A 72089-nucleotide genomic window follows, 5' to 3' on the forward strand; every position below is an offset into this window, starting at 1 on the left:
AGTGGAGGGTTACTTCAGTACCTGCTACCTCAGCAAGGGGGCAATGGTCTGAGAACCAGCGGAGGTTTGGGTTTTTGATCTAGTAATTGGAGAGGAGAAATCAGGTTGTTGCGCTGGGAGTGACAGCAGAGAGTCTGGAGCAGAAGGCTGTGGGTGAGCATCTATTGGAGAAGCATAGTTCAGGATGTGAGCAAAGGAGAGAAAAGGCCTTCACATAGGCGAATCTCCTTTCACCCTTTTGAGCACTTGCAGAAGTTATAAAGGTCACACAGAATTTGAGGATCTGGAGTCCCCTCTTGGGGCCATCGTTTTTGGTTATCTAATTGGTAATATGGCCAATGCTATGTAGAGAATTTGATGAGGAGATTCTGTTGCACCTGGCAGTCCCTGTATGCTCACATCCCCATGACTTACAGAAGATGTCAGCTTTCCCCCACACAGCCATGAATGTTTGTGGCTTTGATAGTCCGCCGGGCAAACATAATAATCTAGGCTAGCCAACCAGCATCTGGCTCGTGTGTCCCTACATCCATAATGTTTGTTTCCATTATCTATGGTACAGAAAGGATTCAATGGAATTTTCGTGGGATCCTCTTCATCAGGGATATCCCAATAGGAAAGACCTACAGCCAGCTGACAAATGTCTGGGTGGAGAGATGGCCACCAGGTCCCTAAGGGGGCTGTATGCAAGATAGACCATACTTCTTGTCCAGTAGGATTTGTGATCAGCCATCACTACTGAACAGGCTGATGAGGGTTAGGAATACTGGTGGTCAAGGGGAGAGTCTATAGCCTTTCCACACAGCAAATACACAATTTGAAAGGGTTACCAGTCTTTTCCAGGTTCCAGCCATAGTCTGGACAGGGCGTAGGCTTGAGATGAGAGGTATGGATCCAGGAAGTGATTCTGTCTACCTTTACCGCTCTAGGTGTTATAAGTAGCACCTGGATTGGTCCTTTCCAGTGGGGTTCCAGGGATGACACCTGATGTCGTCTTATGTAGATGAAGTCTCTTACTTGATATCGATGTAGAGTCCCTTCGTCCCCAGGTTGGTAGGCAGTGGCCATCTGTTTTCACAGGTATCCCTGAGTTCTTTCAAGAGCTTTAAGTATGTCAAGCAAGGGGGTGTGGAAGGGATCCTTAGGTCTTAGAGTTGGGGTAGGTCCCTTACTGGAGGAGGGGCACCATAGAAAATTTAATAGGGGGTGAGGTTACATAAAGAAACAGATTGAGTATTTCTTGCATGAAACAGTGCATAAGGCAGGAACATCATCCAATCTTTTATGCCAGTCTCTAAGCTTAATTTCCTTATGGTCTCTTTAATGGTTCTATTCATTCTTTCTACCTGACCTGAACTCGGGGGTCTATAAACACAATGTAACTTTCAATTACTCCACGGGGTCCTGGCTAACCCCTGACTTACCTGGGCCACGAACGCCAGTCCATTATCAGACCCTATTACTTTAGGCAGGCCGTATCTAGGAAAAATATCTTCCAGGATCTTCTTGACCACCATTTGCGCTGTTTCGTGTTTTTTTTTTTTTTTTTTGGGGGGAAGGCTTCAATCCATCCTGAAAATGTATCTACAAAGACTAGGAGATATTTAAGTCCATACCTTGCTGGCTTAATTTCAGTAAAGTCCACTTCCCAGAATTGTCCTGGTCTGATTCCTCATAGGTGCTTTCCTGCAGGAAGCTTGGAAGGGTAAGCATTAACCAATTGATGGACCCGGCAGGCTTTTGTTACCCATTCAGTTATTTCCTTTTGCTGTCAGTAGGTTAGTGGAAAACTCTGTTCTTGATCCTTCAGGAATGAATGCAGTTTCTTTGAACCAAGGTGAGTTGATGTCCATTTTCTACTGACATATTTAGAGCCGTGATTATAGGAGTTTTTACTGAAGGATTTAGAAATTCCACTTGGGGGCCTTCAGGGTTAACAGTTATTTTGGCCCAGAGCTTGGTGAGTAGATCTCTGCCCATCAATGGGGCAGGGCATTCTGGGATTACTAGGAAGGAGTGATGGATTTTTCCTTTCCCCTGGTCCATGGTCCTCTTAGTTGTCCAAGCCCAATATTTACTGCAGTTAGCTCCTTGAATTAGAGACATTTTATTTGATAGAGGGCCCAATAGGGCCTTAAGAGCTGAGTATATTGCCCCTGTATCCACTTCAAAGTTTACTGGGTTCCCCTCAACATCAAAAGTTACCCTGAGCTTGGGAGAGGATCTGAGCCCCAAATTTCTTAGTTATCCTCCAGAGTCAGAATGGCTGGCTGGCATGGCTGTCTCTTTGTATGGCACTCTTTAGCCCAGTGTCCTTTTCCTTTACAGTAGGCACATTGATCTGAGGCCAGGGGTGGCCTCTAGTGTGGGCCCAGATATCCCTTCCTGTCTCCATGTTTCTTAATTTCTGGCCTATTTGTTGTTGTGACCAGGACCTTAGTCAATGCCTTAGTCTGTCTTTTGTTTCTTTTATCCTCCCTTTGCTCCCTTCTCTTCCTCAGTTTCTCTCTTATAGTATACCTTCTCACCTCCTCAGACTAAATCTCTCAAAGTCATACCTTGTAATCCATCTAAGCATTGTAACTTTCTTTTAATATCCAGGCAGCTTGACCAATAAAGGCCATTGTGACAGATGCCTTTTGATCCTCTGTCTGAGGATCAAAAGGAGTATATCTCCTATATGCCTCCATAATTCTCTCTAGAAACATAGAGGGACATTCATCAGGCCCTTGAATAATCTCTCTTACCTTGGCCAAAATAGTTGGTCGCCTAGCGGCCACTAACATACCCACTATTAGATCCCGGCGATAAGTGGACAGATGCTCCCTACCTTCAAAGGTGTTGGGGTCCCAGTTGAGTCAGTTCAAGGGAAAGTTGGCTTTGAATATGTTGGGAAGTTGTGTTGGTCACCCATATAGTCTGAGAATATTTTTTCTAGCATCCAGGAAGATTCTCTTTTGTTCCTCTGTCATGAAGAGAGTCCCTAGGAGTTGTTGGCAGTCATCCCAAGTAGGCTGGTGTGAAAACATCAATGACTCAACCAGACCTGAGATACAGGTTGGGTCCTCGGTAAAGGGGGGATTGTTATTTTTCCAGTTATACAGGTCTGAAGAGGAGAAAGGCCAATACGGGTAGGCTTGCATTTTTCCCCCATGGCCGTCGTCAATCATTGGCCCTTAGGGATGGAGGGGGAGCATCACGGGAGTTCTAGGGTTTTCAATCATTCACCGTGTGCGAGTTCCTTTAGCCGGGCCAGATTCCTCCAGGGGAGGAGGGGCTGTGTGTGCTGCAGGGGAGTTATCTGGAGGGTGCTGGGCTGGCTTAGCTTCCTCCAATGGCAGAGAGGCTGATTCAGCAGCAGGGGAATCACTTAGAGGGTGTTGGGGGTTGGGGATGAGGGCAGGGGATAAGTAGTGGGACGAGAGTCCAGTAGTGTCAAATCTTGTGACTCAGGGAGAACAGAGGATGGAGGAGGAGGAGGAGCAGATGGTTTGAGAGATCGTGGGGGAAGGAATAGGAGTGGGGTCAGGGGCAAGGAAAGGCTTCACCCATGGAGGAGGAGATTTGCAGAGGTCCTGCCAAGTTAAGATATATGGCTGTTGATCTTAATGGCTATGTGGCCCTGGATGAAAGACAATATCTCTGACTTTTTAAATTAGTGGTAAGTAGAAAGATCCTTCTAGGGGCCATCCGCATCCAAAGGTGGGCCATTCTGAGGCACAGAGAGTCTGCCAGGTCCAGTGTTTTACTGAAAAAGAAAGATTCTGAGCCCTTAAGCGGACTTTGGTCCAGTGATCAAGTGTCAGGGAGAGAGGCATTGAAGTGATCTGTCCCATAGTGAAAGATACACAAACAGTAAAAGCAACGACACATGACACAGAGAAGACTAGACAATAAAGACAGGCAATGGACGTCCAACACTGAGACCAGGACTGAGTAGCCAGCAAATCCCGATGGGCTAGCAATACCAAATCTGAAACAAAATATCACTGAGTAGAGGAGACTATTGTTCCTCGATTTCCCGAGTACTCTGGGGCATCCCCCAGGGACATGGCCTGTGGCTCTGTGACACGTCTGTCAGCCACCATCGGAGAGAGCTTGTGCTCTTCATGGACAGCCATTTTGCCAAGCCCTAACCTGAAACCTGAAACCAGAAAGAGGCGCCTTACTTACCTCGAGAGGAGCCCGTTGGAGTCTCTCTTCCGCCGCTACCGGATCTCGGTGGAACCTCCATATGTAAAGGTCGGGCAAGCGTCGGGGGAAGAGACCACCAAGAGACTGTCTCATGCAAAAGCAAAGGGTTTCTGGGGGTCCAGCATGCTGGAGCTCAGAGCTAACTTGAATAGAGCAGAGAGAGCTGAGAACAGCTTAAGAAGAGCTTGTATATTTTCCTTGGAGAGGGCAGGGAGGGATGTTTATTGATGGGTCCTGGCAAGTGAGCTGTTTGTGTGCAACCGAGTGAGGGAGTACATTCTGCAGTTTGGCAGTTGGTGTCAGCACATTCTGGGAACAAGGTTAGCAAACAGTTCTCAAGATTTCAACAGTGTTTTACTAAGCATAAAGAAAAACAGGAAGTGACAAGTACCTATTTTATTAACCTTTCACTACCGAATATACTTTGCCAGATTTCCTAAAGTCTCTATTGATATCTGATTTCCTACATATTTTCCCCAGTTCATCATTGTGACTGACTCTTCACATGTGCTGACATTTACATTCACTCTATACCCGAAACCCTATAGCTAAAGAACTTTTGGTCCAAATCCTATACTCACTGTTGTTTCTAAACCTACCGACTATCTTCCTAATCCTACCGACTATCCCTTTTTGACTGGAAGTTCTCTTTGACAATCAATCATCCAAGGTACAAGGTCCTATGCAATTGTATATGGATTTTTCTGAGACATCTGTGCAGAAAACAAAACAAAGCGAAGTATAGCAATCAAGGGCCCAATGCCCTTCTGGGCTTCTAATCTTACCTAGATTTCTGTTTTCATACTTATATTTCACCTATATATTCTTGTAAATATTGCAGGTTCCCAATAGCATTATACATCCAGCAGAATGATTCCTAATCCAAATCGAACTTGTTATTAACCCTAACCATACACCGTTCCCTCAATCTAACTTTACAGAAGAGCAGGGACAGAGTAGGTCTTACAATACAGGAATGTAGGGGATATTCCAACTGCCAAGGAACTCAAAGGTCCATGCAAAAATTATCCCTGGAGAAATTGTAGGCAGCTATGAAGGACCTGAGAGAGCAAAAGTCATCTTCCATTGCAAACAACCTGGTCAGGATGAAGGGATGTGTCTGAATCAGCCACTCTCTTCTTAATGTAGAGAAGAAGGACCAAACCAGGCCTGTGTGGAGAGCTGTACCTGGTTGCCTATGGTTGATATACCATTCTAACTTCTGAAAGTGTCACAGGAAGCAGGGGTAGCCTCCATTTCATGGGACCCTTGGAAGCAACTGTTAGGACAATGTGGTTGCCAAGGCAGTAACCTCATTCAGTTCCTGAAGGAAGTGACCTCACCTCACATCCTTGGTGATGGAAATCTCTGAACTTGGGATACAGGAAGCCAGGCACCCAAATCCAGTCCCAGTCACAGTCCCAGTGGTCTCACTTCTTTGGATTTACCAAGGACAGAGTCAGTCTTTCTGGGTACCTACTGATGTGAGCATGGCTAAATGCCAGGAAAGCTCTGAAGAGAGGCTGTTCAAGAGAAAGCAGGTAGTGGCTCACCGCTGGCTCCTGACAACTTCACAGTGTTGGCCAAGGAAACCAGATCTGAGACAGGACAGGCCATTTCGGGGGAACATATTATGGCCCACCAGTCAGAGGACACTCCAGATAGTCAGACACCTACTTGGGGGAAGGAGGTGCCTTTATGGGTGTGGGTGTGTGTTTGTGGTTTTGTCTCACGTTCTGAGAACAGGTAGGAAAGGCGGTTTGTTTGGTTTGGAGTGGAGTGTTTCTAGTAAGTTCTTTGACAAGGCGAGTGTTTCTATGTCTGTGTATCCCACTGTGTCCGTGGTTGTAGACATTAGAAAAGAGAATACATCAATGGATGTGTCCTGTATAGTAGAAAGCTTCCCAGCATTCATCCTGCCCAATTTATGAATTGACTGCAGCTTGTCTTATTGATGGGCAACACCTGCTAACTTCCTAAGTTGCTGTTTTCTTCCTGAATTCTGGCCACTCTCCAGAATAGGCCCATGGTTTTGTGTCCAAGATATGTACCACCTCCAAGCTCTTTGACATGGCCATGTACTGGATAGCTGAAGGAATGGCGAGCATCTCAGAAAACTCAGATATCACTGTGACCAGTAAAGTCTCAGTGGAGAAACCCTGCTTTGGGCCTTCTGCTCACCTATTGTTCTGTTGCCCTGAATGTCAGGAAGGTCCTTGCCTCAGGCCACCCCTTTGTGAAACCTGAAGAAAACAGTTTTCAAATGGAAATGAATGGGCATCACCTGTGGCTCTTTGCTTAATTGCTTTGGAAAGGGATGTGTCTGAATCAGCCTCTTGGCCCTGTGTGAGGCTGTGGCTTAGATTCTCAGCACCCAATGGATCTAAAGAAAGATCCCATGTGTGCATCAAAAACCAAAATGGCCAAAAGAGCAGTCATAGTAGATGAAGTCTCTCGCCTTCCTCTGTAAGCCTCCTGACATCCATCAAGTGAGAATAGGGATCCTTTGGGTCAAATGAGTTCTTCAAAGCCCTGCAGAGATGCTTGGGTTTTCTCATGACTCCAAATCACATAAAGAATATATACCCAACTGTGAGTAGGCCCCAAATTGAAGAAGCAGACAGTATTAATGGCAGGCCTATTTGATCACTCCTTGTTCACATGAAGGGTGTCCAGGCCACCCTGACTTTAGGCAAATTAGGGGCAAGGGAGCTTATTCTGGACACTGTCTTGGGCTGCACCCCTCATGGAAACCTCCAGCCAGAGGTTGTGAGGAGTGTCTATATGGAAGAAGATGAGGGCCATGTGGGAGTGTTTTAGTTTTAATTGTGGTCATTTGTGTGGCGGAGTGGAATAGATGACTGGGTCCACCTGGGCTTGAACTCTGGTGTGATTCCCCTTAGAGAATGAGTTCTGGAACTGACCTCAGAGAAGTATGGCCATGAATTGTGTTGGGATATTAGGAGTTCAGGCATGAGATTCGCCCTTGGAATCTGAGATCTATGCCCAGGTTGGCTTTCCACAGAGCACTGGGAATATCAGCCAGGATATCACATGATTTTATTCTGAAAGACTTGGCAGAAATAGTTGAGAGTCTAAACACACATGGACCTCACATTGTAGACCTCAATGGGCCTGGCTTCATGTGACCTTTTGGCCACTCTTTGGGAAGCCTTGCCTGTGAGAGTTCTCCAGAGCATTCTTTGAAATGAGCTTCCTCACCATTTAATGGTTCCTGAATGAACTGAACCCCACAGTGCCTCCAACTTCATCCTTGAAAAATGGTTAGATAAATACCATGAAATGTTTTAAATTCTCATGACCAGGTGGCACTGGAGAATCTTTGGTTGTCCTGTTACTGATCATGTGTATACCAGACAGTGCCTTGATTGACTGAGTTTCATGAAAATGGTGTAGAACAGAGATGCCAGTAAGTTGGAGACTGCTGAGTAGTAGGCTTAGAGCAGTGGTGGGCAGGTGTGTGATCAAACATCTGTGTTGTGGCCATGTGGTTCTGCCATTGGCTTTCAAATGGCTTGTTATTGACATGGTGCAGTCATCGGACCATTATATGTAAAGGCATCTTGTTATATGGAGATGTTTCAGGGCAATGTTCAGAATCAGGTTGCTATGGTCAAGGGGGAAATCTATGTGGGATAGAAGCCTGATTGGTGCATTCTGCTGCAGACCTTGACCCACTACACATGACAGAACTCCCTCCAGCACTGTGTCCCAGTTGAACTCCTTGTATTTCATGAAGCAAATACCAAACTCCAGTGCAGCAGCATAAAACACCACGAAAAGTGGAGGATGACCATATGGTTTCACAGTCCACACAGGGAGAAAATTATCCCCCAGTGGCCACAGTTTACCTACAAAGAGAGAATTCATCACTGCTGCCTTATGTTCATTGGAAAATAAGAAACCATGTCCTCCAGGTCACGTAGATGCAGACCCAGCTTTGATGGTGTCACTACAAAGGAAGCTAAAGCTCCTGACAACTACATGTATTTCAAGTGACAACCTCAGAGGCAGTTTCTCAAGAAGTCTTTAGGCCAGCAGAGCTCCATGTTTGTGAAGTATTTACCCTGTCCCTTACATTTGGAAACTCCTCTACCACTTCCAAGGTTGTGTACTCCTGAGCATATTCCATTCCAGATATGTATTCACAGATTTTCTAACTCTTATCCTTTAATTGTGTCTTACTTGACGCGAAGGTAATGTTCTCAATGAGCGTGAGAAGGTTTTTTGTGTAGCACATATTTACATACACATTGGATACATTTACCAATTTTCCATTCAAAATACTGAATCCCTGACACTAACCCATAGCCTACAAGACTCTGACTACTAATCCTAATATGAAGGAGAAAAATAACCCAAACAGAATTAAATACAAGCAGTTCAGAGGAGGCATGGTGTATAGTTGTATTGCCTTTTGCCTTATATAGGGTAGGAGTTATAAATCTAGTCAATTTTTTTTTGTTGAAATAGTTCTCCATGTGTTTTTAAAGTTAACAAATATATGAACTCTTGTCTCCCTTTCTTTGTAGCCTATTCAGCACATGTATTTTTATATGCACATATAGAATCATACCTGGTACCACATTTATATTCATGTGAGGTGGCTTACTTGGCACATACAAATTGTGAGAAGAGATCACTTCTCCTAAATGATTTTGGAACTTTAAATTCAACCTATGGGTGAGCTTCCTAGTTGAACAACATTATACATAAATTCATGTTCAGTAAAATGAATATTTTTGGATCTGTCGATGATATATATTTCATGGTGAATTTCGATTGGCATAATATTGCTACTTTTTAATGTCTGTGTGCGTATTTGTGTGTATATATACATATATATATATATATATATATCTCCAAATTATCAAAATATGAAATATATGTGTCTTATTATACACTCCCAAATTCATTATATTCCCCTATGTGGATTTATAATACACTTTCACAAGATTATTCTCAGGAATATTCATCCACATGCAATACATATTTGTTTCCTAGTACTGACAACTAACTTCAGAGAATGGTGCTTACAAATCCTAATATTTCTACAGTAACTTTCCCAGTTTAACATCAATGCAAGTAGATTCCGATGGGACATGAAGTGTAGTTTGACATTCATTTCTATTCAACACTGGTACATTACTATTTCTTCACTTTATGCACATCTTAGGATATATATTTCATCCACAATTTCGCAAATTTATAGGCATTTTTTTCACTTTCCATCATTTCCTGCTTCAGAACACATGTATTCCTCCATGTTTCTTGACTGGTCTTTTCATGAGACTTCTTTATAAACAGATTATTTTCGATTTCCATAATAACTTTTGAAGCAAAACTCACACACCCTTCATGATAAACCATAACCCTAATATTACCATTAGAAATATAACTGGTGGGAATGAATGATTGTATATCATTTTAAGATTTTTTATATTTTTTCAAATATCAATTCAATCCATTATTTAAAGTGGAACTAGTTATATCATTTACTCACAGTATGGTCTATTCATGCATTATCTCAATATGTATAGACAGAGGGTACACCTCTTTGTACCACCAATACTAATTTATACATCTTCAAAATATTGCTCTCAAAATGGAGGAAGAAATTCTCATGTCACCTGATCTACATATACATTTTATCACAGTAATATTCTGGACACAATATGCAAAGTACACACTTATGATTGTACAAAACCCTAAATGGAAAGTGAACATGGATTAATAAAAACATCCATGTCCAGGTTGTCTAATGCTCTCAAATGTCAATCCTATTGGTGACCACATATTTGTTTCTTCCTAAGATTATATATTCAAACTCAAACCTGTTGAAAATGTTTAATCCTTTTACTCACTTTATACTTTGCCTGATTTCCTAATGTCTCTATTGATATCTGTTTTCCTACATAATGTCCATGCAGATATGATCCTTGGAGAAGATGTAGGCCGCTATGCAGGACCTGAGAGAGCAAAAGTCATCTTCCATGGTAAACAACATGGTCAGGATGAAGGGATGTGTCTGAATCAGCCTCTCTCTTCTTAACGTAGAGAAGATGACCCAAACCAGGCCTATGTGGAGAGCTGTTCCCAGCTGCTTATGGTTGATATACCATTCTAACTTGTGAAAGTGTCACAGGTAGTAGGGGCAGCCTCCAGTTCATGGGACCCTTGGAAGCAACTGTTAGTACCAAGTTGTTGCCAAGGCATTGACCTCATTCAGTTTCTGAAGGAAGTGTTCTACCTCACTTCCTTGGTGATGGAACTCTCTGAACTTGGAATCCAAGAAGCCAGGCACCCAGAGCCAGACCCAGTCCCAGTCCCAGTGGGCTCACTTGTTTGGATTTACCATGGACAGAGTCAGTCTTTCTTGGTACCTACTGATGTGAGGATGGCCAAATGCCAGGAGAGTTCTCAAGATGGGCCTTTCTTGAGAAATCAGGGAGTGGCTCACTGCTGGCACCTGACAACTTCATTGACTTGTCCAAGGAGACCAGATCTGAGACAGGACAGGCAATTTTGGTGGAACATAGTATGGCCCACCAGTCAGAGAACTCTCCGGATAGTCATAGACCTACTTGGGGGAAGGAGGTGCCTTTGTGAGTGTGGGGGTGAGTTTGAGGTTTTGTCTCATGTTTTGAGAATAGGTAGGAAAGGCATTTTGTTTTGTTTGGAGTGGACTGTGTCTTGTAAGTCGTTTGACAAGGTGAGTGTTTCTATGTCTGTGTATCTCACTGTGTCCATGGTTGTAGACATTAGAAAAGAGAATGCATCAATGGATGTGTCCTGTCTAGTAGAAAGCTTCCCAGCATTCATCATGCCCAGTTGATAATGGACTTTGGCTTGCCTTATGGTTGGGCAACACCTGCTATCTTCCTAAGTTCCTGTTTTCTTCATGAATTCTCGCCACTCTCCAGAATAGGCTCATGGTTTTGTGTCCAAGATATGTACCACCTTCAAGCTCTGTGAAATGGCCATGTACTGGATAGATGAATGGAATTGTGAGTATCTCAGAAAACTCAGATATCAGTGTGAGCAGTAAAGTTTCAATTGAGAAACACAGCTTTGGGCCTTTTGCTTACCTATTGTTCTGTTGCCTTGAATGTTAGGAAGGTCTTTGCCTCAGGCCACCCCTTTGTGAAGCCTGAAGAAAACAGTTTTCAAAAGGAAATAAATGGGCATCACCTGTGGCTCTTTGCTTAATTGCTTTGGAAAAGGATGTGTCTGAATCAACCTCTCGGCCCTGTGTGAGGCTGTGGCTTACATTCCCAGCACCTGATGGATCAAAAGTTAGATCCCATGTGTGCATCCAAAACCATAATGGCCAAAAAGCAGTCATTGTGGATGAAGTCTATCACCTTCCTCTGTAAGGTTCCTGACTTCCATCAAGTGAGAATAGGGATCCTTTGCGTCAAATGAGTTCTTCTAATCCCTGCAGAGCCTAGCCCATAGGTGCTTGGATATTGTCATGACTCCAATTCACATAAGGATTCTAAACCTCAGAGTCAGAAGGGCTCAAATTGGAGAAGCTGAGCAGTATTAACTGTAGGCCTATTTGATCACTCCTGGTTCACAGGAAGGGTGTTTAGGCCACCCTGACATTAGGCCAATGAGGGGCATGGGAGCTTATTTTGGACACTGTCTTGGGCTGTACCCCTCATGGACACCTCCAGCCAGAGGTTATGATGAGTATCTATATGGAAGAAGATGAGGGACATGTGGGAGTGTTTTGATTTTAATTGTGTTCATTTGGATGGTGGTTGGAAGAGATGACTGGGTTTACCAGGACTTGAACTCTGGTGTGATTCCCCTTAGAACCTGATTTCTGGATCTGAACTCAGAGAATTATTGCCAAGAATTTTGTTGTGATTTCAGGAGGCCATGCATGAGAGTTGGCCTTGGAAACTGAGATCTAGGCCCAGGGTGGCTTTCCCCAGAGCAATGGGAATCTCAACAAGGATATCACATGATTTTATTCTAAAAGACTTGGCAGTCATTGTTGACAGTCAAAACACACATGGACCTCATACTGCATACCTCAATAGGCCTGGCTTCATGTGACCTGTTGACCACTCAAGACATTCCATCTGCTGCAGGTATAAACTCTTCTAATGTTGAGTTGAGCTGCATTGCTTGTGGTCCTTTCTTTCCTTGTCTTTTCAAAACTTTCGCATTTCTTTCTGCTCGGTGAAACTGTTGTGTTATTGAATTTTCCCCCTATATATTTATATTGCTCTTTTATAGTTGCAAAGTCTCCCTCACAGGCACGGGCGACGGCTCTGACCCTCCTACAATAGGGGCAATGTGCCTAACAAGGCGGCAGCCCACTGGGCCTGTTCTGCCATTTGGAATCAGGTCCGCCTACCTTACAGGCGTGAGCGGCGGTTCTGCCACTCTGCGGGCGCTGGGCCTGTTCTACCAGTGGGTCAGATGTGCATCTGACTTAGAGGCATGGGCTTCAGCTCTGCCCGTCCTTGGGGGGCGGCTCTGCCCCTCACCCTATCAATGTGTTTTTAAAGTTAACAAATATGTGAATTCCTGTCTCTATTTCTCTGTAGCCTATTCAGAACATGTATTTTTATATGCACATATAGCATCCTACCTGGTATCACACATACATTCTTGTGAGTTAGGCTGAACTGGCAGATACACATTGTGAGAAGAGATCACTCCTCCTAAACGATGTTGGAACTGAAAATTCAACCTATGGGTGAGCTTCCTGGTAGAACAACATTATACATAAATCCATGCTCAGTAAAATGAATATTTTTGGATCTGTGGATGATATATATTTCATGGTGAATTTCAATTGGCATATATATTGCTACTTTTTAATGTCTGTGTCTGTTTTGTGTGTGTGTGTATATATATATATATATATATATATATACACTCTACAGATTATTCAAAATATGAAATATATGTGTGTTATTATACACTCCATAAATTCATTCATGTTCATGTATGTGGATTTATAATAAAGTTTTCACAAGATTATTCTCAGAAATATTCATCCACCTGATAGACATATTTGTTTCCTAGTACAGAAAACTAACTTCAGTGAATGGTGCATACAAATCCTAATAATTCTACAGTAACTGACCCAGTTTAGCACCAATGCAAGTAGATTCCTACGGGACATAATGTGTATTCTGACGTTCATTTTTATTCAACACAGGTACATTACTATTTCTTCAGTTTTTGCACATCATAGGATATATATTTCATCCACAAGTTCACAAATTTATAGGCATTTGTTTCATTTTCAATCACTTCCTGCTTCAAAACACATGTATACCTCCAGGTTTCCTGACTGGTCTTTTCATGAGACTTCTTTCCAAACACATTATTTTCGAATTACATAATCACATTTGAAGCAAAACTCACACACGTTTCATGAAAAACCATAACCCTAATATTACCATTAGTTGTATAACTGGTTGGAATGAATGATTGTATATCAATGTAAGATTTCCTGTATATTTTCAGATATCAATTCAGTCCATTATTTAAAGTGGGAACCAGTTATATTATTTATTCACAGTATGGTCTATTCATGCATTATCTCTATATTGATAGACACAGGGTAAACATAATTGTACCAAAGTCTAAATGGAAAGTGAGCATGAATTTCTAAAAACATCCATGTCCAGGTTGCCTAATGCTCTCAAATTTCAATCCTATCGGTGACTACATATTTGTTTCTTCCTAAGATTATATATTCAACCTCAACCCTGTTGAAAATATCTAATCCTATCACTCACTTTATACTTTGCCTGATTTCCTAATGTCTCTATTGATATCTGCTTTCCTACATATTTTCCCCAGTTCATCATTGTGAGTGATTCTTCACATGTGCTGACATTTACATTCACTCTCTACCCGAAACCGTATTGCTAAAGAAATTTTTGTCCAAATCCTATACTCAATTTTGATTCTAAACCTAACGACTATCTTTCTAATCCTACCGACTATCCCTTTTTGACTGGATGTTCTCTTCAACATTCAATCATCGAAGGTACAGTGTCCTATGCCATTGTATACCGATTGATCTGAGACATCTGTGCAGGACATAATTCAAAGCTAAGTATTTCAATCAAGGGCCCAATGTCCTTCTGGGATTCAAATCTTACCTAGATTTCTGTTTTCATACTTATATTTCAACTATATATTCTTATTAATATTCCAGGTTCCAAACACCATTATTCATACCACAGAATGATTCCTAACACAAATGCAACATGTTATTAACCCTAACCATACACTCTTCCCTCAATCTAATTTTACAGAAGAGCAGGGACAGAGTTTGTCTTACAATACAGGAATGTAGGGTATCTACCACCTGCTGAAAACCTCAAATGTCCAAGCAGAAATGATCCCTGGAGAAGAAGTAGGCAGCTATGTAGGACCTCAGAGAGCAAAAGTTATCTTCCATGGCAAACAAAGTTTTCAGGATGAAGGGATGTGTCTGAATCAGCCTCTCTCTTCTTAATGTAGAGAAGATGGTCCAAACCAGGCCTGTGTGGAGAGCTGTTCCCGGGAGCCTATGTTTGATATACCATTCTAACTTGTGAAAGTGTCACAGAAAGTAGTAGCAGCCTCCATCTCATAGGACCCTTGGAAGCAACTGTTAGGACAAAGTGGTTGTCAAGGCAGTGACCTCATTCAGTTCCAGAAGGAAGTGACCTACCCCACTTCTTTGGTGAGGGAACTCTCTGAAATTTGGATTCAGGAAGCCACGCACCCAGAGCCAGTCCCAGTCCCAGTCCCAGTGGGCTAACTTGTTTTGATTTACCAAGGACAGAGTCAATCTTTCTTGGTACCTACAGATGTGAGAATGGCCAAATGCCAGGAGATCTCTGAAGAGGGGGTCTATCCTGAGAAAGCAAGAAATGGTTCACTGCTGGCTCCTGACAACTTCACAGTGTTGGCCAAGAAGACCAGATCTGAGACAGGACAGGCCATTTTGGAGGAACATAGAATGGCCCACCAGTCAGAGGACACTCTGGATAGTCACAGACCTACTTGGGGAAGGAGGTGCCTTTGTGGGTGTGGGTGTGGTTTTGTGGTTTTGTCTCATGTTCTGAGAAGAGGTAGGAAAGGCGGTTTGTTTGGTTTGGAGTGGACTGTTTCTAGAAAGTCGTTTAACAAGGCGAGTGTTTCTATGTCAGTGTACCCCACTGTGTCCATGTTTGTAGACATGTGAAAAGAGAATGCAACAATGGATATGCCCTGTCTAGTAGAAAGCTTCCCAGCATTCATCCTACCAATTTATGAATGGATTGCAGCTTGTGTTATGGATGAGCAACCTCTACTATCTTCCTAAGTTACTATTTTCTTCCAGAATTCTGGCCACTATCCATAATAGGCTCATGGTTTTGTTTCCGAGATATGTACCACCTCCAAGCTCTGTGACATGGCCATGTACTGGATAGCGGAATGGAATGGCAAGCATCTCAGAAAACTCAGATATCAGTGTGACCAGGAAAGTCTCAGTGGAGAAACCATGCTTTGAGCCTTTTGCTTACCTATTGTTCTGTTGCCCTGAATGTCAGGAAGTTCTTTGCCTCAGGCCACCCCTTTGTGAAACCTGAAGAAAACAGTTTTCAAATGGAAATGAATGGGCATCACCTGTGGCTCTTTGCTTAATTGCTTTGGAAAGGGATGTGTCTGAATCAGCCTCCTTACCCTGTGTCAGGCTATGGCTTAGATTCTCAGTACCTGATGGATCTAAAGAATGTTCCCATGTGTGTATCCAAAACCAAAATGTTAAAAATATAAGTCATTGTGGATGAAGTCTCTTGCCTTCCTCTGTTAGGTTCCTGACCTCCATCAAGTGAGAATAGGGATCCTTTGGGTCAAATGATTTCTTCAAAGCCCTGCAGAGTTGCTTGGGTTTTTTCATAACTTCAAATCACATAAAGAATCTGTACCTGATGGTCAGTAGGCATCAAATTGCAGAAGCAGAGCAGTATTAATGGCAGGCCTATTTGATCACTCCTTGTTCACATGAAGGGTGTCCAGGCCACCTTGAGTTTCAGCAAATGAGGGGCAAGGGAGCTTATTTTGAACACTGTCTTGGGCTGCGCCCCTCATGGAAACCTGCAGCCAGAGGTTATGATGAGTGTCTATATGGAAGATGTTGAGGGCCATGTGGGAGTGTTTTGGTTTTAATTGTGGTCATTTGTGTGGCGGTTGGAAGAGATGACTGGGCTTAAATACTGGTGTGATTCCCCATAATGCTGAGTTCTGAAACTGACCTCAGAGTATTGCCATGAATTGTGTTTGGATTTTAGGAGGCCACACATGAGAGTCGCCCTTGTAAACTGAGTTCTAGGCCCAGGATGGCTTTCCACATAGCAATGTGAATCTCATCCAGGATATCACATGATTTTATTCCTAAAGAGTTGGCAGCCATAGTTAAGAGACAAAACACACATGGATCTCACATTGTAGACCTCAATGGGCCTGGCTTCATGTGACCTTTTGGACACTCTTCTGGAAGCCTTGCCTGTGAGAGTTCTCCAGAGCTTTCATTCAAATAAGCTTCTTCAAATTTTTATGGTTCCTGGATGAATGGGAACCCACAGTGGCTACAACTTCATCATTGAAAAATGGATAGATAAATATCATAAAATTTTGGACATTCCCATGACCAGGTGGCACTGGAAAACCTTTAGATGTCCTATTGCTGATCATGAGTGTAACAGACAGTGCCTTGATTGACTGGGTTTCATGAAAATGGTGTAGAACAGAGATGCCAGTAAGTTGGATCCTTCTGAGTAGTTGGCCAAGAGCAGTGGTGTGCAGGTTTGTGATAACACATCTGTTCTGTGGCCATGTGGATCTGCCATTGGCTTCCAAATGGCTTGTGACTGACATAGTGCAGCCAGCAGACCCTTCTATGAAAAGGCATCTTGTTATATGGAGACGTTTCTGGGCAATGTTCAGAATCACGTTGCTATGGACAAGGGGACAAGCTATGTGGGATAGAAGCCTGATTGGTGCATTCTCCTTCAGACACTGACCCACCACACGTGACAGAATTTCCTCCAGCACTGTGACCCATTTCAACTCCTTGTATTTCATGAAACAAATAGGAAACTCCCAGTGTAGCAGCAAGAATGACCATGAAAAGTGGAGGATGACCAAAGGGCTTCACAGTCCACATGGGGAGACACTTATCCCCAATGGCCATAGTTTACCTACAAAAAGATAATTCATCACTGCTGCTCCATGTTCATTGGAAAATAAGAAAACATGTCCTCCAGGTCACATAGATGCAGATCCAGCTTTGATGGTCTCACTACAAAGGAAGCTAAAGCTCCTGACAATTACATATATTTCAAGTGCCCAACCTCAGAGGCAGTTACTCAAGAAGTCTTTAGGCCAGCAGAGCTCCATGTTTGTGGAGAGTTTACCCTGTCCCTTACTTTTGAAAACTCATCTACCACCTCCAAACTTGAGAATTCCTGAGCATTTTCCATTGCAGATATGTATTCACAGATTTTCTAACTCTTCTCCTCTAATTGTGTCTTACTTTGGGCGAAGGTAATGTTAAGGCATTGTTCTGGATGAGAGTGAGAAGATTTTTGTGTAGCACATATTTGCAAAACCATTGTATTCATTTTCCTATTTTCAATTTGAAATACTGAATCCTTGACACGAACACATACCCTACTAGACTCTGACTACTAATCCTAATATGATGTAGAAAAATAACCCAAACTGAACAGAAATACAAGCAGTTCAGAGGAGGCATGCTGTATAGTTGGACTTGCCTTTTGCATGATAAATGGTAGGTGTTAAATGTCTAGTTAATTTTTAATTGAAATAGTTCTCCATGTGTTTTTAAAGTAAACAAATATGTGAATCCTGTCTCTCGTTCTCTGTAGCCTCTTCAGCACATGTATTTTCATATGCACATATAGAATCCTACATGGTATAACATGTACAATTTTTGAATTGGCTGCTGGTAGATACAAATTATGAGATCACTCCTCCTAAACGCTGTTGGAACTGCAAATACAACCTATGTGTGAGCTTCCTAGTAGAACAATATTATACATAAATCCATGTTCAGTAAAATGAATATTTTTGCATCTGTGGATGATATATATTTCATGATGAATTTCGATTTGCATATATATTGCTACCTTTTAATGTCTGTGTTTTATATATATATATATATATATATATATATATATATATATATATATATATACTTTCCAGATTTTTCAAAATATGAAATATATGTGTCTTATTTTACACTCCCTAAATTCATTCATATTCATGTATATGGATTTATAATCAACTTTTCACAAGATTATTCTCAGAAATATTCATCCACCTGAAATACATATTTCTTTTCTACTACTGACAACTAACCTCAGTGAATGGTGCATACAAATCCTAATATTTCTTCAGTAACTGCCCCAGTTTAACATCAATCCAAGTAGATTACTATGGGACATGATGTATATTTTGACGTTCATTTTCATTCAGCACTGGTACATTAGTATTTCTTCAGGTTATGCATATCATAGGATATGTATTTCATCCACAAGGTAGCAAAATTGTTTGCATTTTTTTCATTTTCAATCACTATCTATTCAGATCACATGTATTCCTCTATGTTTCTTGACTGGTATTTTCATGAGACTTCTTTCCAAACACATTATTTTCCAATTCCATAATCACTTTTGAAGCAAAACTCACACACCCTTCATGAAAAAAAACATAACCCTAATATTACCATTAGATGTATAACTGGTGGAATGAATGTATGTATATCAATATAAGATTTCTTATATATATTCAGATATAAATTCAATCCGTTATTTAAAGTGGAACCAGTTATATTATTTATTCACAGTATTGTCAATTAATGCATTACTTCTATATTCATAGACACAGGGTACAACCCTTTGTACTCCCAATACTAATTTTTACATCTTCAAAATATTGCTCCCAGAAATGGTAGAAGAAATAATCATGTCACCTGATCTACATATACATTTTATCACAGTAATATTCTGAACACAAAATGCAAAGGTCACACTTATGATTGTACCAAGGCCTAAATGGAAAGTGAACCTGCATTACTTAAATCATCCATGTCCAATTGCCTAATGCTCTCAATTGTCAATCCTATTGGTGACTACATATTTGTTTCTTCCTAAGATTATGTATTGAAACTCAACCCTGTTGAATGTGTAATCCTGTCACTCACTTTATACTTTGCCTGATTTCATAATGTCTCTATTGATATCTGCTTTCCTACATATTTTCTTCAGTTCATCATTGTGAATGACTCTTCACATGTGCTGACATTTACATTCACTCTCAAACCAAAACCCTATTGCTAAAGAACTTTTTTCCAAATCCTATACTCACTCTACTTCCTAAACCTACCGACTATATTCCTAATCCTACTGACTATCCCTTTTTGACTGGATGTTCTCTTCTACATTCAATCATCCAAGGTATAAGGTGATATGCCATTGTATATTGATTTATCTGAGATGTCTGTGCAAACGTAATTCAACACTAAGTATCCCAATCAAGGGCCCAATGCCCTTCTGGGCTTCAAATATTACCTAGATTTCTGTTTTCATACTTATATTTCACCTCTATATTCTTATAAATATCGCAGGTACCCAATACCATTATTCATCCAGCAGAATGATTCCTAACCCGAATCAAACATGTTATTAACACTAACCATACATTGTTCCCTCAATCTAACTTTACAGAAGAGCAGGGACAGAGTTGGTCTTACCATAGAGGAATGTAGGGCATCTTCCACCTGCTGAGAACCTCAAAGGTCCATGTAAAAATGATCCTGGGGAAGATGTAGGCAGCTATTAAGGACCTGAGATGCAAAAGTCATATTCTATGGCAAACAACCTGGTAAGGATGAAGGGTTGTGTCTGATCCAGCCTGTCTCTTCTTAATGTATAGAAGATGGACCAAACCAGGCCTGTGTGGAGAGCTGTTCCTGGGTGCCTATGGTAGATATACCATTCTAACTTGTGAAAGTGTCACAGGAAGTAGGGGCAGCCTCCATCTCATGGGACCATTGGAAGCAACTGTTAGGACAAAGTGGTTGCCAAGGCAGTGACCTCATTCATTTCCTGAAGGAAGTGACCTACCTCACTTCCTCGGTGATGGAACTCTCTGAACTTGGGATGCAGGAAGCCAGGCACCCAGAGCCTGACCCAGTCCCAGTCCCAGTGGGCTCACTTGTTTGCATTTACCAATGACAGAATCAGTCTTCCTTGGTACCTACTAATGTGAGGAAGGCCAAATGCCAAGAAAGCTCTGAAGAGGGGCCTTTCCTGAGAAAGCAGGTAAGGGCTCACCGCTGGCTCCAGACAACTTCACAAAGTTGGCCAAGGAAACCAGATCTGAGACAGGACAGGCCATTTCTGGGAACATAGTATGGCCCACCAGTCAGAGCATACTCCGGAGAGTCACAGACCTACTTGGGGAAGGAGGTGCCTTTGTGGGTGTGGGTGTGAGTTTGTGGTTTTGTCTCATGTTCTGAGAATAGGTAGGAAAGGCAGTTTGTTTGATTGGAATGGACAGTGTCTAGTAATTCCTTTGACAAGGTGAGTGTTTCTATGTGTGTGTATCTGTCTGTATCCGTGCTTGTAGACATTAGAAAAGAAAATGCATCAAAGGATGTGTCCTGTCTACTAGAAAGATTCCCATCATTCATCCAGCCCAATTGATGAATGGACTGTGACTTGCCTTATCAATGGGCAACACCTACAATCTTCCTAAGTTCCTGTTTTCTTCCTGAATTCTGGCCACTCTCCAGAATAGTCTCATGGTTTTGTGTCCAATTAATGTGCCACCTCCAAGCTCTGTGACATGGCCATGTACTGGACAGCTGAAGGGAATGGGAGAATCTCTGAAAACTCAGATATCAGTGTGACCAGGAATTTCTCGTTGGATAAACACTGTTTTGGGCCTTTTGCTTACCTACCCTTCTGTTGTCCTGAATGTCAGGAAGGTCTTTGCCTCAGTCCACCCCTTTGTGAAGCCTGAAAAGAACAGTTTTCAAATGGAAATGAATGGGCATCACCTGTGGCTCTTTGCTTAATTGCTTTGGAAAGGGATATGTCTGAATCAGCCTCTTGGCCCTGTGTGAGGCTGTGGCTTAGATTCTCAGAACCTGATGGATCTAAAAAAAGAATCCATGTGTGCATCCAAAACCAAAATGTCCAAAAACATTCATTGTGGATGAAGTCTCTCGCCTTCCTCTGTAAGGTTCCTCAACTCCATCAAGTGAGAAGAGGGATCTTTTGTGTCAAATGAGTTCCTCAAAGCCCTGCAGAGGCTAGCCTATAGGTGCTTGGGATTTCTCATGACTCCAATTCACATAAAGAATCTAAATCCCACAGTTCTGAAATCCCACAGGCCTCAAGTTGTAGAAGCAGAGCAGTATATATGGCAGGCATATGTGAACACTCCAGATTCAAGGGAAGGGTGTCCAGGCAACCCTGACTTCTGGCAAATGAGGTGCAAGGGAGCTTATTTTGGACACTGTGTTGGTCTGTGCCCCTCATGGAAACCTCCAGCCAGAGGTTATGGTGAGTGTCTATATGGAAGAAGATGAGGGCCATGTGGGAGTGTTTGTTTTTAATTGTGGACATTTGTGTGGCGGTTGGAAGTGATGACTGGGTCCACCTGGGCTTGAACTCTGGTGTTATTCCCCTTAGAGAATGAGTTCTTGAAGTGAACTCAGAGAAGTATTGACATGAATTGTGTTGGGATTTTAGGAGGCCACGTATGAGAGTTGCCCTTGGAAACTGAGATCTAGGCCCAGGGTGGCTTTCCACAGAACACAGGGAATCTCAGCCAGGATATCACATGATTTTATTTTTAAAGACTTGGCAGCCATAGTAGAGAGTCAAAACACACATGGAGCTTACATTGTAGACCTCAATGGGCCTGGCTTCATGTGACCTTTTGGCCAATCTTTGGGAAGCCTTGCCTGCAAGTGTTCTCCAGAGCTTCCAGTGAAATGAGCTTCCTCAATATTTAATGGTTCCTGAATGAATTGAAACACACAGTGCCAACAACTTCATCCGTGAAAAATGGCTAGATAAATACCATGAATTTTTAGAATTTCCCGTGATCAGGTGGCACTGGAGAACCTTTGGATGTCCTGTTGCTCATCATGAGTATACCAGACAGTGCCTTGGTTGACTGGGTTTCAGGAAATTTTGTAGAACAGAGATGCCAGTAAGTTGGAGCCTGCTGAGTAGTGGGCCTAGAGCAGTGGTGGGCAGGTGTGTGATAAAACATCTGTGTTGGGGCCATGTGGATCTGCCATTGGCTTCCAAATGGCTTGTGACTGACATTTTGCAGCCAGCAGACCCTTATATGTAAAAGCATCTTGTTATATGGAGAGGTTTAAGGGCAATGTTCAGAATCAAGTTCATATGGTGAATGGGGCAAGCTCTGTGTGATAGAAGCCTGGTTGGTGCATTCTTCTGCAGATCCTGAACCACCACAAGTGACAGAACTCCCGCTAGCACTTTGCCCCAGTGGAACTCCTTGTATTTACTGAAGCAAATACCACACTCTCAGTGCAGCAGCAAGAAATACCACAAAAAGTGGAGGATGACAAAATGGCTTTACAGTCCACATGAGGAGACACTTAGCCCCCAGTGGCCACAGTTTACCTACAAAAAGAAATCCTAATACTTCTACAGTAACTGACCCAGTTTAACATCAATGCAAGTAGATCCCTATGGGACATGATGTATATTTTGATGTTAATTATTACTTAACACTGGTACATTACTATTTCTTCAATTTATGCCCATCATAGGACATATATTTCATCCACAATTTAGCAAATTATAGGCATTTGTTTCACTTTCAATCACTTCCTGCTTCAGAACACATGTATTCCTGCATGTTCCTTGAGTGGTGTTTTCATGAGACTTCTTTCCAAACACATTATTTTGAATTTCCATAATCACTTTTGAAGCAAAACTCACACACTCTTCATGATAAACCATAACCCTATTATTACCATTAGATGTATAACTCGTTGGAATGAATGTTTGTATATCAATATAAGATTTCCTGTATTTTTTCAGATATCAATTCCAACCATTATTTAAAGTTGGAACTAGTTATATTATTTATTCACAGTGTGGTCTATTCATGCATTATCTCTATATTCATAGACACATGGTACACCTATTTGTACCCCCAATACTAATTTATATGTCTTCAAAATATTGCTCCAAGAAATGGTGGAAGAAATACTCATGTCACCTGTTCTACATATACCTTTTATCACAGTAATATTCTGGACACAAAAAGCAAAGGTCACACTTATGATTGTACTAATGTAAAGGTTGTTCTAGCATCGGAGGAAGAGACAACCAAGAGACTGTCTCATGCAACCGTAAAGGGTTTATTGGGGGTCCAGCATGCTGGGTCTCAGAGCTCACTTGAATAGAGCAGAGAGCCCTTAGAACAGCTTAAGCAGAGCTTATATACTTAACTTGGAGAGGGCAGGGAGGGAAGTTTTTTGATTGATCAGGGCGAGTGGGTGGTCTGCGTGCAACCGGGTGAGGGAGTACTTTCTGAAGTTTGGCAGTTGGGGACAGCACATTCTGGGAACAAGATTAGCAAACAGTTCTCAAGATTTCAACAGTGTTTTGTTAAGCATACACAAAAACAGGAAGTGACAAATACCTATTTTATTAACCTTTCATTCCCCACTTCTTGTTCTAGTTACTTTTAATCATAAAAGTGATCATTGGGGGGTGTCACATTTTATGTCTGCTACTGGGGTATATTGTTGTATGATTTCCATAAGTTTAATTTGTCCAATTTGAGCTTGGAGAAAGGAAACTACAAGGTTGAGCAAACAGGGACCTACAGTTAGCAAAAATATGAGGATTATTAATGGACCGGCCAGGGCTGATAAAAGCATAGTTAACCAGGGGGACTGTGTGAACGAAGACTCTAACCACCCTTTTTGAGCCTCTCTCTCTCGTTGACGCTCTTCAAGGCATCTTCTCAATTTACTCATAGATTTTTTAACAACCAGTATGGTCGGCATAAAAAGAACATTCTTCCATCAATGCAGCACAAAAGCCCCCTTTTCTCATGAAGAGGAGGTCCAACCCTTGCCTGTTCTGTAAAACAACTTCAGAGAGAGATGTTAATTATTCCTGTAAAGCTGTGATTGAGGTTTTTAATATCTTTAAGCTTTGGTCTACTGCTGCTTCTAATTGGGTCATTTGTTGTGTCCCATGGACTAGGGCAGTGATTCCTGTGCCCACCGCTGTAGCAACTCCTATTCCTAATAGGATGGCTAAAGTGAGGGATACAGGTTCCCGGTAGAACCGGGTTGTATGCCCCCCCTATTTGATCTTTAAATGAACCTGCATCATTATACAGCACTCTGGGAAACATCTGCACCAGTACATACTTAATCACATCTGTTGACCATTTTATGAAAACATAAACAATGTTTAAGTATATAGAATTTTACTGTTGTAAGCATGGACAAGGCAAGGCACCTAAGATAGCATGGAAGACAGGGAAACAGTCCTATTTGGTTGCAACCTGATTTAGAAGTCATTGAGTCTGTTGTAATCAATTAATCCCCTGAACCCCAAGTTTAGGTAGTTTCAGAGTTTTGTACCCAACATGTATGGGAAGTGGCTCAGAAGATCACAGTCTGCAGAAGTTCACAAAAAGCAGTTTTTGTTTCTGTTTTTTTTTTCCTCTGTTCTGGGCAAGTTACATTTTTAAGGACACCTGGGACGGGGAGAGCTTTTTTCTTCTCTTGTTTTTTCTCCCTGCCAGCTGTTACCATGGAGCCCATTTGGTAACTTCTTTATCTTACAAATGTAGGCATCTCTGTGAAGCCCCAACTCAAGGCCAAGGGCCTTGTTCACATATTTTGTGAAAAACTAGTAAGGGGGTGTCTAGCTTAGGATTGCTGATTTTTTTAGCCAGTGGCCAAGTAGAACAGGCAACACAAAAAGAGGAATTTTATCTACATTGAACTCTTTTATAGGGACTCTTTTTCTGAAAGTCCTATAGTCAGCCATGGTGAAGACTTCTGGAGAAGGTCAGATAAGACTTTTCTGTGGGCCTGGTATAGAGGGGGAAGACAGGGACAGTGGGGGGGGGGTGAAAGCAGCTCCGTGGATATGAGTATGAGGAAAGAGAGATGTAAAAGAATAATGGGAAAGGGGTTTGGGATTTTCCTAGCAACAAAACTTGAGCAGTAGAACAGATAGAGCGGAGGGGAAGACAGGAGTGTGTATCCCAAAAAGCCTGTGAGGGACTTTAAATTATAAGTAACCTGTTTTCAGTGATGACAAAGCAACTGTAAAGACCATTTTCATTACATCTTGGATAGGGGTCTGAGGGCTCTCCTCAGCTGGTTTGAGGTTTGGGTTAGCTGGTAAGAGACCTGGTGGGACCCTGTGAGGGCAATGACAGGAGAAGAGAAGAGTGAGTGGGTGGATGGGTACCTCAGTACCTGCTACCTCAGCAAGGGGGCAATGGTCTGAGAACCGGCAGAGGTTTGGGTTTTTGATCTAGTAATTGGAGGGGAGAAATCAGGTTACTGAGGTGGGAGTGACAGCAGAGAGTCTGGAGCAGAAGGCTGAGGGTGAGGATCTATTGGAAAAGCATAGTTCAGGATGTGAGCGAAGGAAGGAAAAGGCCTCCACATAGGGGAATCTCCATTCACCCTTTTGAGCACTTGCAGAAGTTAAAAAGGTCACACAGAATTTGAGGATCTAGATACCCCTCTGGGGGCCATCAGTTTTGGTTGTCTAATTGGTAATATGGCCAATGCTGTGTACTGAATTTAATGAGGATTTTGGGTTCCACCAGGCACCCCCTGTATGCCCACATCCCCATGACTTACAGAAGAAGTTGGCTTTTCCCCCAGACAACCATGGCTGTTTGTGGCTTTGATAGTCGGCCGGGCAAACATAGTAATCTAGGCTATCCAACCTGCATCTGGCTCGCGTGTCCCTACATCTATAATGTTTGTTTCCATTATCTATGGTACGGAAGTGATTTAATGGAATTTTAGTGGGATCCCCTTCATCAGGGATATCCCAATAGGAGAGACCTATTGCCAGCTAACAAATGTCTGGGTGGAGAGATGGCCACCAGGTCCCTAAGGGGGCTGTATGCGAGATAGACCATACTTCTTGTTTAGTAGGATTTGTGATCAGCCATCGCTGGGGTCTACGTACTGCTCGAGATAATTACTTTCAAAATCAGTTTAAGGAAGCAAAACAAATATGAATTTATACTTTTATAATTAGGCAATTACTTTTAATAGGATTTTTAATGTTGGTTCAATGTATTGTATAGATAACTTGCTCTAAGCTTGAAGAAGTTTCAGAAATGTGATTGTTTTGCTTTCTTTTTTGAAATATAATTTTGCTGCCAATATGACTCTTGATTGACCGTCCCTTTTGAACCCTTTGGATGGCTCCATTATGTCTGATAAATCAGGTGTTAATTTGAATTTCCTTTGTATGTGATGAATAACTTTTCTTTTGATGTTTGTATTGTATTCTCTTTGTCTTTTAAAATTCTTACTGTGATGTGTCCGACTGTGGGAGTCTTAGTGTTTATCCTACTTGCTGTGCAGTTCTTGGACCTGTAATAATTTCATCAAGTCTAGAAAGGTTTTAGTCATTATTTCTTTAAACACTTTTCTGCTCCTTCTTCTTCCCCTCCTTCTAGAATTCCTGGTATATGTCTATTGGTGTGCTTAGTAGCTCACATTTCTCTAATGCTCTGTTCACTTTTCAACTTGCTGGTTGGGGTGATATACTTGACTGAGGCATACTTCAGGCTTTTGCTGTTTTTGGCTTGTTTGTTTATTTAGGGTGTGTAATTAGAGCCTCTCTCCCCTCCTCTGTGGGCTTGTGCTGGTCCTCAGAGAACACAGCCTTGGTCATCCTCATAGCCTTCTTGTAGGACAATGATGTCATCAGTGCTCTTCCATTGCCTAGTAATTGAAGTCTCTGCTAAGCTGCCTGAAATTCTAATTCTGGCCTTTCAAATCAATCTATGGAAGTTGCTTCAGAGTTTCTTCAAGCATGGCATGTGTGCCACTTCTGGTACATAACATGAGACTTGGTGGGACTTAAAACAAATAGCTATCAGATTGTTTATAATGTACCTCAGGAAATGATGCATTTTGTCCAAGGAACACATTCCTCATGGATGCATTCCTGCTGAGGGCCAAGCTGGTGAGCAGAACTGAGGTATTACTGGTCATTCCCAAACTGAGTGATCTGGAGGAATAGGAACAGATTGTGTCTTTGAAAATTATGAACCCACATCAAGTGAATTCCTTCTGGGATTGTTGGAGAGATGGAGAGATTGAGGGTATGGGCCACCAGCAGAGTTCCTCCTGCTCTCTTTTCAAAGCATTCAAAGCTCCATTGGGCTGTCTTTCCCAGTGGGAAATGAAAGTTGTTTATGATGCAAAGACGCTGCAGAGTCTGTGAACATGCCACACAGACAACTGAACTTTGGGAGACTTGGCCTGACAAGCCATTGGCTCAAGCCTCACAGGAACTTAAATCTTCATTAATCTTATTACTTTAGAAACACATACTGTGTTGCCAGGTACTAGAGCTGCAAAGATGATTAAGGCCTGACCCTTAGCCTCAATGCTCACGATTTAGAAATGTTCCTTTAAAGCTATGTACAAAGTGGTATGGGGACAGGAGAGTAATGGCTGTCAAGCAGTAGTGACTTCGTGAAGCAGGTGATGTTGGAGCTGTGTCTCAAGGGATGTGTAGAAGGCATCAAGTCATTTATAGTAAGAATTCTTGTAATTTCACCCTGGGGCTACTTTTCAGGCCAGCCAGAACCAGAGAATTATAGCCAGGATTCAACCAGCACTTCCCATGCTAGATTGATTCAGAGTCAATCAAGGGGTGGATTCTGGTGATTGACTGGGCCACCAAGTCCTGACCGAGTACCAGGCTTTCCTCTCTGACCCTGGTTGGGTTCTGGTTTCCTAGACCTCCCCAAATTTTTTTCCATGTGAGCATGGGTGTCCAGACTTCTCATGGCAGCAGGAAATAAGTCTTCCCTCTTCCAGATGTTCATCGTGGGCATCTCTGTGTCCTAGAGTAGGTAGTGGAGGCTATTCCTCTCCTTATTTTAAAATCTCAGAGATAAAAACTCTTAGCTTCTGATTTTAACAAGTTTAGTTTACAGTTAACACCATTTACACATTTACACCATTCTTTTTACAAAACTTTCTTTTCTTAAAAAAAAAAAATTCAGTTAGTTGTGGTGGTACACATCTGTGAATCCAGTGTCTTGGGAGGCTGAGGCAGGAGGATCACAATTTCAAAGGTAGCCTCAGCAACTTATAGACTTTGTCTCAGAATAAAAAATATATTTTAAAAAAGGTCTGGGGATGTGGTTGAGCACTCCTGAGTTCAATCCCCAGTACCTCCCCCAAAAATGTAGTTTCAAAACAAGTTTGAAAAACACAAATAATTCTATCCTTCCATATTCCTCTCCTTCTGAGACTATGCTAATCCTGCAAAATATTTGTCTTTTACATGAATGATTTATATATCCACCCTGAAGACTTAAGCTCAGGATCCCAACAGCTGTGCATGAACACATGGCACGTATGCTCCAGAGATACTTAACAGAAGACCTGGGCCCTGGTCCCAACCGTTCAGGATTTTAGCAGCACCATGTGCTGTGGGGCTCATCAGGTGGACACTCTGTCCTTCTAGGCATTTGAAACATAGGACTCATATATAAAACTGTAAGTGTAGAGGGTGCATTTTAAATGTTCCCTGTGAATGGATAAATGCTTAAATGAGGACATCTAATAGATAAGCACATGATAGTGTTTGCACCAAATCATAACTGTGGGCGTTGGTTGCTGGCATAGTCTTGATAAGGGGCACCATTTTGGTAGTGCTTGTCTAAAAAGGTAGAATTGAACTTTGCTGAATGCAATTTGGGCAGGGATTTCTTTAGAAGAAAAGGACTAGCTTTTTTTCTTTCTGTTTTTTCCTCTATAGAAGTGGCACAGCAGTGGAGGATGAAGGATAGAGAGTCTCTTTCAGCAGGAGATGTCATGGGCATCTCAAATTAAGGTGAGCAGCAGCCCCTTGTTGTGTGGATGGACTTAATGTAACCAGCAAGAGAGTGCACATGTGATTCCATCTAAGTAAAATTCTAGAGAATGCAGAGTGGTCTACAGTGGAGAAAGCTCACCAGCAGTTACATGGAGCCAGGAACTCAGGGAGTGATGGATGGAAAATAGGCATTCAGGGCAACAAGAATGTTCTGAGAATAGGGTGGTTTCATAGATACACACAGCATCAACTTTATAGACCTGTACCCTTTAAACATATGCACCATATTTATTATAAATTATATCTCAGCAAGGTTGGTTAAAGTTACCCATGTGTGAATTTAGGTCTTGCCTTTCCCCATCAGCCTATGGTCCTCTAAAGCCAAGGACACGTCTTCCTTGTGTGGGCTGCAACAAGGTGGCAAAGCACTGCACCCAGGAGGCCTCTGACACAGAGACCAGTGTGAACCCACACACTTCATCTCCCAGCTGTGATCACTGGAGAAGCAGCCTAACCTGGGCCACAGTTTTCTCATTCTTAACATCGGGACACAACACCTAATGTACAGAATATTTGGAGAGGGTAATTGTTATAATTCTAAGTAAATCTTTGAAAATAATTGTTATGTAATAAAAATATATGATAGCTATTTGGCAAAAACTCAAGGTAAAATAAATATTTTGGGATTTATTCTACCTTAGAGTGCACTTTGCTAAACAGTAATACATACAAAGTATTTAGATTTTAAATTGAGTATTATTTTTTACTGTTTTGATATGAAATTTTAATATATTCTGTGAATTTTATGAGAAACATATTACCTGATTCTGTCGTGTTCTTTCCTTCTAACGTAGTGGCACAGTTCTTGGGTTATAGAAGGTGTCACAAGGAAGAAGTTTAATGCACAAATTTTCCATGTCAGACTGATGGTCTGACAGTTTGGCAAACACAGAACATGGGTAATAGAGATTAATTTCCTGCTGCTTTCACAAATAGAAAAAAAATGAAGAAAATTATGTGTTCTCTGAACCACTGTGTAGAATGTACACACATACATCTCATAGGCTTTAATCTCAATCCTAGAAACAGCATTTTCTGTTAGGTTCTGTTTTCTTTACCCAAGAGACAATTCAGAAGTGTTAAGTTAATTGCTTGATGCTGTCCACTACCATGTACCAGAGTCAGGATTCAATACCTGTCATAATGGCAGGAACTTCCTGGCCTGTGCTGCACTGCCCTTCCCTGCTCTAGTCTTCTCTGCAATAGCTGAAAAATAAGGCAGAGTGTCCATTCACATGTATCTCCTCAGCTAGGGATGTATGCATGGGACAGATGACTCAAAGTTTTCACTGCAGCATGTTTCCACCAATGACCACAAAATTTCTCTGAATGTTGCTTTTGGGGCTGCAGATAATTTTTAGAAAGTGTGAATTTACAGATAAAGAATCCATGAGTAATACGGCCAATGGTAACTTGGTGAATCCATGGAGTGGGGAATTCTGTTATTTGTGTATCTGATATGGCCCCTGTAGGTCATCACATACACAAATGTTAGCACTCAATAAGATAAACAATATTTGAGCTGTTTTTGAGTTATACAAGGATGGAGAACATACATATATAAAGAGTATTTATATCTTATGAGAGATAAATGATAATAACATGCAGAATTGCTAAGGTCATTCATTCTGTTACATTTTTAGTTAATGAATGAATTAATTATTTTTCCATGTAATTATAGATCAATTCCTGAAATACTGGGCAGGGTTAAGTCTGCATGTACTCTGAAAGGATGCAGAGTCATTGCATTATTATTTTAATTTGAATATCAGAAAAAACCCTCATATTTTGCAAGGATGATGTGTTCCTGGTAGTGGGATGTGGATCAGAGTGAACTGAAGTGGAATTAGTTGTGGGTGGAAAGCCATTGACAAAGAAGAACCAGAATTTTCCATAAATGTAGGAGAGTTGAGATCTGTACTCTAGGAAGTAGAATTGGGAAAGTCCCAGCAATAGGTAACAGCTAGTTGTACCAGGGAAAAGGTGAGGGCAGAATGGAAATTTCTAGTGTGTGCCCTGCAGCCTTCTGATTGGCAGGGAACCTCATTCTCTGGAGATGGGCTGAATGGCATGGACAGATTACATTCTTTTTCTTGCTCCAGAGGAAAGGTTCTTCTTGAACTTCAACTTGCCCCAGAACAGTGGTCCCATGGGTAGAGGGATTGCTCTGTAATGGGACATCTGTTACCATTCCTAAGTATCTAAGTGGATTACAGCCAGGCTAAACTTTGTGTCATCATCATGGGATTTATAAGAGCATGACACTCCATTCCATTTTTCTGCTCTAAATGGAAATTGTATTCTGATTGCTCCCTTTACAATACTGGGCAAAATAATACAGATTCAAGTACCTTAATCATGCCCACTCAAACTGCTGATTTTCTTTGCTATTCATTTTTTCCTTTTTAAAAAAGTAAAGCAGAGAAGATGGGAAAATATTTTTTTCTCAAATTTGAAGAATAAAAAGAGATGCCCTCTCAGCTCAAACTGGGATTTTGAGGCTGAGAAATACATTAGTTATCACTATATATTATCATCTTTATTAAAAAGTTAATTTGTCCTAATCAGTTACACATGACAGTAGAACACATGGTTTATACCTTCTCATTCTTCTGGTTGTACATGATGTAGAGTTATACAAGTCATATAATCATTTATGCACATAGGGTTATAAAGTCTGATATATTGTACTATCCTTCTTGCCCCTACACCCGCTATCCTTTTTACTCGCCCTGTATAATCCAAAGTACTTCCATTCTTCCCTAGCTCCTTATTGTGAATTAGCATCCACATATCAGAGAAAACATTCAACCTTTGTTTTTTGGGGATTGGCTTATTTTGCTTAGCATGACATTTTATAGTTCCATCAATTTACCAGGAAATACCATAATTTCATTCTTTGTTAAGCTGAAAAATATTCCATTATGTCTCTATACCACAATTTCTTTATCCATTAATCCATTTAAGGGCACCTAGGTGGCTTCCATATATGATTAAGATTTGTTCTATTATAATATTGATGTGTCTGCATCACTGTAATATGCTGATTTTAAGTCCTTTGGGGATAAACTGAGGATTGGGATAGCTGGGTCAAATGGTGGTTCCATTCCAAGTTTTCTGAGGAATCTCCATACTGCTTTTCATAGTGGTTGCACCAATTTGCAGCCCAACCAGGAATGTATGAGTGTACCTTTTTCCACACACCCTTGCCAAAATTTATTGTTGCTTATATTCTTGATAATTGCCAGCATCATCATTTAAAAACAGAATTATTTTAACTTTACAAATTCATGGGTACTATGTGATAATCTGATGCTTATATATAGAATATAATGTTCAAATCAGGGCAGTTAACATTTTCACCTCAAACATTTCAAACTTTAAATTAACACAATAATTATACATATTTATGTGCTACCGTGTAATATTTCAATAGATGTGTACAGTGTGTACTGATCAAATCAGGATAAATAATATTTCTGTTCCTCTCATTCCTCATAATTGGGGCCTTTGAGCTCTTCTCTGATTAGACATAAAACAAGTGAATTATTGCAAAGAATTGTCTGCCGACATTTTTGAAGAGTACCAGAACTTATCACTTCTAGGTACTGTTTTGGTACACATTATCTAAAGTCCCACTACCCCTTCCCTCAACACTTCCCAGCCTCTAGTATTACTGTTATACATTTAGATTGACTTTTAAAGAAACACACATATAAGAACATGCAGAATTTGACTTTTGAAAATATAATACCCTTCAATTCCATCCATTTTGCTGTAAGTGATAGAATGTCATTCTTTTTTTAAAAAATAAATATTTATTTTTAGTTGTAGTTGAACACAATACCTTTATTACATTTATTTACTTTTATGTGGCACTATGTATTTAACTCAGGGTCTCATATGCACGAGGTGAGTGCTCTACTGCTGAGTCACAAGCCCAGACCTAGAAAGCCATTCTTCTATGGCTGAATAATATTTTATTATAAACAACTGTGTGTATATAGCACAGTATCTTTATCCATTCCTCCACTAATGGGCATCTGGGTTTATTCCATATCAGTTATTGTGAACAGTGCAGCCATGAACATGGGTGGCAAGTATCTCATTTCCTTTGGAGATATACCCAGAAGTGCAGATCAACTTTTAGTTTCTTGAAGAAGCTCCATCTCTTCTCCATATGGCAGTGTTAGTTTGCATTCCCATCAATAATGTATGAGAGTTCCCTCTAAACCACATCCCTGCCAGAATTTGTTTTCTTTTTGGTAATAGTGATTCTATATAGGGTGAGAGAGTGTATTTTAATTTTTTTGCCATGATGGCTAAGTAAGTTGAGTGCTGTTTTTTTTTTTTTTCTTTTTCATGAATTTCTTGGCCATTTGAATTTACCCCTTTAAAAGCAGACATGCAGACCAGTGGTACACAACAGAGTCAGAAATAACCCTGTGTACTTACAGTCAAATCATTCTCAACAGAGGTGCCAAAAACATGTCTTGGAGAAAGGAGAGTGACTTGGATAAATAGTGCTGGAAAAACTGGATATTCAAAAGGGGGAGATTTAAATTTGAACTCTATTTCTCACGATGAAAATCAGCTTGAGGACTGGGGTTGTAGGTCAATGGAGAGCACTTGCCCGGCCTGTGGGAGGCCCTGGTTTCCATCTCCAGTGACACAAAACCTCAAAAACAAAAATAAATGGCAATGAGAACAGAATGGTCAGAAACTCAAATGTAAGACTTGAAACTCTGAAACCACAAGGAAACCAGAAGAAATACCTTGTTACATTGGTATAGGCAATGACATTTTTCATAGTTCCCCAAAAGTACAAGGAATAAAAGTAAAAAGTTATCAATAGGATTATTCAAACTAAGAAGTTTCTGTAAAGCAAATTTGCCATAGAGGGAAGAGACAGGCTGCAAAATAGGAGAAACTATTTTGCACACTATTAATGTGACAAAGAGTTACTATGTGGAATATACAGGAACTTAAAACACTCAATATCAAGAATCACATCAGCCACATCATCAACAAAAATTACTCCACAAATAACCCACTGTGTTGCTGGGGAAGATTTGCTTTGCTCACAAGAGCAGATCCTGGAGAGACGGGGACTTAGCTAGACCCAATTGCTCTCTGGGAACCTCTGTGCATTGCTTTGTGTACCAGGGTTACCCATCCAGGGTCACTGTGATTTCTGTTGATCTTCTAGTTAGTGACTTAAGTGAAATACACTTACAGATTCCCTAACATGATACTGATGTTGTGAAGTGGAAATGCCAAAAGTTCTTCTCTATGACTGGGATGGAGGTAAGAGTTTGGTTTCTATCCATGCTCAACTACTGCACCTATAAACATGGCTACTGGGTAGTGGGAGGCCACCACTTCCTCCTCAGGGAGCACATTTATAATGGTACCATTTTGCATGGGAAGGTGTTAACTTGTCTCAAATGACTTGGAGATTTTCTCTGGGTGTGGAAGATGGGATTTCTGATGTCACTCTTGAGCCACTCCCCTAATGATCCTTAGCAGGCAGATGGGGTTCTGGTCTGAGGCTTGGAGGAGAGGTCTGAGCTGCAGCTCCAGATCCAGGTGAAGAGTGGAGGAAGGGAAGTGACAGGTTTCAGTTGGTGGCTTGTCAAACTGGCTGTTTGGAGGAATCACTGGTTGAGTTGTGAGCCTTGCCAGAAGTCCCAGCCTGACATAAACTTTTAAGAAAACATCTCTGCCAATTTTAACCAAGACTGATTTTTGGAATTTTGACTTTTGGAACTTCAAGAAAATAAACTTATTTTAACCTTTAAAGGAAGTAGTCAGTGGGGCTGGGTTTTGGCTCAGTGGTAGACCACTTTTCTAACATGTGCAGTGGGCTGGGTTTGATCCCCAGAACCCCCATGAAAATAAATAAAATAAAGCCATTGTGTCCAACTACAATTTTTATGAAAGTAATCTGTAACCTTTAGCCAATTATATCATATTGCTAGCATCAGTTTCTTCATCTGCAAAATGAGATCATGACCCATTTGCAGTTTTGTGAATTGATGCTTTATTTTCTGATGTGTCTTCATGACATGATGCCTACTCTTTCCTTTTTGCTCTTCTATACATTTTCATGTTGGGCTAGGAGAGCAAGGCAGTAATACTTTATTTGCTTATCCTGAAGATGTAAATTGAAATGAAGGCTAATATTGCCTAAGTCTGAATCTGCGAATGGATCAATTAAAGGGGGTGCCTCCAAATGCTGAGTCAAAAGACCAGGCTAAAGTGCTACATTCTTACCACTATTCTGCAAAATTATAGTTTAATGGAGCAAAAATAATTGCATCTATGTTTCTAGCACATTTTATGAGTGCTTTGCCTCATGGATTTACGAGGAGTTTAATCTAGTGCAAACCTCTCTTGGTTTTTCAGAAGATCCTCTTTATGGCTTGAGTTAAATATGTTTTTATGTGACAAAGTCTTTTTGTGCATCTTCTAATATGGTGCGAGAGTGAAATAAATTGCACCTTGGGTTTGATTACTGGTGGTTTGAGTTAATGGGAAAAGGTAAGATGAAGGAAAACCACATTGCAAGGTTATATGATTTTATTAAATTATATTTACAGGTTTACTTGACACAATTTTATACCAAAATGGTTTTTCTGGCATCTGTTTATCAGTATTTGCCACTTATTAGTGCCTGCAAATTACCTTTTATGGGAATCGTGTACTTACAGTCATACTGGTGTCTAATATACCAGAGCTCTCAAAGCTCACGTGATTTGCTGTTGTTAGGTTTTGCTTGTGTTTTTCTGGCTGGTGCACCTCCTGGTTCTCTCTCTTTCCCAAAAGTTTCAAACAATGATGACTCCATTTTTGTGAATGGGAAGGAAATGAAGAGCAAAATGGAGAGGCTGTAGTTGTGGCTCAGTGGTAGAGCACTTGCATAATATGCATGAGGCACTGGGTTTGATCCCCAGCACCACATAAAAACGAACAAATAAAATAAAGGTATTGTGTCCATCTACAACTAAAAAAATATTAATAACAAAAGAGTAAGGTGGACATGATAGTGAACTTCACCTAAAAGCAACCTGGGAGGTGGAGGTCAATGTCTTGGTACCCAAACTCCTCTTGCAGATTGAGATCTCAGACACAAAGCTGAGCCAGATCAAGGGCTAGAGGATTCTGGTGGCTTCCAACAGAAGGTGAGGAGCACAACACAGTGGGTTACAGTGGTCTGTGCTTGAGGTTCAGATAAATCTGACCTGGGACTCACTCATACTTTAATATTAACACCTCCTAGAGTACTTGTGGTGATGCAGTGAGATGACAGATGCACCTGGCATGAGACTTGGCTTTGGCAATAGCTGTTTTCCATCCACGTCTCATTCCTGTTCATTTCTGTGTTCCTCTTTCTCAGTCCTATGCTAGTGGATGTTGGCCATTTTTCATGCACACATTGCAAAGATTAAGACTGTGAGCTCTGGAATGAGGCTTCATGAGTTTAAACCCTGGTTTTTCCACTTAAAGCTCTGTGAACTTTTGGCTTCACCTGTCCATTCCTCAGCTTATTTGGCTAAATAGAAGATAATAATATTACTGAAAAGATGTCCCAATAATTCAATGACATAATGCCCAGTAGACAAAATTCTAAAGATGAACTGCTTGCTCTCTAAGAATCCCATCTCCTGCTTCACCAGTCAAACATTGATCTGATAGTGTGGTGTGGGGACTTCACAGAAATATCTACAAACAACTTATCAATCTTATGGAGAGTACCCTCATGGTCCAGATGAATCAGATAACCCATTTGAGAGCAGAACATTCTCTTTATTCTCATGGCCACACCATGCAGCCTATGGCCTAGAGGCTGGGTCCGAGAGTTTCCTTACCTTCTTCCACTTTATTTACTTAGTTTCTCACTTTCACTGTATGAGACACCAGTGTTGGTATGCAAGAGTTTGGGCAGGCTTAAAAGTCATCCATTAGCCTGAAGAAAGAAGGAGCCCTGGACTAGAAGTCCTATCACTACACAGCAACTGGGTGGTCCCTGCAGCAAGACATTAGAAACAGAAATTCTTTCTAGCTCATTAACAGCAATCAAGAGGGCTTCTTCTAAACTCACACTGCCATGATGTACATCAACATTAGCCTTCTGAAGACAGACATTGGCAGTGATAGAGAAAACTTACACACCTTACTCTTTGGCAAATACTTTTCCCATAAGTCTCAGAAATTGACTCTATTCATTAAGTTCATCTTGATTAACCTCTGGAAATAGGAAAACTTCCTCCTATATCTGATCAGGAGCTAGGCAAGTAGCTCAGTGTTGAATCTGTACATAGCATGCAGAAGGACCCTAAATTTGATCCCAGCACCAATAATTATTTTAAATATTTATTAAAAATTTAATTTTAAGCAACTTCCCATTATGGTACTATCATAAGGATAAGAAAAACATTATACTGGATTCCCCATCTGGCCCCAGGACATGACTCATGGGTGTCAAAGCTAATCTCACAAGTGCTACAGACACAGAAATTGGGTCAGATTCCACCTTCCACCTCCATCTCCCTCCCACACAGGCAGATCTACTCCTGATTTCTGAGAGCTTCCCCATCCATAAAAAGTCATGAGGCCAGGCCCATGAACAAAGAGCTTCTAGATGCCCTGGTCTAGTCCCTGTTTGATGCTTACTAATTGTGTGCTCATTGTCAAATCCCAGCACACCTTGGGGATTTTATTTTCTCTCCTATATAATGCAGATCACCTTTACCCAAGGACCTTAGGAGGATGTCAGAGCAGAGTAAATGCAAAATCCTCCCACAGGGGACAGCACACAATGGTCAACAGGATCATCCCCTAGAGCTGCTGACCCACCACGAACAGCAGCTCCCTGAGCTGAGTGTGTGAGGGACTGAGTCAAGAGACAATGCCTGAATTCAACCTGGGTTGACTCAGTCCTGAGATGTGTGACATGGACAATTCACAAATCATCTCTCAGTGAAGTTTCTCTTCTATTACATATGATTCTGCTCATGCAAAATTCCAGCTATGATACTCAGAAACACTCAGAAGTCTCAAAATAAGAAGGAGCTATTTTTACAGATTGTATCTCTCTGCCCTTATCCACAATCAGGACCTGGAGAGCTTAGCTAACACCTCTTGATTCATTCCAGTCTGTGGCCTGAACTTCTCTGGCCTACTGTGCTTCATTCTCCAATTAGCAGTCACCACAGCATGAAGATGTTGCTTTTAATCTATGGCTATTGAGTAGTAATGGCTCATGAGCTGGTGGTTCAGTAGCCATGTCTCTCCCCTTGGCACCTCTCACCAAGTGTCCCAGGAAGGTCTTCCGAGGTGTTTTTAAGCTTCCTCACACCCTTTGAACCCCAAACCAACAATTTCCGTACAATGTGCCCAAATATGCTTTCTCTAGCCCAGGACAACAGGCTTCTGGGTCAGGCTCTAGCCACAAATGACAGTGGATTTAAAGGAGTTACTGACTGCACCCACCACAACCCCATTGTCAAGATGGTCTAGAAGAAAACATGCAGGTGATTCCTATTACTGTAGCCACTTAGAACAAAGGTGTCCCTTTGAAGAATGCAACAAACATTTAAAGCCTCCTGGGTCACCTGGGTTTTGGGCAATAGGCTGTGAGAGAGAAACCTGACTCTGATACTAGTGGGCAGAGGAAGTGTGAAAAGTGAGTGGCTGGCACCTAGATAGACTTCAGCCTCCATCAATGTGTAACTACTACCTCAGGGAGGGAGATCATGGGCACAAGGTAGAAATGCCTATCTGGCAACAATTGCTAAGACTCAGCCCCATAAGTTACAGCACAAATATGGTATACTGAGTAACTCCAAGGGCACTGCATTCTGTAGGGTCAAGGTCAAGACAGCCTGGTTGGAAGGCTGAATCTCATGCCTGGAGAAACTCCTTTTCAATTCCAGATACTGCAATCAAAGCTCTCAGTGAACTGGAGGGCATACAGGTGGGATGGAAGTGAAATTCTCTAAAATTAGGGCTTTGAGGTGCCCTAGAAAACAATCACAATGCAGGGATATGGAGTGAGTTAAGGGCCTGGTGTCAGGACTCAATGCCCTAGCTTCAGAGGTCATTTAAACTCTCTGCATCTTAGACACTAGAGGTGCTGCCATGGAGTTGGTTAGAATAGCTAAGAGGAAAGGGATCCCCCAAGGGATGCAGATGTCAAGATCTGCCCCCTTTCATACTTTTCTCCCCACCAGGAAACATTCTGCAAAGAGGTCAGCTGCCAGGCAGGAACTTAGGAACACTTGTGATTGCAGGTGGAAAGCTGCTCACTGGTAACTTCACTTGAAGTTGTTTCTTTGTTTCAGAAACTGATCTTTGGAAAAGGCCTGGAAGAACCAGCTTTAAACAGTCAAAGATACACAGCTCCTTTTCTAAGTCACACAGAAAAAACTTTGCTCACACTAACTCATTTAATGCTGAATTATCTCCCCTAAATGCAGTGCATCTGCCATTCATTTGGTTTGGTACTGGGAACAGAAGCCAGGGGTGCTTTATCACTGAGCTACATTTTGTGGTACATATTTCTCAGAACAAAGGAAAGAGAATATGATGCCATCTCTATCATTGTGAGCCCGTCAGAAATGAGTTTTGAACATTCTTGCTAATTTGTAGTATAGAAATAGAATGCCCAAACAGGAATGTGTATTAACTTATTTGAAGACAAAGGCTAGTATGTAAAATGAAACTAACCAGCATATATAAGGGATCATTCCTACACTAAATGCTCATCCTTTGGGTAAGAATCCACTGAGGCTGGATACACACAAATAAACACTGCTTCCTATTGAATACTCTGGTTTGAGAATCCCATGCAACATTTTATTCTGTTTTGCTTGTTGCAAAAACTCACTTATCTTATCCTTCTCATTGGATATATATATATATATATATATATATATATATATATATATATATATATATATATATATATATATATAAATAATGACCAGTTTTCTTAGAAGTATTTACATACTGTGAGAAGTAAAAAAGAACACAGGAGGTTTTCTATGGCAATAATTCATATGGCTTCTATAGAAACTGTGAACAGGCCTGGAGATGTAGCTCAGTGCTAGAGGTATTGCTCTGCATGTACTAGGCCTTGAAATATAACCATCAACCCTGCAAGAAAATAAAATGGAGAAAGAAGGAAGGAAGGGAGGAAAAAAGGAAGGAAGGAAGGAAGAAAAAAGATAAGGGACAGGAGGGGAGAGAAAGGAATAAATAATTAAAACAAAAGACAAATGGTACAAATCCAAATATATGATATACTAGATCTTTAAAATTTTTACAGAGCTTTAGAATTTTAGTGACATCAAACTGGGTGATATTATGCCATTACAGAATGGCACATAATAAGTTCTGCCTTGGCCTGGCCTAAAACAAACCAACAGGTGGGTGACCTGGAGAGATCTCCTCCCTGGCTTGATTGAGACAGGTTTGAACCTGTGCTGCCTCAGGATGTACAGCATAGTGAAGGGGCCATGACTTCTCTGACAGACGGTGTGAGTGCACTAGACCCCTGGGAGCCCATGACCAGGGCTTTTCATGCCCATGCCTGAAGCACTCCCAACCCCCTGCTGGTTCACAATGGTCTGCTCCACTGCCTGGTACAGGTTTGCTCCTGACCAAAGACCTGTGTGTCCACAGCCTGTTGAGGTGTGGCTGGGCATGGTGTGGTTGTGGAGGGAATAGCCAAAGTAGTGTTAGCATGATGAAGGATCAACAGCTGCTCCTCAGCCATAGTTTGGGGTGGTCCTGGAAGAAGTAAGCAGGGTTGTGGTGTGCGTTGTCTGAATAAATGGAAACACATCCTAGTCCTTATGGCTGTCCATGGGAGTTGTTGATATGTTCAGCTATTGGATGTTTTGTTGTTCTCTTGTTTTTGTGGAGAAGTTATCAGGATGTGAGAAGCAGGTGTTATGTCAGAAGAGGAAAAAAAGCTTGCTCTAAACTTTTCTGGACTATTTGAGGAAAAATGTAAACTACTTGGAAAAGTTAGTCTTGTTCAAAAAGTATATGAAGGCTTAGAGTCATCTTTAAATGATGCCATTTTGGAGAAGGAGTCGATAGAAGCAGAAACTTTGGAGACCATATATGAAAACCTGGATAGGTCCATATCTAAACTTGAGGATGAAATACTCTTTCTAGAAAACAAGCTAAAAGTAGAGAAAACTAAGCATTTTCAACAGGGTGAATTGATGGTGGGTATATTAAAAATATTTAAGTCCCTAGAAGATGAATCTAAATCCCTTAAATCTCAAGCTAAAATAACCTTAAGAATATTTAAAATGAATAAAGAAGCAGTTAGAGTAGCAATAAAAGAGTCTTTGAATGAAAATTCCCAACTTCAGGAAAGTCAGAAATAGCTTTACAAGAAGTTGAGGTAAGGAAAGAGAGAGTGAATGGCCTCAATAAACAGAAAATGACATTTGAACACTCTAAAGTACATACAGAACACGTTCTAAGAGATAAAGAAAATCACATTAAATCTCTGACTGAACACTTTCCACAGATTAAAGATTGGGTTCCTGTGCCTGCAAAAGTCCTAACTAATGATGGTAACTTGGAGTTGGAAATGGAGAGTGAATCAGAAATTGATGATCACATAGAACATCAGCCAAAAGGGGCTTTGAAAAAACTAGTATATGTTGTAATGTTTAAGGCCACTTTTATAACTTTAGAAAGAGAAAGAAATCAAATTTATACTTTATTATCTGTAGTAATTGAAACAAAGGAAGATGTTATTGGACATATTAAAAATCTTAAGACAAAATAAGCATCTTTGCAAGCAGAAAATACAGTTTGAACGTGAGAATCAGAATTCTCAGCAGAAACTTAAAGTCATGATGGAACTATATCAAGAAAATGTAATGGAACTCCAAAGGAAATTAATAGGAGAGGAAAATTTCTAGTTATAGCAAGAGGAGAAACTTTCAAAAGTGTAAGAAAAGATCAGCCATACAACTAAACCACTGGAGCCTATAGAAATCAAGCCAAAGATCTTGAAGAAAAATTGGAGAGAACCATTCATTTCTATCAGGGGCATGTTATGTACTATGAGAAAAATGAACATGTTAATGAGTTGTCAGCTCAAAATCCTAAAAGATACCTCAATTATTTTAGCAAACAAAATGCTCACAACAAACAAAAATTAACTGAATTGGAATTCAAATTTAAACTTTCAGAAAAAGATTAATCTACCCTTGATGTTTCAAATACAGCTCTGGCAGAGAGCATTCCCCAAATGGTCCCTCACCATTGGGTCAACCTTCATCTGAAGTGAAAGATTCTCTTTTGGAAAAGAAGGGTCCACTCAGACTCTCTTCTTTGGTGCCAGTGGGAGAAGGAAGAGGCTCAAGGGGCCCAGAGAATTCTCTGGACCATCCAACTAGCAATGAAAGAAGAGAAGCAAACTGTGATATGTTAACTGATCCTCAGAGAGCACCTTCTGACACTGAGCCCCTGGCACCTCTATGTCAACAGGCCCATAGGATAATGATCCCTCCACCAGGCCAACCATATTCTTATCCACAGCTTCCTCTACAAAGGCAAGGTGGATATTATTCTAATTATGGCCAACCATATTCTTATCCACAGCTTCCTCTACAAAGGCAAGGTGGATATTATTCTAATTATGTTAGACCATCTGTATCAGCAGATTTCAAACGTTCCACTATGATGCCTTTGGATCAAATGGATGGGCCTCCATCTTCAGATATGGAGTCCAGTAGAAATGATACCAAAGTCGATCTTGGTGATTCCAATGTGCCTGATTCATCACTCTCTGCAGAAAATGAAGCAACTGGCTCTGGCTTTGTTTTCTCACCTTTCCATCCAATCAAACATCCATTTTTTCCTGTGGATCCAAGTAGTCAGTTCATGAGAAGAGGACCTTTTTTTCCTCCACCTCCTCCAGGAAACATGTATGGATCATCTCAAGAATATTTTTCACTGGGCCCACCACCCCCTCTATTCTTAATGGGACCATGGTGATTTCCTCATTATATGCCTCTACCTCCCACCCCAGCATTTTGAAAGTAGAAGTGAATTCCATTCAGGGTTGAGTCCACCATCAAATGAACCTGGTACTGCACATCCAGAAACACAACAAAAAATATGACAATATTTATTTATCTGCCTTCAAATTAATTTATTTCTCATTTTTAGTTTAAGTAACTGCTTTATTTTAAGTGATTATACTTTTGATCCAATTGAAGCTTAATGGAAATATAATTTTTAGGACAGTATTTTGTAAATAAAGATGGTTTAAATATGAATCTTATGAGTAAATTATTTTCATTTTATCTTATTCTAGAGATTATAACATTTAATTTGATTAATGCACTATTATATTAGCAATAAATGGAGTTTTATACATGTAATCTTGCAGTTGGGGTAATTTTAAACATCAAACAAATGCTGTCCCTTTATTCAAAAACATATTTACTGTGGTTGTAGCAAATGTGAAAGAACCTTTAGGCTTAATAAAATATTTTAATTGATTTAAATTTTGTTTAGCTTTGATAATAAAAATCAGCTAGTTTTCCTGTAAAAAAGAATACTCTAGAGAATATTAAGAGTTAATCAGAAAACACAACTAAATATGTCATGGAAATAGGAGATTTCAAATATAAAAAATTTCAGTTCTCAGAAAACTTGCAGAATTGGAAACCATAATTTAAGTTCACTCTGTTCCTATTTTCCTTTACATCTTCTTTATTTTATACCCATTTTGCTGTGGTTCACTGATATGGGGAGTGTTCTACTCTTTGTTTGGTTTTCAGAGAGATATTTCTAAAATATAAATGAATTATTAGGACACTGAAGTTAAGAAACAAAGACATAACTCCAAGTGTTATTGTTAGATTCAATAGTCATAAAATGACTCTGCTAATCTAACATAAATGTTTGAAGTCCTTAATCTCAATTTCTATATTATTGCAAATAAATAACAATTTACAAAACTGCACCAGTCCTGAGAGGACACTTTGAGCAATGTTTCCCTGATAGAGACCAAGAAAGAACATTTATTAAAAATACCCTAATTAAGAATTATTGGTTATTTTTTTTCAAGTGTTAAATATGCTCTTTAGATTTTTGTAAAGAGTATACATTTACGTTCAATATAAATGTAGATATAATTTTCTTCTTAAATATAAGAAACAGCTTTATCATAACTGATATCCAGTGAAGACTTTCAATGATACTTGAGCCCATGATTTATTTAAATGAGAAAAGAAAATTGGGCATCAAAAAGGAACCTCTACAAGTTCAATAAATCTAATCTGTTTTCCCTCAAGAGTAACACTGGTTGTTAAATCAATCCTATAATTTTTACTTTCCAGCATAAAACATTAGTCACTCTAAATGAGTGGAAGACAAGTCTACATTCATGATCTAATAAAATGGACTGATGATTCCCCCACTGGTGTTAATCCAGAATTACTTCTGCCCTAACTACTCCAGGAGAATAGTTGCTTGTATATTTCATGTTTTATCCCAAGAAACTGAAAATAAGGTAATTTCAGGTTGAAAAGAGAACTGACATGCCTAAATACCATGATACAGTCCTATAACAAGTTATAGCTTCAGAAGAAAAGCCTGAAAGGCCCTTCTAAATATGACACCATTTATTGAATCAGGTTACAACTTTGTTTACAGCTCTGAAAATGAAAGTTAAATAAAATAAAACAATATTAAACTTGGCAATTTATAGAATTTAAGGAAATATTAATTACAAAAATTAAGTCATATACACAGTACATATTTATATGCACTTCACCTAAATAATTGGGCTCTTATTGTACAAATCAAAATTCTCATAACTAAAGAAAAGTCTTGGGCTGGAGATGTGGCTCAATGGTAGATCACTTGCTTTCCAGGTGGGAGAACCTGAGTTCAATCCTCAGCATAAAAATAAATAAGTGAAATAAAGGTATTGTGTCCAAATGCAACTAAAGATATATATTAAAAAAATGAAGAGTCCTGCTCCTCATATTTAAGCTGTCATCATTAAAAGAATAGTCTTTTTTACATGATTTATGTGGAGAAATATAGCACCAGTGAAGTAATCTAATTGGTATATTATTAAGTGTCTTATTTATAAATGATTTTTATTTGTTGATAGACTTTTACTTTATTCATTTATTCATATGTAGTACAGATTATCAAACACAGTGCCTCACACATGCTGGGCAGGTTCTCTGCTACTGAGCCACAACCCCAGCCCATGATTATATTTTAATAACCACTAACAATAATCTAAAAAGGAAATGGGCATATCTCTATTATCAAAGAAATAAAGCCAAAAATAGATAACAACAATAATTAGACCTGAATTATTTTCTAATGTTCTACTCATTATACATATTATTTGATTCTACAGTGGTTTAACAAATGAAATGTTTATGAAATGTTTCCTAGCACTTGGCCAGTATCTACCCTTTGACAGCAGAGGAAATGGGTATGGTAGAATTCATTTCATGAAGTAATTTCATATACCCAGGGATATCAATATTCCTCAAATATGCTATGGGCCTGAGACTACTGATATTGAGTAAAATGATAGTGTTTAATAAAAATTGAGGACTTGGGTTTTGAACCAGCAATAGAGTGATTACCTGGAACCTGCAAGGTCCTGGGTTTGATCCTCCGCACCATGTATAAATAAATAAAGGTATTGTGTCTATATAGAACTAAAAAAATATTTTTTTGAAAAATGGTTAACATGGAAAATTTCACATCATGTATATTTTAACCAAAATAAAACATTTAAAGTGGAAAACAAACAACTGAGGGGTGCCAGAGAGGGAGCTGTGAGTACTCACTGAGATGGGTTCTCAGTGAGGATGGCAGGTGGCCTGATTTCAATAGGTGTTTTAGGTGGTTCTACATCCTGGGATATCCTTTCTGGTGAGGTGTCCATTTGAGGATTCATTTGGGAGGGCTTGTTTGGTGATGGAATGCTGTTCATAAATTCTTGCCTGAAATTTTGGATGGATGAGTCATTATGCCACTAGCTATATTAATATTGGGTAAAAAGACAACTTGCAACTTTTATTTTTTTGTCCTTTTTTTCACCATACAACTATATGAAGGTCAAAAATATGACAAATGTGGCCTCCTATTCTGAGAGTGTTTTAAAGTGATAGATTCCTGGAAATAAGAAATGACAAATTCCTATGGGACATGTAAACTCTATTCAAAATATTAATATACTTTAGGTACCCATAGGAAAATTCTGTGATATAAACTACATGATGCACTTTTTCCTGAGTCCCCTCTCTTACATTAGCCCATGCCTCTAAGAACAGCATCTCCTGGAGACTACAGGGCCTGTTGCCTGAGTGCAGTGAGCTCTGCCCTGAGTAAACTGAGGAAGGCAGGAATGGTGAAGTCTAGACAGGGCAAAGGAATGGTATGACAAGGAATATTCTGGAATATGCTGCCTTCTGTCTGGATGACCTGCTGAAGGAACAGGTGTTGAAAGGGATTGTGGCCCAGGAAACTTGGGGGAGGAACCATGGAAAGCATGCAGTGAAACCTGGGTTCTCCTAGAAACTTGTCAGTAAGCCTGTCTCTAACTGTGCCTGGAGAGGTGAGTGGCTGTCTGCACATGGGACAAAGTGCCAAGTGGCCCTTCCTTCATCAAGGATAAAATCAGGGCCTTCAGCATCTTAGTTAGACCCTGTCTTTTTGTGACTGGCTTCTTTGAGTTAGCCTAATATTTTCAAGGTTCACTCATGTCATAGCGTGTTATCAGTACTCCATTCCTTGCTATTGCAGAACAACATTCCATTAGATGGATATGCTGTATTTATTAATCTATGTTGTTATTTGAGTCAATTGTACTTTTTGGTTATTTGAATAACACTGATGAAAACACTCATAAACTTTTGTGTGCATGTCTAATTTTGTTTCCCACACCTAGGAATGGGACTGCTGGATCACTTAGTAAGTCTGTGTGTAACATGGAAGAAGTTTCCATACTGTGCTAGAAGCAGCCACATCCTTTACATTTCCATCACCAGGTCACTGTGTATCTTTTTCTCTGAGAACATATGCTATTGTCCATGTCTATGATTGTAGCCATCCTTCTAGCCATTAAGTTGTCTTTTTTATGACTTAGATTTGCAATACCTTAATGATCAATGATAAATTATGACTGTTTTGCAAACATAATGATCTTCAGAGAAGTGCATATTCACGACTTTGGGCAATTTTTTGGATTTTCTTTGTTGCTTAGTTGTAACAGTTATTTGTATATTTTGGGTAACACTCATCTCTGAGTTATAATCTAAGATTTACAAATATTTTCTTCAATTCTGTGAATTGCCAGTTCAATTTCTTGGTGCATTCTTTTATGCTCAAAAGCTTTTTTTTTCAACAAAATTCAAGTTACTTATTATTTCTTTTGTTGATTAACTGGTGCCTTATATTAGTAACCACTAATAATGTAAGGCCAAAATGATGCATTCCTATGTATTTTCTAAGAGTTTGCAGTTTTAGCTTTGCATTGAGTTCTGTGATATATTTTGAGGGTGAGTTTGTGTTGTGTGTTTGTTTGTGTGTGTGTGTGTGTGTACACGTGTATGTGTGTACACATGTGGGTGTATATGAAGTGAGGGAGGGAGTCTGACTCCATTATTTTCTAAATGTTTATCTTTTCCCTCAGCACCCTTTGTTGAAAAGGTCCTTTGCCATTGATATGTCCATGCATTCTTGGTGATTCCTTAGCACATCATAATATTGAATATATATATATATATATATATATATATATATATATATATATATATATATATATTTTTTTTTTTTTTTTTTTCTGCCAAAACTCATTCATGATTTGTTCTTCAGAAAAGGAGCCATGAAAGCCCCTCGGTGACACGTTTGCTCTCTTTAGCCTTTCCAGCTCACTACACACTGTCCACCTGCACGTAAAGATATAGACTATGCTTCCAGAGGCAGGGCTGTTTCTGGGTCTCAGGCCATGAGGACTCCGCTTCCAATGAGCCCTCATGCCCATACCTCTGTGTCCATATGACAGATTAGCAGCTCTGAGCAGCTCTGCCAGATGACACCCTAGCTGCTACTTGACCAAGCACATGTCCATCTAGACTGGCCAGAGACCCAGGCTCATTGAATACAAAATGGACTGTTAGTCCCCTCAAGTGCATAGATCCAGGTGACTATCACACAGGTTTCTTCATAGGATGCCATCCAAAGGGGAACAGGAGCACATTCTGTTCTAATCCATCCATGTGGCAATTAGATATTGATTGTATGGGTAGGGCCCTTGACACTTTGGACCTCGATTCCTCTGGTGAGAGGAGTGGATTGAGTTTTCTGAGTTGATTCCTTTGAGGCAGGGGACAGGTTTGGGTTGGAACAGGGAGAAGTGGGTAGCCAATTAACTGGGCCCCTATAGGCTGGCTTCCTGTATGAACTTCCCCAAGACCCTGAAGGGTCCTTCCTCATAGGATGGCACTTGAAGCCATCCTACCCACATACTCAGGACTCAAGAGCTAACTCTGTACCCTGCACCCGCTCACCTCTGGGAAATAATCACCCATTCATCTTTATGAACAGAACTTTCTGTTACATTTCTTCCAGTACCCACTGCTTGGCAGAAAGTCCGCTTTCTCTGCTCATATTTCCCCTAAACATTTTCAGAGAAATAGAGTGTGATTTCTATTTTTGATATAATTTGAGTTTGATCATCATGTAAACTTTAGTTTTCTGTAACATATTTTATGTATTTAAGTATACCCACAATTGTATTTTTTTTGATAAATAGTTGGACCTGGAGAATCATGCTAAATGAAATAAGCCTGACTTGGAAAGTCAAGGGATGCTTTCTCTTATATGTGGAAACTACAAAGAACAAAACCAAATAAAAAAGGAATCTCAATAAAATAGAACAGCCATCTTTACAGTAAAGAAAGGAAATGGAGAGAGAGGCCCTAAGCAATTTAGTGAGATCACGTCTCAAAATTCAAAAAAGGAAAAGTGATGGAGATATGGATCTTTGGTAAAGGATCCTTAGGTTAAATTATCAATACAAAAACAAATTCAATTGGGTGAAGTTTGACATGTATACAATCCTGCAATCCCAGTTGCTTTGGAGGCTGGGGAGAGAATGGAAAGTTAAGGGCAGCCTAGGCATTATAGAAAAATCCTGTCTCAAAATAAATAAGTAAGTTTGGGGATGTAGCTTAGTGGTAGAGTTCCCCTGGTTTCGAGCCCTAATATAAATAAAATTCACATAAGACATTGTTATTTGTCACATGGAATTTAAATAACTCAAAATGTAAGTCAAGCACAAAAAGAATGATGAACACCATATCACAGAAAAAAAAAAAAAACTTCTCAGATACTTGATTTCTTAGATGATCTTGTACCTCTGTGAACTTCAATGATAGTCAGTGTATTTACATTTATTACAAAGGATATCAGTGCTACGAGGATACTAATGTTTACTGACAACTTAATTTGATATTTATATTTAATTAATTTTATCAAGATCAAGGATGCTTTCTAAATTCAGGTCAGTACATCCAAGAAAAAGTTTTGGGATTGATGGTAAACTGGCATGTTTATTTTACAACAATACAACCACTTAACCTTTAAATCTTTGTTTAACAAGATATTATCAGGGCTGGGGTACAGCTCAGTGGTAGAGCACTTGCCCCTCACATGAGAAGCACTGGGTTTGACCCTCAGAACCACATAAAATTAAACAAAACAAATAAAGATATTGTGTCCATCGTTAAAAAAAATCATAAACAAAGATACCATTGTCTTCTGAAGCTGTACATTTCTACTCATACCGCATGTTGAATAGCACTGAAAATCAGACATTTATTTTTCTTCAAATGAATTAGCTGTAACGTTGATTTATGTTGCTGATCACTTTGTACACAATCACAATTAAATCCTAGGAATGTTTATCTTCCAACAAGTAGTATTCTTAAACAGTGAAAAAAAGAATTGTTCTTATGTTGGATACAGCACTATTCAAAATCAATTTATGCTGATTCATCAGAGAACTGTAGATATATTTTAAAGGTAATGTGAATAAACCTTTCTGCTTTAATTAACACCTAATAAATATCTAATTAAGCTATGCGACTGAATATTAAGTATTGATCAAATCCATTAATGAATTCATATTTAAAAAGAGCTTTAGTTCTCATTAAATATATCAGGTGTTCAAAACCATTAACCTCAAGTTGACTTTGGAAGATGGCAGTATAAACTGGGGTGACAAGTCCTATTGTGGGGTGTCCCCCAATTCTTCCACCAGCTCCTATCAGTTAGGATAGTAAATAGACTCTCACCTACTCACCCTGTGCACAGGCTGGTGGGTAATCATTAGCTCAGTGACTAGTGGCTCACAGCAGTGCATTTTTGGAGTGTCTGTTTTTCTTAATAACAATCTAGACCTAATGTTAGGATTAAATTTCCTTTCATACAATAATGATGATTTCTTCCCCTACAGTACTGGGGACTCTCGGGTCTCTCACGTGCTAGGAAAGTGCTGTGCCACCAACCTATATCAAGAGCCTCCTTTAAATCTTATTGTGAGACAGGGTTTTCCTACATTGCATAGTTTGGACTCAATTTTGTAATACTCCTGCCTCAACTTCCTGAGTCACTGAAATTACAGGTATGTTCTACCATAGCTGACATGATGAGCCAAATTGACTATGAAAGTTCAGTAAAATACTGGCAGCTTTTGACCTTTCTATACTTTACTAAGCATGGAGAAGTGAAAGTGATCTATACTCATCATAAAACTATTAGCAACATAGCCACAATGCAGATGTAGGGGGCACCTGTGAAGTCATGTCAGTAAGCTTTGTTTTAACACTGCTATGCTGTCATTCAATTTGCCTTCAGTATCATAGCTGCCTTTAGGTTAGACCCAAAGATCTGAGAGTCAGTCAAACATTTCAAAATCTTGAATATACTCCAAGTGTAAAATGGTAAACAATTATTTTGGGTAGGTCAGTTAAAAACACATGCCACACTACTATCCAAATGTAAACTCTGGTTAGGTGAATGTTTTCTTCCAATAATGTCAAGTAGTGAATTTCTTCACAATACATCTTTACTCTTCAATCCTGCCTCTCCTTTTTGTCAAATTTCCTGCTGCTTGCCAATAATGATGAGAAAGGTATGAATACTTGCCTAATTTGTAAATTTCAGCCCAATATCAGAGTTACCAAAAGTTGAATTCCCTTTTTCCCTTTAGTGTTGTCTGCACTAGAGTAGATTATTTCAGGAAGTAAGTATATATCTCCGTATGATAATGTGGCAGACCACAAACTCAGTTGCATTTAATCTGTGAGACAGCATTCAAACTGAGAGCATTAAGTTCTAAAAGCAAGCTCATACAGTGTTGTTGCTTTTTATGTGATCAGGTATTACCAAGATCATAGTTTTTTGAATGATAACTCATTAATTATCATAATTAGGTTTTCATATTGACATAATGAAGTGTGATGTGGTGTGTCATTTCAGGAGTTCATTCACTGAGCAGGTAGGAAGAACAGAGCTGAGGCTCCACCAATCAGCATGAACTAACGTTTGCTGAACATTAAAACCCAATAAAGATTGCTCTGATGTGACTTCCAGAGTGGAGACTGATAATCTCTTCTCCACATTGAAGTCATCATTTTCACCTTCCTGCCTCTCAGGGGGTTTGGAAGGTGCCATAAAAGGAAGGAAGTGCATGAACAGCTCTTCTCCCTGGTGATCATATATTGGATGAAGGAGGTAAAATGAATTCAGAAGGTGTGAAGTACCTGAATGAACTGACAAGTCAGTGACAGTGACCATGGGAATGAACTCACGCAGCCAAATGTTCCCATAAGAAGATGAACAGGGCCCACACCAAAGAGAATTTAAGACCTCCCACTGGACCTACTTCAAAAATATCCCATGCTGCCCTAGCAACACACCATGCTCTCAATGCTGCCTGGGAGCCACTGCCCATTTCACCTGGGGCGGATGAATAGTGGTTGAGGGAGTTTGAAAGAGGTGTGAGAGGAAGGCAGGAGGTGGGTGGGCTGAATAAGTATTCACATCCCCCTCTCCCCACTCCATGGAAACTTCTACACTTCCATCTCAGAGGGCCAATCATAACTGACAGAGGTGTGAGAATTGGGGTCACAAGCAGCTCAAAGGAGATTTCTGTTGGAAGCAGTAATAGCAGTTGGGTTCACCACAGGAACACAGCATTTTGCATATTACAGACACAACTCAGATCTTCTGCCCTGTGTGTCCTCAGCAGACAGCATGGGGGAAGGATCCAGACACAATACTGTCTGATTGTATACTCAGGTCAGCAGCATCCTGGGAGCACCAGATGGGTGTCAGCACCATGGGGTGCTAGAGGTCAGATAAGTTGCCAAGGATGAACTTGAAATTATAATCCTTCTATGTCAGAATTCCAAGTCACTGGAATTACAGGTGTGTACCACCATGCCTGGTGTAAATAAGATTAAAAATTTGGATGCTGTTGTAAATGCCTGTAATTACCAGCAACTCATGAGGATAAGGCAGAAGGTTCATAAGTTTAATACCAGCCTTAGGATTTATTAAGGTCTTAAGTAAAATAGTGAGCTCCTGTCTCTAAATAAAAAAAATTAAAAGGGATGTGATGTGGCTCATTGGTTATTCCCCCAAATTAAGTTTAAAATGAATTCTTAATAATAGAAGATAAAAAATGATGAAAGAAATATTAAAATATGAAGATTTATCTGAGAAGAGAAAAAACTTCAAAGTCACTGAAGTATTAATTTTAAAAATTTTATTAAAAAGCATTTTTTTCTGCCCTCATTAAAGAAAAATGTAACTTAATAATGCAATAGATATTGTTTGAGTCTTTTCCTTCGCTTCATCTCCTAGAACACAAGTCCCAGGTTTCTGTGCTACACAGGTGCTGAAAAATATCAGGGGAAAACATACAGAACCCCAAAAGAAAGGAAATGGAATTGTTATCATTCAGGGATGTAGCCACTGATTTGACTGAAGAGGAGTGGGAATGCCTTCAGCTTGCTCAGAAAAAAAATTATAGAGAGATGTGATGTTGGCCTTCCTGGTCATGACTCCTAATCATACCCAAGAATATTCACCAGAGAAGGACGTAAGACATATATTTCACAAAGTGATAAGTGAAAAATATACAAAATGTTATCTTGACTATTTACAACAAAAGAAAATATGGAAAAATACAAGTGAGAGTAAACAGCAGAAATCATATAAAAAAATCAGGACTTGTTTACCACCAAAGAGATTATACTGGATAGAAGCCCTACAAATATAAACAATGTGGCAAAGCTTTTGGAAAAAATAAAATTCTTATTTACCACAGAAGAACCCACACTGGAGAGATGCCCTAACAATAGGCAGAGTGTGATAAAATTTTTAAAGAAAAATCAATCTTAATTAAGCAAAGCAGAATTCACACTGAAAAAAGCCCTATAAACGTGAAGAATATGGCAAAGTTTTTAGTAAAAAATTTAACCTTATTTACCACAGAAGAATTCACATTGGAGAGAAGTCCTACAAATGTAAAGAATGTCGCAAAAAACTCTGCTGTATGTCCATCTGGTCCTGGGCTTTTGTTGGTTGGTAATCTTTTTTTTTGGTTGGTAATCTTTTGAGGGCTTCTTCTATTTCCTCACTTGATATTGGTCTGTTTAAGTTGTGTATATCCTCCTGCCTCAATCTGGGCAGATCCTATGACTTAAGAAATTTTTTGATGTCTTCACTTTATTGGAGTATAAGGTTTCAAAATAATTTCTAATTATATTTCTGTAGTGTCTATTGTGATATTGCCTTTTTCATCCTGTAAGCTAGTAATTTGCTTTCTCTCTCTTCTTCTCTTCATTAGCATGGCTAAGGGTCTATTGATCTTATTTATTTTTTCAAAGAAACAACTTTCAGTTTTGTCAATTTTTTCAATTGTTTTTTTTTATTTTGATTTCATTGATTTCAGCTCTGATTTTAATTATTTCTTGCCTTCTGCTGCATTTGCTGTTGATTTGCTCTTCTTTTTCTAGAGTTTTGAAATGTTGTATCAGATCATTTATTTGTTGGCTTTTTCTTTCTTTTTTTTTTTTAGGAATGAACTACATGCAATGAATTTTCCTCTTAGTACTGCTTTCATAGTGTTCCATAGATTTCAATATGTTGTGTCTGTGTTTTCATTTATCTCTAAGAATTTGAGGAAGAGCTAATACCAATACTCTTCAATGTATTTCAGGAAACAGAAAAATAGGGAGTACTTCCAAATTCATTCTATGAGTCCAACATCACCCTGATTACACAACTAGAAAAAGACACTACAAAGAAGAAAACTACAGACCAATACCTTTAATTAATATAGATGCAAAAATCCTTGATAAAATTCTGGCAAAATGGATACAAAAACATATCAAAAAGATCATGCACCATGATCAAGTAGGATTCATCCCTGGGATGCAAGGCTGGCTCAATATACAGAAATCAATAAATGCAATCCACCAAATCAATAGACTTAAAGATAAGAACCATATGATCATCTTGATAGATTCAGAAAAAGCATTTGACAAAGTAGAGCATCCCTTTATGTTTAAAACACTCAAATTTAGGGATAATAGGAACTTACCTGAATATTTGAAAAGATGTCTGTGCTCAGTCTCAGGCCAGCATCATTCTAAGTGGAGAAAAATTGAAGGTATTCTCTCTAAAATCTGGAACAAGACAGGGATGTGCTCTCTAACCACTTCTTTTCAACATAGTTCTGGAGGCACTAGCTAGAGCAATGAGACAGACAAAAGAAATTAAAGGAATTACTATAGGAAAAGAAGAACTTAAATTGGCACTATTTGCTGATGACATGATCCTATACCTAGCAGACCCAAACAGTTCTACCAAGAAACTTCCAGAACTAGTAAATAAATTCATCAAAGTGGCAGGACATAAAATCAACACCCATAAATCAAAGGTATTCCTGTATATTAGTGACAAATCCTCTCAAATTAAAATGAGAAAAAATACCTTTCACAAAATCCTCAAAAAAATAAAATACTTGGGAATCAATCTAACAAAAGAGTTGAAAGATCTATACAATGAAAACTACAGAACCCTAAAGAGAGAAATAGAAGAAGACCTTTGAAGATGGAGAGATGTACCTTGGGCAAGGATTGGCAGAATCAATATTATTAAAATGGCCATATTACCAAAAGAAATTTACAGACTCAATGCAGTTCTGATCAAAATTCCAATGGTATTCCTTGCAGGAATAGAAAAAGCAATCATGAAATTCATCTGGAAAAATAAGTGACCCAGGATAGCTAAAGAAATTCTAAGCAGGAAGTGTGAAACAGGTGGTATCTCTATACCAGATTTTAAACTATACTACAGAGCAATAGTAACAAAAACAGCATGGTACTGGCACCAAAACAGGCTGGTAGACCAATGGTATAGAATAGAAGACACAGAGAACAACCCATGAAATTACAACTACCTTATATTAGACAAAGTTTCTGAAAGCATGCAATGGAGAAAGGATATCATCTTCAACAAATGGTTCTGGAAGAACTGGAAATCTATATGCAACAAAATGAAATTAAATCCCTTTCTCTCACCATGCACAAAAGTTAACACAAAATGGATCAAGGAGTTCAGAATCAAACCAGATACTCTGCATCTAATAAAAGAAAAAGTTGGCCCTAATCCATCATGTGGGGTCAGGCCCCAAATTCCTTAATAAGACACCTATAGCACAAGAGTTAAAACCAAGAATCAACAAATGGGACAAATTCAAATTAAAAAGTTTTTTCTCACCAAGAGAAATAATATGTGAGATAAACAGGGAGACTACATCCTGGGAACAAATTTTTACCCCTCACACATCAGATAGAGCTCTAATCTCTAGAGTTTAGAAAGAACTCAAAAAGTTAAGCAACAAAATATAAATAACCCAATTACCAAATGGGCCAAGGACCTGAACAGACACTTCTCAGAAGAGGATATACAATCAATCAACACACATAAAAAATGCTCAACATCTCTAGCAATCAGAGAAATGCAAATTAAAACTACTCTAAAATATGATCTCACTTCAGTAAGAATGGTAGCCATTATGAAGTCAAACAACAAGTGCTGGCGAGGATGCGGGGGAAAAAAGGTACACTCATACATTACTGGTGGGACTGCAAATTGGTGCAGCCAATTTGGAAAGCATTATGGAGATTCGTTGGAAAGCTGAGAATACAACAACCATTTGACCCAGCTATTTCCCTTCTTGGACTATACCCAGAAGACCTAATAAGAACACACTACAGGAAACAGACAGATCAATGTTTAAAGCAGCAAAATTCAGAATAGCTAGAATGTGGAACCAACCTAGATGCCCTTCAATGGATGAATGGATAAAAAAAAATGTGGCATTTATACACAATGGCATATTATGCAGCACTAAAAAAAGACCATGGCATTTGCAGGGAAATGATGGCATTAGAGCAGAATATGCAAAGTTAAGTTAACCATTCCTTAAAAAAACAAAAGCCTAATGTCTTCTCTGATATAAGGGGGGTGACTCAAAATGGGATAGGGAGGAAGAGCATGAGAAGAAGATTACCTCTAACTAGGAAAGAGAGGTGGGAGGAAAAGGGAGGGAGAAGGGGAATTGCATGGAAGAAAGAAGGAGACCCACATTGTCATACAGATTCCATGGATGGTGATGTGAGGGGTAAAAAGTGTGTCACATTAGATTGGATAGAGAGAAGTGATGGGAAGGGAGGGGAGGAGAAGGGGGGATAGGAAGGACAGCAGAATAAAATAGATACTAGTATTGTTAAATATATATATATATATATATATATATATATATATATATATATATATATATATATATATATATATATATGACTGTATGACCAATGTGATTCTACAACCTGTAAACTCAGAATAATGAGAAATTATGCTTCATTTGATTCAAATGTATGATATGCCAAGATCATTTTACTGTCATGTATAACTAATTGAAACAAATAAAAAAATAATATGGCAAAACTTTCCATTGAAAAACAGGCCTTATTTGTTACAGCAGAATTCACATTGGAGAGAAGCCCTAAAAATGTAAAGTAGGTGACAAAGTTTTTACTCAAATATCAACCTTTCTTTGCCACTGCAGAACTCACACTGAAGAGAAGCCCTACAAATGTAAAGATTGTGGCAAAAAAAAAAAAAAAAATTAGTCCAAAAAGAGACCTGATTATCCACAGCAGAGGTCACACTGGAGAAAAGCCCTATAAATCTAAAGAATGTGGCAAAGTTTTTAATTGACAAACACACCTTATTCACCACAACAGAACTCTCCCTGGACAGAATCCCTACAAAGGTAAAGAATGCGGCAAAGCTTTTAGTTGAAAAACACACCTAATTTGCCACAGCACAACTCACACTGGATAGAAGCCCTGTAAATGTAAAGAATGTGGCAAAGCTTTCAGTCAAAAAGCAGGCCTTATTTGCCACAGCAGTACTCACACTGGAGAGAAGCCTTACACATGTAAAGATTGTGGCAAAGCTTTTAGTCAAAAAAGAGAACTTATTTGCCACAGCAGAACTCACTTTGTAGGAAAGCCCTACAAATGTAAAGAATGTGGAAAAGATTTCAATCAAAAAGCAGGCCTCATTTGCCACAGCAGAATGTACACTAGAGAGAAGTCCTACAAATATAAAGATGTGGCAAAGCTTTTAGTCAAAAAACCACACCTTATTTGCCACAGAAGAACTCACACTGGAGAGAAGCCCCACAAATGCAAAATATGTGACAAAGTCTTTACTCAAATATCAATCCTTATTTGCCACAGAAGAATTCACACTGGAGAATAGCCCTACAAATGTGAATAATGTGGCAAAGCTTTTAATCAAAAGTGCAATTTTATTCACCAAAGCAGAAGTCACCCTGGCAAGAAAGCCTCAAAATGTGAATAAAGTGATAATACTTTTAAAGAAAAATTAAATCTTATTAATAACAGAATTTATACAGAAAAGAACCCCTACAAATGGAAACAGTGTAGCAAAGCTTTTAATAAGAAATCAAAGCTTTTTTACCACTGGGCTATTTATTCTGGAAAGAAGACCTACAAATGTAGAGAATGTAGAAACATTTTAAATTATATATAATACATTACTAGACATCAGAGAAAACACACTGGGAGAAGCTCTACAAATGAGGCCATTGTATCATTCCTTTAAGAAAGGGTCAAAATTTAATCCTCACCACAATAATCATAATGGAGAGAAATTTTTGAAATGTGAAAACTGACAATGTGACGATGTCTCCAAAATTTATTCATCAGTACTCAGCACCTGAGGATATATACTGATTAGAGAGAATACAAAAGGTTAAAAAAAATTATAACAACATGTTTCTTAAACATTACTGATTTTTGAGAATTCATTGTGCCCAGAAACCCTAAAAAGTTAAATAATATTTCCAAAACTTATTCAAATTTTAAATTCATTGAAAATCTGAAAACTCATGCCAGTAGTGAGCATTGAACAGATTTTGTCCAAAATGGATGCCTTTAATAACATTGAAATATTTACAATAAACACCTTGACAAGTGTGAAAAAAATAATGCAATAGAGTCAATAATTGAGACAGAAGTTTTTTCTCATATATAAAAAAGGGGACAAGAATAATAAAGAAAACTATTTGTTTACTATGGGGGATGACCTTAACTCAAAGGTAGGAGAAAAGTTCTCAGTCTTGAACCTTCAACACTTTTCTTTTTTATGACATAATCTAAGATAAATTATAAAATTTATATAATTTACTTTCAAAATGTAGGTGGAATATTTGCAATATTCTTCCAATGAGGAAGAACTGTTCTTCTTCCAGTTTTCTACAGTGTTAGAATGTGTTTGGAGCCACAGAAGTGTGGTGTTGTTCCCTTGTGGCACTTTCATGACCCAGCATCCTATCCAGTGCTTTACACTCATTTTCCCATGATAATCTTTTTTTTTTGAATAGTCTCTCATTTATCAACAATACACATCCCTTTACATTATAATTTAATGCTGTTTCATTAAATACCATGTTTTTGGAAAAATTACAAAGTTACAAGGGTAAACTCCCAGTGAGGAATAGGCCTGGCAATGTGCGCTAATTAAATATTTTTTTATTATTATTTATTTATTTATTTATTTAGCTTTTTTATTGGTTGTTCAAAACATTACAAAGCTCTTGACATATCATATTTCATACATTTGATTCAAGTGGGTTATGAACTCCCATTTTTACCGAGTATACAGATTGCAGAATCACATCCGTTACACATCCACGTTTTTACATAACGCCATACTAGTGACTGTTGTATTCTGCTACCTTTCCTAGCCTCTACTATCACCCCTCACCTCCCATCCCATGTTCTCTCTCTATCACATCTACTGTAATTCATTTCTCTCCCTTGGTTTTTTTTTTTTCCTTTCCCTGCACATCCTCTTATATGTAATTTTGTATAACAATGAGGGTATGCTGCCATTTCCATGCAATTTCCCTTCTCTCTCCCTTTCCCTCCCACCTCTCATCCCTGTTTAATGTTAATCTTTTTCTCGTACTCTACCTTCCTGCTCTGTTCTTAGTTGCTCTCCTTATATTAAAGAAGACTTTTGGCATTTGTTTTTTAGGGATTGGCTAGCTTCACTTAGCATAATCTGCTCTAATTTTATATAATTTTTATATAATTTACTTTCAAAATGTGATGTGAAAGATTTGCAATATGTTTCCAATGAGGAAGAACTGTTTTTCTTCCAGTTTTTTGACATTGTTTGGATGTGTCTGGAGCCACAGAAGTGTGGTGCTGTTCCCTTGTGGCACTTTCATGATCCAGACATCCTCCCCAGGGATTTACACTCAATTTCCCATGGTAATCTTTACAGCTCTGCCTGGTGTGTTTGCTAGTATTTCCTCACTTCACAGATGAGAAAATCAAGGAAACTGAAAGAGCATATGTGAGGTGCCAAAGGGATGGAAATGCTAGAATTTATTTGTATAAAATTTGCTAGAAATTCTTAAAAGAAGCATTCAGATAATGAAAGGGATCATAAGTTTTTAAAAGCAGCAGAAATGAAAATTTCAATAAGAGATTGAAAAAGAGTAAAGTATACCAAATTTAAAAAATGCAAAACAGCTTGTATCACTTTGGAAAATTGAAAATAAAATCTAATACATGATACGAGACAGTTAATAAAGGGGACACTAGCAGTATTATTAGCAAGGTGAAGTTCATCAGCTCCTGATTTGTGGATCAAAGAGAATTCAGGAATCCTCACTTTGACACGTATTATGTTACTCAGCATCTACGTTCTGTAGTCATTTTCATAGTTTAGATGGTTATGGTGTCTAGTAAAGACCAATACTACAAACTAAAGTCTCTAAAGTCATTTTTACCTTCTCAATCATGTTTTTTTTTGGGGGGGCATTCCCTCCAGAAATTCAGGCTATTTTATACATGACACCATAAACTTCAAAACCCTGATTAAACCTATAAAATTCAAAGCAATAAATGAAATCCTGTTGTATATTTCAGAAAAAAAAACTAAAAGTAATTCATTAATGCCTCTGTTACTTAGACATATTGCCATTAACATTGGAAAAGTCCACTGATATTTAAAATAACATTGTCTTGCCTGGTGTGGTGGCATATGCCTGTAATTCCAGTAGTTTGTAGGCAGGAGGATAATGAATCTATAACCAGCTGCTGCAAAATCAAGGCACTAAGCAACTCAATGAGACTCTGTTTGTAAATAAAACACAAAACATTGCTGGGGATATGGCTCAGTGATCCAGTGCCCCTAAATTCAATCCCCAGTATCCAAACAACAACAACAAATAATAATTATCTTTTTGTTTTATTTTGAACTTTTCAGCTAAAGAACTAAGAGTTCATATCTTAGGAATTCTGTACTGACCTGAATATTCTATAATAAAGCTCAACAAAGTGTCAGGACAAACAGAAAATCCAGGATATGTTTCTGTGTCCTCTGGGTTCTGTGAAGTACAGCTGAAACTCAGGTCTACACAGTCTGGCAGATTCTAAATGCCTCTGAACAGAAACACTTTTATTTTAAAGATACCTTTATATCAAGATGCTAACAGCCTTGTCCCAATTAGATCATGGCATTAGGGAATACCCAGGAGGGGCGTGCCTTCTGATATTGATTAGATTCTTAACTGATTTCCATAAATGGCTCCCTACAAATAGCCTCTAATGGTGATTTAATCTTGTAATCAGGCTACACACAAATGGCTATTCCCCTCTGTTCAAGGGGTTCCACTTTCCACTCCCATTCCACGTCTCACCTATGACCACAATTCCATATTATTCTTGAATATGCATCCTTCCCTTCCTTCATAAATTCTGCTTTCTCTTCACTATGACCAAGGATTTGATATCATCTTTATCCTTGTGGTAGCTTTTTAAATTTTTCAGCTCTGATCAATTTTTACAAACTCTAGAGATTAAGAATGCATTTGAGATCAAAATGTGAATGATTCTGGGGGCTTTAGGGGGATGAGCCTTAGTGGGGCAAATGCGTTTTAATTCTCTATAAATTAACACTGAGCTTGGGAAAACAGAAATGAGTAATAGAATTTTTAAATTCCAGATGGTAAAACAATATTTGATCAAACTCAAATGACTCAAAAAGATCTTTTGATGGAAACAAGTAACAATTTTGAGAATAATGTTGAATTATATATGAATTTAAAGAATTAACTCACTGAAAAGTCCAACAACAGGATATAAATGATAAAAGACTAAATTAATGTACTGCTTAAATATATTGTTATCATTACAAATCAATATATCAATCTGATTTAAATTGTGGATTTGATAGAATCATGGGAAGCAATGGACATAGCAACAGCTGTGTACAGAAGAATCTCTGGAAGACTGAAAGTCCTAGAGTTGACCACAGTAATAACCTACTGTGATTCTTTTTATTATCTGTTGTTTTCTCTTTATGTGTTATAATTTTAGTAATAAAAATAAAAGCTACAATAAACACTTTTTAGAAAAGAAAATCTATATTAATAAGATGCAAATCTTCCATAAAACTCATATAAGAAGTTATTTAAGTATGTGCAGGTATAATTAATTTTAAATAAGGCAATATTTTGTCTATGCTATTTGGTTAATTATGTATTGATTAAAATAAATCAAAGAATACATATTACATATTCATGTATTTAATCAGTATTGGAATAATTTCATCACGTTCACTTACTAAAAGTTATGGGCTTTAAGTACATTTTGAAAGGCTTTCAATTACTATGGATGGGAAATTACCATTATTGTACTATGAAATAAATGAATTATGATTATTAAGGAATTATAGCATTAAATATTTTAACAATATTACATAAGTACCTCCATATACTTTTACATATGTTAGTATGACATTATTTTGGGATTTAAAAAAAAATTGTGCTTTAAAATCCATAATATCTGCCTGGCTCTAGCCGAGCAATTCTAATTCTAAGAAATGAAAGAATTCTTTACAGAGCATTTATCAAGTACAAAATCTTGCTTTAATAATTTCTCTCTTTTTCTCATGTAAAACAGAAGAATGTATGTGTGTATTTATACATACATAATATGTAAATACATATATATGTATACATATTGTTTTCATCACAATATTAACTTTTAAGGTGTAAATGTATTGTTTTTATCATTCTTTTGGGAGGGGATCATGAGAGCCAACCAAATGTACCCCATATTATTTCCCGTGTCTTGGACTGCTGCACTCAGTAACCTGAACATGCAAGCAGGCTATGTGACCCCTGCCTCTAATGATATTAATCAGGAAAATAGCTTTCTTGATATTTATGAATTTATTACAAGGCAAAGTACTTTCTCTTTATCTGTCATTATTTTCAGTTTGATGTCTATAGGCTAATAGAAAAGTAAAACATATGTATAAATACATAATGGGGTCATTACATAATGACTCCAGTATAAGGCCTATAGCTTACTCCTTCAGTAGACAATAGGAAAATATCACTGAAATCGGGCCCATTTTCTTTCCATGATTATGGAAAATTCTCCTGTGAAAAAATCATTACAAATAACCTGAGAATTAGAGGAAATACATGTATACTTACTTTCATACCTGTAACTTTCTATTTGGGTGTTGTTACATAAACCCCATCTATCCCTGTCCATGGTATAGAATGATATATTTACAGAATAAAAGAATGTATAGATACATGTTTAGAACATATTATTTATTTTGTTTTCATGTTATGGCTAAGCCAGCTATTATCCCAGTTTGAGAAAAATAAAAGAGCTTTGTAAATATAATTAGGTAGGATGCACCAATAACCTCAGGTATGGTGCTGCTTCTGGAGCTCTCCAGTGTGCCTTGATGGCAAAACTGAAGAGGTAGCCAGGACCCCAGGCTGGTTTCAGAATGTCAGAGTTTTTTAGTCATCCGCAGCCTCTTCATAGTGCAGTAGGCCAGTGACTGGCAGTGAAGTAGCTTTGAGGTTGTAGTGAAGAATTTGAAATACATACACATAGCACCATCCCCAGCCAGTTAGGCTATTCCCTCAGTACTCAGTATTTTTCCTTAACAACTAAAAAAAATAAAATGCTTATTTTTTATTTAGTTGTATGTTTAAAGCCTCACTGCCTGATTGAACTATTGAACTGTAGCTTTCATTAGAATAAGAACTTTTGTATTATTCTTGGCTGCCTCTTAATAGTTATCAAATGTCTTGGCAAGTATATTTGTAATATTGCCAGAAATCACTGGTTTTGCTGAGAAAAACACTACCCTTTAATGGTAATTCAAATTTAGCTGACAGTATCCTTTTAATCTGCACAAAAACTCACAAAGGACTGAGTTTTGCCAACTTCCTCATTTAGATTACCTTGAGTCATTTTCCATAAAAGATCCATTTTCTTTAGAAGTCTTTCCTGCAAAATAACCATAAGCTTTGGTGATAGATAAGACAATCTTCTCGGTTTCATCCTCTAATGTATTGGAAAAAAAAAAACAGTGTTTGCGAGAACAGTAATATTGAACGTAAAGAGACCAGGTTCTTATAAATTAGATTCTACTATTTGGGATATCAGAAACAAAAATAATAATATAAAAAATAAGTGTTTGAAGGAAGTCTACAGTCCTATAGTCCATTTCTTAAGAAAACAGTTTTTACATTACCTAAATAATAAAGGGTCCAGCCTGAGTATGAGAACCTCATGGTTCTAGTGCTACCATCTGCTCTAATGTTGCCCCAATTTCATGTTTGTACAATACATGCTTTTAATTCTTCTTTCTTTCTGTAAGAAGCCCATGATCTTTGCATTACTGAAGGATGACTGAGGAATAGAGGGAGGGAATGACATTCAATAATTTTTTTTTTAATTTGGATAATGTTTGAGAAGAATAATGAAATTGGATTCTGGTATATTTAATGTGTATAAAATAAAATGTAAACCTCTTTCACCAACATGGGAGAATTCTTATAAATAGCTTGGATTAAAAAGAGGTACATATGTAATGATTTTGTGGTTAACATTTGGTTTGAAAGTATAACTGAAGTCCTCATTTACAGGATTAAGTTTTTGCAGAGGCAGCCGCCCCAGCCAGAGAACCTGGAGATATCTTCTTTGCACATCACTGGAATCCTGACATGCTGAACAAGTTCAGAGGTAACAATAAGCAGTCTGGAAGTCAGGTTCAATTTTTTAGGGGATTCTTGAAAATAAGCTGCTTTCCATTTCTAATTTTCTGATATGAAAACATTTATATCTTCTTTCCCTGCCTAGTCATAATAAAATGATCAAGACTGCACTTCTTAACTTATAGCTCAGAGACATATGTTAGTACAAGAGAAGGAAGAGTACTGGTGTCTGGTGGTTATTAAGCAATACAATTCACTTCTCACAGCAGAAATCAATAGTTTGTTGATTTCTAATTTCTAATTCCTAATTTATAGTATATTCTAATTTGGATGATTAAAATATTAGTGGTTTTTAATCTATTCTATATTCCAAGTGTACTTATACTATGCAATGGGCAAATAATAACTACTATGTATATAATGCAAATTTTAATGTACCAAAATAACTAAATTTGCCTTAAATAGAATGATTTTACTACCAATAGATAGATTTCAAAATAAATGAAAGGTGAGTGATCTGTGAAAATGACTCAGCCAAGTTAGTTTCTCACTAGAGAAGAGGTTTAGACATCAAGAGGCTGAAACACAAGTTAGATTGAATACATGGTCTCAGAAGATAATGTAATTCAGAGATTATTTTCAGTATAGTGTGCAGACATTACTTCTTATCAACTTATTTGATGTTTCATAATGAAGCAGGCACAATCATATTAAAGTGATGTCTATTTATTAGTGGTGTGAAAAACAATCAACTCAAGAAGAGTTTTCTACTAAATACATTTAACTGTGTCCTGAAAAAAACTAGACAAAGTAGATATTTAAACACATAGTAAAGGATACCTTCAGTTTTCTTATTTTGCACTATACTTTGAAAATGTCTTGGTGTTACAGAGGACATAATCACCACTCTCCATATATCAGTTTGTGTGAACCCTCTCTGCTCTCTATCATTCCTTAGAGGATGGGGAAATGAACAGATCCATTGGGGAGACAGACTTTGCCCAAGGCATGCAAATGTAATTTTTGACCTTATGGTTTTATTTTTTGTTGTTATTGTTGTGCAGTGAATAATGAAATGATACAAGGATGAGCCAATCGCTATATGAGCATTTATGACGAATTTAGAAATAGGATATTTGGAGATAATGGCACAAATGAGGAGCCCCAGAGGGTGGAAGGTTATGCTGCCTGGGGTGTCCAGGTCTTTACCTCTGGTAGGCATTACTGAAAGGGGGATGTGGCAAATGCCTCCAACTAAGAGCTGGGGTCTGTAAACATTCCACCACAAGTCACAGTTTTGACAGTGAGCAAATTTTTCTACTATTTCTCTTGAAGATGAACAACCACCGTAGTCTCTACATCAACTTGCCACTCTTAACTCATTATGTGCAAAGACCTCAGGGTCAGAGTGGGGTACTTCTGGAGAGTGATGATTCAAAAATGAGCTTATATGATGATTACCTAGGTTCCCTCACATATATTATTTACTTCCTCCTTCAGTTCCCCTCTGAAGACTATTCTCTTCCTAAGATCCCAAATGAAAATGAGGTTTTCCTGGAGGACTACAAATTTCCAGGCTAGCATGGGCATTTTAACAAGATTTTAAAATGGAAGGGTAGGGGTGTAACCCAGTATTAGAAAACTTGCCTAGGATGTGTGAGGCCATGGGTTCATTCCTCAGTATTGAAAATTAGAGGTGAAAAAAAGAAAAAATATGTTAAAAATTAAAAAGAGAGGAAAAAAATGACTGAAAAAAAGAGAAGAATTTTTTTTTTTTAATGAGAATTAATCGGTGAATACCCATGTCTGAAGAAACTGTGTTCCTGGGACCTTTCCATGTCAAAATAAAACTGTACATATAATGTCTCTGGTATCAGATCCAGGTATCTGAAGAATTATCTTTTCTCCACCTAGTCATTCATTATATGTCAGCTCAAAAGCTTTTCAGGGAAGCAATCCCTGCCTCCATAAACCAAGGCAGGTCCTCTTTTTACATACTCCAAGTGTATTATGTCTTCTCCTAATATTCAACAAACTCTCACCAAATTCATGGTTAATTATACTCAACTCTAAATTTAACAACAGAAGGGCAGTATTTGTCACATTTCCTACTACATTCCCATTACTCGGAATGCAATGCTTAAAAGACACCACATAATACATGTGGAATGAAAGAGCAAATTAATAAAATATTACTATTTTTTTCCAGAGAAAAATTTTAGTATTAACAACTACTATTATTAGCGTATTTTATTTTCTCACCTGGATGAGTGTATTATCCCAATTTATTCCGTGTTTAACAAAAGGAAAAGCCTAAAATAAAAGTTTAAGTGTAAAAAAAAATATTAAAAGGCTGGTAGAGCTTTGCAGCACTCTCACACTATTCTTGGGTTTCTAACTTAAGATTTTGTATTGATGGAGAAGATGCAAGGGAAACATAGTGAGTGGCAGGATATAAAATCAACAAGCATAAATCAAAGGCATTCCTGCATATCAGCGACAAATCCTCTGAAATGGAAATGAGGAAAAACACTCCATTCACAATATCTTCAAAAAATAAAATAAAATACTTGGGAATCAACCTAACAAAAGAGGTGAAAGACTTATACAATGAAAACTACAGAACCCTAAAGAGAGAAATAGAAGAAGATCTTAGAAGATGGAAAAATATACCCTGCTCATGGATAGACAGAACTAACATCATCAAAATGGCGTTATTACCAAAAGTTCTCTATAGGTTTAATGCAATGCCAATCAAAATCCCAACGGCATTTCTTGTAGAAATAGAGAAAGCAATAATGAAATTCATATGTAAAAATAAAAGACCCAGAATAGCAAAAACAATGCTAAGCAGGAAATGTGAATCAGGCGGTATAGCGATACCAGACTTCAAACTATACTACAGAGCAATAATAACAAAAACAGCATGGTACTGGTACCAAAACAGGCGGGTGGACCAATGGTACAGAATAGAGGACACAGAAACCAATCCACAAAACTACAACTACCTTATATTTGATAAAGGGGCTAAAAGCATGCAATGGAGGAAGGATAGCATCTTCAACAAATGGTGCTGGGAAAACTGGAAATCCATATGCAACAAAATGAAACTGAATCCCTTTCTCTCGCCATGCACAAAAGTTAATTCAAAATGGATCAAGGAGCTTGATATCAAATCAGAGACATGCCATCTGATAGAAGAAAAAGTTGGCTACGATCTACATTCGGTGGGGTCGGGCTCCAATTCCTCAATAGGACACCCATAGCACAAAATTTAATAACTAGAATTAACAAATGGGACTTACTCAAAATAAAAAGTTTTTTCTCAGCAAAAGAAACAATAAGAGAGGTAAATAGGGAGCCTACACCCTGGGAACAAATCTTTACCCCTCACACTTCAGATAGAGCCCTAATATCCAGAGTATACAAACAACTCAAAAAATTAAACAATAAGAAAACAAATAACCCAATCAACAAATGGGCCAAGGACCTGAACAGACACTTCTCAGAGGAGGACATACAGTCAATCAAAAGTACATGAAAAAATGCTCACTATCTCTAGCTGTCAGAGAAATGCATATCAAAACCACCCTAAGATACCATCTCACTCCAGTAAGATTGGCAGCCATTATGAAGTCAAACAACAACAAGTGCTGGCGAGGATGTGGGGAAAAGGGTACACTTGTACATTGCTGGTGGGACTGCAAATTGGTGCAGCCAATTTGGAAAGCAGTATGGAGATTCCTTGGAAAGCTGGGAATGGAGCCACCATTTGACCCAGCTATTCCCCTTCTTGGTCTATTCCCTAAAGACCTAAAAAGAGCATGCTACAGGGACACTGCTACATCGATGTTCATAGCAGCACAATTCTCAATAGCAAGACTGTGGAACCAACCAGATGCCCTTCAATAGACGAATGGATAAAAAAATGTGGCATTTATACACAATGGAGTATTACTCTGCATTAAAAAATGACAAAATCATAGAATTTGCAGGGAAATGGATGGCATTAGAGCAGATTATGCTAAGTGAAGCTAGCCAATCCCTAAAAAACAAATGCCAAATGTCTTATTTGATATAAGGAGAGTAACTAAGAACAGAGTAGGGACGAAGAGCATGAGAAGAAGATTAACATTAAACTGGGATGAGAGGTGGGAGGGAAAGGGAGAGAGAAGGGAAATTGCATGGAAATGGAAGGAGACCCTCAGGGTTATACAAAAGTACATACAAGAGGAAGTGAGGGGAAAGGGAAAAATAATACAAGAGGGAGAAATGAATGACAGTATAGGGGGTAGAGAGAGAATAGGGGAGGGGAGGGGAGGGGAGGGGAGGGGGGATAGTAGAGGATAGGAAAGGCAGCAGAACACAACAGACACTAGTATGGCAATATGTAAATCAATGTATGTGTAACTGATGTAATTCTGCAATCTGTATATGCGGTGAAAATGGGAGTTCATAACCCACTTGAATCAAAGAGTGAAATATGATATATCAAGAAATTTGTAATGTTTTGAACAACCAACAATAAAAAATTTAAAAAAATAAAAATAAAATAAAATTCATTTAAGGATTTAAAAAAAAAGATCATGTGACTTCTCAACCTCATAATGGTGTGAGGTGTGAGCCATTTCCTCACAATGAAGCAATCTCTCTATGCCTGTATGCAAGTTCTATTTCTGTGCATAAACCTGCCTAATACACCTAAGAAAACTCACCTTGATATAATAGAAAAGGAAATGGATGAATTATTAAACACAGTATATTAAAAACAATAATGAGAAATATACGTTTTCTTAATGTGTCAAAATTTATATTTAAATATGTATATCAGCATGATTTTTTTATCATTTTTAATTATATTTAGCTTTTTTACATATCTGTAATTTGTTTCTGAATGCACAAGTGGTATTCAATTTTAGGCAGAAAACTTCCAGTCAAGTAGTTCCAATACTAACTTATTAGAAAACCTACACCATGGCATCATTGCATTGTGCATTTACGTTCAAGAGCTATTGTTGTAACCTACATAAACTGCAGTTAACTTCAAATACTATTTGGTTTTGAACGTGGAGATTTCTCATCTATTTGGAATTTTGAACCTGAAGATTATCTAAGAGCCTTTACAAAGGCCTTGCCTCTAGGCTGTTTCAAAGCAAACAGCAGATAGGAAGAAACTCACCCTGAAAACCACATGTCAACTGGTAGGAAGTACACAACCACTACATTTCCTGAAAGTGAACTTTTTATGTAATGGTAACAACTTAGATATTTCTAAATATCCAATTTGACAACCCTGTGTATACTTTCCTTGTTCTTTTTACTAGAGTGGGGATTTCTTCCTTTAGTACCAGTGAGGAAAAAAAAAATCTCCCCTTAATATTAATTAATGGGGTGTGGAGTAAAAAATAAACAAACAAAGCCAGGATACTTTAACAGTCCCAATGACCCAAGGTGGGTTCTGATGTCAACAAAATACATCTGAAGAGGCAAACCTCTTCAAGTCTGGGGCCTGCAGGTGGGGCAGTATTGAGTCTGGATTCACGGCATTTCGGAATAATCACTCCCACTTGGCTGCACAGGGTGCATGTGTGATGGGTAAGTTCCGCAGCCGCGCCAGGTTCTCCAGGTCCCCACAGAGTCCAGAACAGGCCTTGGCGGTGCCTTCTCAAATTCTGACCTTATCCCACCTCTCCCTCAACCCAGTCCTGAGGCTCAGCACCGGTCCCCAAACAGAAAACAGAAACTCCCCAGGCATCACGCATCTCTCAGACTCCCCATAGACCCCTATTTTCCTGCAAAGCCACCCAATGCGTCCAGGTCAGAGGCCTTGACCTCCCACCATTTGTCCACATAGCTGCAGCACAAGCAAAAGGAGAGAACCTCATGGTTACACCTCATTTGGGCCAGTGGATCCAGTTTCTGGGCCCCAGCTCCACAGCCCAGCTTCCTTTAGAGCCACATCGCCTCAATTGGCAGCGGCATAAGACATCTGCGTCCAGCGCCAGCAGATCCACCACCTTTCCTTTGCCCTCTTCTTCCCACTGCATACCTAGCACTAAGGTCACCGGGTTCCCTCCAGCCTCACCATGGGACGACCGCAGTCACCTTTGGGCAAAGAGGAAGCTGCTGGGTTGGTTTTCACGAATGACGTGGCTCAGGTGAGGTGAAGCAAGCCAGAAAGAGAAATGGCAGGGGAAGAGTGCACGAACTGAACTGAACTTCTCGGCTGCCGCCAGCCACCTGCCCAGGAGGAAGAAGCAGCAAGAGGCCGGCTCCTCCCGCTCTCCCCGCCCCCGCCCCCCACCCTCCAGCCAGGTCCGGCCCCGCTCCCTGCCACCGCCTGTTCACAAGGGGACCCTGACTGCCCCGCACAGGCCAAGCTCTGCAGCACCGCCCACAGGAACTGGCCCTGGCAGCAGCAACTGCCATGATTTTTATCATTAGATATCAAGTAAGTTTTAGCTTGAAAGACAGAATAAAATCCAGAACATATCACTGGTGTTTCTTGACATTGTTCTGGTTCCTAAAACATATTTAGAAGTGAAAATACAGCAGAGGTGCAGCAACTGGAAATGTTGTATTATTATCTGAAAATGATTGTTAAGTGAGAAAAAAATTATAAATAGTAACTAACTAGAATATTTAGGAACAAGGACAGTTCTGTACATTTCAATAAACAAGAAAAAAGAATTTTAAATGTATTCTCCTAATGATAACATTTTGAGGAAATAAATAGATATGACCTAATTTAAAATGCTACAATGTATACAGATATCAAAACATAACACAGCACTTCATTTATATGTACAATATTTATGCTTTAATGTATCAGTTAAGAAACAAATTCTAAAAACATAGTTAAGTACAACTTAAACACACAAAACTCAACATTTTTCATATAAAAATGATACAACTACTAT

General features: G+C 38.9%; 1 pseudogene; it reads left to right on the top strand.

The window, feature by feature from the left end:
• Positions 1 to 4050: 4050 nt before the first annotated feature.
• LOC124080734 (cTAGE family member 2-like) lies at positions 4051 to 43460 on the top strand (annotated as a pseudogene).
• Positions 43461 to 72089: the final 28629 nt, after the last annotated feature.

This window comes from Marmota monax, unplaced genomic scaffold (assembly GCF_021218885.2).
Source record: "Marmota monax isolate L192 unplaced genomic scaffold, Marmota_monax_Labrador192_F-V1.1 WCK01_AAM20220418_F8-fsc00988, whole genome shotgun sequence".
Lineage (NCBI taxonomy): Eukaryota > Metazoa > Chordata > Mammalia > Rodentia > Sciuridae > Marmota > Marmota monax.